Here is a 64,082-nt window from a genome sequence, read left to right as displayed (position 1 = left end):
ACCTCGGGATCCTTCCAGATGAACAGGAAGAAGACTTCCCCGCTTAGGCAGCTGCATCCATGACTCGACCCCGGATAAGTGAAGGAAGATGGATGGATGGATGGATGGATGGATGGATGGATGGATAGGAACATTTTTACCAGGTGTACTGAAGCATACAAGTGTTTCATCTTCAGGTTTTCCTTTGTTGAGGTCATGAAAATGAGATACTGGTCACACAAAGTTCCAGGTGTGGATTTTATGCTTACCACAACCAGATGTGCAGCATCTCTTGGTAATGGTGGGTCACTAAGGCAGCACAGTAGGCCATCTGACTACCTTCACTGTGTGAATAACCTCTGGTACTCTTTAAAAGTCTACACACACCTCTGTCAGGAGGTGAGACAGTCCCTCGCGGCAGTTCTCTGAAGATCAAAAGCTCTACATGACGGCTGTGTGACTCATTTTTGGTGTTAAATCTTTTGTGGTCTCTCAGTATACCTGTTCTAGAATGCTTGTGTTCGTCAGAGTTTCTTTTTATACGTTTCCAGCACCATACTGTGAAAGACACTGTTGATTAACATGTGACCTGGTGGAAAAAAAACAAGCACTGATTGGATTTTTGACTTTCCCCTGTACCTCTGCCATGCCCCATTTACTTTTACTTTTAACCAAATGACATCACCTGTGGATGTAGTTGTCATGGTTCCAGAACAGGAAGTCTCTCATGCCCTTACTTTGATGTATGAGTTAGAAACTGGCATGTGTGTGCTACTAAATGAGCATCCTCTAACTCTTTCATTCTCACCATTTTTGCTGCTTACACCTCCTTTTCTGTATCTCTAATTTCAAAATTAATCAACAACTGATGCATAAACAGCAGAAGACAATCTTTAGAGAGAAGCAACAACTGTCATTTAACAGATAATGAGACTGCAACATCTCTTAAAGAGTGTGGAGCATGTGTAAGTGCTGACAGCTCCCTTGCAGGAACCGTCTTTCTCTCTTTGCGAGGCAGCAATGACACTGGCATACAAAATGCTTGTCATGATCTATTAGAGCAGAAATCTGTCACAGGAGGCTCCCTAATCATGTACAAATGAATGTATCACACTAAAACTCTGATGTCACACGCATGCACCTGATTTGAACTTGTAAATACTCGCATGAACCGATACGGTGAGCAAAGGCGATAACATTATCTACCATTATGTGTGACTTTGAAATGAAAATACAGATTTAGGCATCAATATTTCAGCAGGTCTGTGAATTGCCTCCAAGACATGTGCTGCATTATTGAGAGTGAGCTGCTTGCAGTTTGAAGTATGTTACGGGTGATTTTCATTGACAGGAGGGATTCTTTCAGCAGAAAACTGATGAGAGATACAAAATGACACATCTTTTGTCTTTATAGGTGTCTTCAGAGGAGGGAGTCTACAATGAAGTCAAACTAAACAAATGTAACATGTGGCATATCAAGCCCTGAAAACACATCCTGTTACAAACTTGCATGTTCATTTATTCCATGTAAACAACTACTGGCAGCTTTGTTGTTCACTTGGCCAAAAACAGTAGAATTTTATGGATATATTGATTTAGTAAGTCATGAAGGTAAAGGCCTCCAGGAGAAAGAGTCAAAGGTTCAAATACTGCTGTCATAACACAGAGATATGAGCATGTTTTCAGCAGAGAGCCCCTCTACCGTCATTCTGTGTCCAAATTCTCTGCTGAACTCTTACTAGTGCTGTTCCGAGCATGAATCTGAATGCATTATAGATTACAAAACAGCGTCTCTAATTTAGAGCTGGAGTAAAAGATTTGTTCAAATCCACAAATTAATAATATACCCTCACAATTTAATCATGGTCTTTCACACTATGTAGCTAAGATTATGTTCAAAGTCGCCACCTAGTGTGTGAAGAAAGAAAAATCTGTAAGAGTTTGTCAGATCAGACCTGATCCAACTTTTTCTTTAATCAAGCCACGTTTCTTCGGAAGCAGAAGCTTTTAGTCAATATGTTCATGTTTTTCATAAAAAAAATAGCTTTTTTAAAAACTAAACTTAAGGTCTAAATGGGTTAATTTGTCAAGGTGCCATTGATCTGTTTGACTGGTAAAAGTCTAACATACAAAGGTTGAGCATGGACAAACAAAGCAGACATGGATTGAGAGCAAAAACCCTGAAAATGCCCAGAAATCAGCCTGTGAAATTGTTGTGCTGTTGCACAGTCATGTTCATTAGTATTTCACACAGTTTTCCCGATTTTGCCTGTTTGCCATCACAGTGTGAAACAAAGCAATCAAGACATGATTTTGATTTCTGGAAGTGTTCCTGAGCCCATGGAGTGATTTCCAGTAGAGAATCATGTCTGTTTTTAATGCAGGGCTTCCTTAAAGGCCCAAAAATCACAAAGACCCAGTTTGGACTTTCGGATGACCACGTTTTGATGACAAGCTTTGATTTGGATCTTTAGTTCTTGAGATTTATACAGAAGTATTAAAAAAAACTTTAAAGAATAACAGTTTTTACATAGATATAACATACCTCTAGAAAATATATTCTACATAATACTTGAAATCCTTTGTAGTTTAATAACTGTCTGAACCATCAGCAAAAGTGGGGCCCCTTTCTTTCACACTGCTGCCTTCAGCTGTTGCTTGTTTGTGGGTTATTGTTTCTTCAGTCGTATCTTCAGTCGAAAGCATGATCAGTAGGGCTGAGATCATGTGACTGGCTCTGCTATTGCAGCGTGTTCCTTTTATTTTTCTGCAGAAGCTTCGCTTGCTTCAACTGAATCCTTGCATCATTATCCATCTGTACTCTAAATCCTTGTCTTATCAGTTTTTCAGTGTGTGGCTAAATGTGGGCAGAAAGTACAGGTCTGCTCTTTCAGACTGATTACAGCTTCTAAAAGTGATTATTTCATCAAAAAGCACCAGTTTGACAAGTTATAAAACAGTGCTGTAACGCTGCCTCCACCTTGTTTGATGCTTTGGAGCTTGAAAAATTCATTTTGTTCTCAATTAGTCTTTTTGTCTCTTTGAGCCACATTAAATTTGATTTCATCTGTCCAAAGAATCTTGTATTAGGACTGGAAAGGCTTTATTATTTAAAATTAATTTATTGTTATAAACCTTTGCTAACATTTTTAAGACATTTCTTCATTGTAGGCTTCAACAATGATATCCCTTTCTAGAAGACTTTCTTGAATGTTTAATTCAGGTTTTCCTCAACAGAAACTTAATTCCATGACATCTAAAGCTGGATCCTTTACATGCATGAATACCTTTTTGGACTGTAGGCTGAGAGCAGCCAAAATTTCACCACATGGTGTCCACTCCACACTGGTGGTAATGCACATGTATAAGATCAATACTCATGACCTTTTGAAGACAGGGGAACTGTGTTAAAAAATCTATTAAACCCATTATGTTAAAGATTAAATTCTTCAAGTAAACCACATCACAGTTGTGGTGTAGGGCAGACAAGCGCTATCTGAATACTTACAGATGAGTGTAGTTGTATTCGTTGTTAAAATAATGTTCAATATTTCTGGTAAAGTTACTTCAAATTTTTAAATCATGAAATACTTAATGCTTTTCAGTTTTTTATGGTATATACTAAATACACCATGCATTATGTTCAAAGACGCATGCTTACACTGCCTCATTAGATCAAGATGGACCTAGCAGCAGACACTCTCCCCATTTGCAAACATAAAAAGAAATAACCCCTGAAAATGATTCAGTTTGCACACGAACAAGCAAATGTTTTAACATGAAACAAACTGAAGATAAAAATGCAAAGAATACAAACTTCAATTGAGACTTTTCATCTGCAAAAACCAGATCTTATAGAATTTAATAGTATCTGCTCAGTAGTACAGTAAGTAGCTTATGATTTCAACAATAAATGAGTTGAGACAAACGAAAAAAAAAAAAAAAGGTGTGTGTGTGGGGGGGTTTCACAACTGAAGGCAAACTAAAAGTGTTTCTTGGGCCAGTTTATTTCTATAAATGATTTTATGTTTAGGATAAAGCTCAGGAATGTTTAGTTTTTCTGTGAAAACTTTGCTCCTATGCCAATATGAGACTCAGTTTAAGTCTGTTCAGAAAGGAGAAGGTGGCAGGAGAAGACCAAGTTTAAAGAGGCACGATGACTCGGCATTTGGCCGTCAGTGAACACCACCTCCAAAACCCCCCGTTCCAACCGTGACCCTCAACCTCTACCCCAGAAATGTCCATACTGAGTCGTCTCCACTGGCTGCTTTGGACAGGCAGATGGAAAGGAACTGCGGGGACTTTGATGTCAGCGGTCCAGCGAGCGTTTCTGGATAGCTTCGGCCACCGCTGTGCGCAGGAGTGCGATGACAGAACGAGGGTCTTCGCTGCCAATCACAGCACTGCCCGACACAATCATGTTAGCACCGGCCTGGAGGAAATAAAAGCACACACACAATGTAAGAAAACTAAAAGTTTTTTTCTTCCTGGTGGTTATTGGTTGAATTTGTAAGTTTGAGTCTTTTACCTCTGCACACTTGTGAATAGTGTCGGGGCCGACACCTCCATCTACTTCAATATCTAATGAAGGGAACTGACTCCGCAGCCAGCTTACCTGGGTTACAAACACAGAATGAAAAAAGAAATCAAAAGTGGATTAACATGAATTTCATCAATTAGTACGAAGGCAAAGAGACACAATGTTGTAAACATGGCCAAACGGAGCACATTTGTGTTTAAAATGGGCAAAAGAACCAGAAAGACAAGGAAAAAATTGAAGCAACACTCCTTTTTTCCCCTTTCTATTTGATAAAGTAGAATACCTTTCATTTCTGTGGTTTAGCAGAAACTTATTTGGAGCTTGTCTCACAATATTGTGAAAGTTAAACTGTGTCACTCATATTAAAAAAAAGGAAAAAAAAGTAATACCTATGCAACTACAGGTGTGTGTGTCCAAAGTTTTCCCTGGCAAACATTGCCTGTGCAACTTGGAGCTTTGTTTGTTTTCCTCACCTTGGGCATCATGTCTTCCATGAACTTCTGTCCTCCAAATCCAGGCTCAACGGTCATGACCAGAGCCATGTCAATCTGGTTAGCCCATGGTGCCAACTCTTCAACTGTAGTACCAGGCTTTATGGCCAAACCCACCTAAAGCAAAATAAACAACAGTTTTTTTTTTCTTTCATTTTTAAAAGACCCGAGTATCAATAATTTGCAACACTGCTGCTTTTACTCTTTTTTATTTATTTCCACTAAAACACATTTTTTTAAATATAAAGGCATCCCATATGTAGCATGTCACATAATCCTGTTTCAAAAAAGAACCCACTGGGTAAGAATCTGAGATAAAGGGGCAGTAGACCTCAGTCTGTAGGATATATGCATGTGAATCCAAACACACACCCTTCTCTTAACAACAAAAGCTGCAAGGCCTCATTGCATGTTGTTCCATGTTCTCTAGCTTTTCTGCAGTGTTAAAGAATACTTCACTGTATGTAATGTATTGTATATGAAATTATTTTTAAGAAATTTGATTTATCAGAACCAATCAGAAAACAGGCTGGTACTTCACCTGAGAGAAAGACCTCCATTTTCCTAAAATTATTAAATCTTATCTAGAGTTCTGATGGGTGATAAACTAATCTGGATGTACCCATGTTTAAAAATGAAATAATCAGATACAATCATGACAGGTCTACATCAAAGCTGATGGAGAAAAGTGTCTACTGGTGGGGAAATGCATATTTCTGACATCTAGCTTATAGCAGGTGCCTACACCAAAATAACGGTTTACCATATGTATCCCCATCAGGCCCATTACATGCACACTAGTTAAAATTTGTTTCTGCCTCTTGGAGTGTGACATTTCCCACCTTCATGCCACTCTCTTTTATCTCCTTAATGAGGTTTCCAGGGTTGGTGGTGGCCTCCAAGTGGAAGGTGTACTGGCTGGCTCCTGCTGCAGCCATGGGCTTCACCCACTGTTCTGGTCGAGACACCATCATGTGCATGTCTGCAAAATCAATACAATATTATAAATACACACACACACACACACACGTACACGCACACACAGACAGACAGACAGCAAAACAGGCATTTTAGGTTAATGATGATTACTGTTAAATGATGTATTGGGATGTATTATTTACTCACCAAAGAAAGGGTCTTGACCTACTGACTTCCTCAGGCACTCCACCATGGGATGGCCAAATGTGATATTGGGGACAAAGTGCCTTTAAAGGGAAGCAAAACCCGCTGTTGATAAACTGTCTCTCATCTTGCACAAACAGCTGCAAAGTTACGTGTTGCATAAACTGTAAAGGAAGACAAGATGTGTCTCAACCACCAGGCATAAGGAAGAGATTTTAAGCTTTGAAAAAGTTATATTTTTTACGCCCAGAAATGTTAGATTCCGCCATTTCAACCACAAAACTCGCGGTACATAAATACCAAACCCCCGGCTCAATTTTGTCAGGCTAACTTAGCTTGTTGATGTTAGCCAACTTCGACTTTCAACCTGAGCTTGTAATTGGCTGGCTATCCGTTAGCATGCTAACTACTTCAGCACGTGATAAACTGACCCATCCATAACGTCGAGGTGCAGGTAATCTGCTCCACACTCCATCATCCGCACACACTCGCTGCCCAGACATGACAAGTCACTGCTCAGGATGGACGGACCGATCTTCGCACTGTAAGCCATACTGTCACTGCTTTTAGGTTAAGGTCTACACATAGTCCAGCAGGCTAAGAGACGTGCAGTTAAAGTAAACCACGACACGTTTGGCAACTTCCACGAATCACCTTCAAAATAAAACCAATTAACAGCTTATATCCGGTTACTGTAATATGTCGCATCTTTTTGAAAAAGCGGCATAAAATACGAAGCTAGGAATTCAAGAGATATTTGTGTAAAACCTGCTTACTTGTATTATTAAGTTGCATGGTGTAGCCTGAAATAAAAATCTGAATAGATTTCTGCTCTTCAGCACAAAGTTTTACAGTTTAAAAAAACATCGACTATATTTTATTCCTCATTAGAGAATATTGTGTGAATATTTCAGCTGATAATACTATGTTGTCGTCAGTAAATGTCCTACAAGAGCTGTTTCCTGCTCTTTAATTTTTTAAGAGTTTTATTTTTAGGGTAAACGTATTACTTCCGGTTATTTTCTATGTGTTGGCGGGTGATTTGATCACTCTTTCGGTCACTTTCTCAGCGAACACTTCCGTCTTCATAAAAATACAATAGTTGCTTATGTTCAACGCTAGATGGCGCAAAACTCTTATGGTAATGATAGCTCCTTTTAACCCCTCAGTGGATTTAAAGTGAATGGAAGAGAGTGAATTCAAATAACTATGGCAAAAAGAACAAAACATAAAATATAATTAAAGGACAATACACACACACACACACACACACAGAGAGAAAGAGAGAGAGAGAGAGAGAGAGAGAGAGAGAGAGAGAGAGAGAGAGCGCCAGTGTTAACTAGTAATTTTATGTTTAAGTATTCTGTATTATCAAAGACCAGCCGAAAATATATATTTAGTGATTTGTATTAGGTTGCTAAATTGATTTCTTAATAATCCTATTACATCCCACTGGATAATGACACGCAGCTTTAATTTAAGAAAATGTGCAAGTTTAATTAAACCTAGTTATATCATTTATGGTACTGCATATTGCTTCCTATAATTTAGTGCCTGTAAAACTTTTCTTTGTTTACTACCTTCTTCATTTTGGATGAATTGCTCTGGAAAAGTTTGAGTGTTTTTCACATGGGTGTGCAAGCTGCAGTTATTTAAGGAGGAGGGACTGAGGTTTTAATAAGCCTCTCCCCCAACTCTCTGCTGTGGCTCAGCCCTCAAAGAGCAACACTCATAGACCTAGATAACCTAAACTGGATTTGACATTTATGAGTTGTGCCCCATGTCTTGCATTACTGTGGTGATGACGGTAACACTAGTTGTGTGGAGTACCTTACTAGAGCCGTGGACATGATATATGTAGTTTTTGAGAAGGATTGAGGCAGTTTAGGTTGGCGCCACAGAAAACTGGGGCCTCAAGGGACTCAGTGAAAAGCAGTAAAAAAAGCCTTGGGGTTTGACAGCCATATTGTGGAGCACTGCCATAACTGCAAGGGGAGTTTTATGGGTCTGTCCATACAAAAGTCCTTCATCTTCACATAGTGTTTCTATCTGTGGAGAGGGGTAGGGGAGGTGTGATTCATTGCACCGCATTAAGTGAATTTGAGGAAAATAAAAACTGAGGCGCACTTAAATTGTCTGGGTCACGCATAGGAACTGTTTTGCCTGGTTAATTATTTTATCTACAGCTGAGACTCAGAAACATTCTTCATCATGACTGAAAACAGCTACAACAGCTTGCACATCATGTCAGCTTACCAGCAGTCCTGTTTACTTGAGGTCCCCAATAAAAACAAATATTTTGCTTTAGTGGAGGAGAAACAGCTCAGGAATGTGACCCACGTTCAGTTTTTAGGATGTTTTCAAGCTCCTCTGTGTTAGTCTTTGTTGACACAGGCTCAATTCAAAAACATTTTTATAAGAAGTTATGTAGTGTTAAAATGCCTCATGTATTTTCACAGTTTCTTTAAGACGAAAATACTCGTAATAAATCATTCTGACAAAGGCACAATGAGAACTGCGAAGCTAAACACAACTTTATATTTGCCCAAATTACAAATAACATTTTCAAATAAAGAAGAGTTATGCAGAAATGTCATAGACAATCTATGTGTTAAATAAATGCACAAATGAAAGCGTTGGTTGTGTAAAATTGATTAACAAGTTTTTATTTATTGATGGCACTTTATTGATATCCTCAGATATCCAACCCCAATTCACAAAAAGTTAGGATAATGTGTAATATATATATATATATATATATATTACACATTATCCTAACTTTTGTACTGCTGTAGTATTTTATGTAAAGTGCTTTGAATTGTCTTGTACATGAAATGTTATACAATAAAACTTCCCTAGCCTTGATGGCAGCAACAAATTAAAAAAAAAAATGGAACAGGTGCAACACAGACACAAAATGAAAACAATTGGAGCATTTGACAACTAATCATATTAGGTGGCAAAAGGTCAGTAACATGACTGTCTCTCTAAAATGTGCATTTCATGGCCAATCTGTAACAAACATTGTCCAAAATTTGTGAAACAATTTCAGAAAAATGTTCCTTACTTCATCAGAAAATTGCGAAGACACTGAAGATTATACACTATATAATCAAAACATTCAGAGAATTAGGGGGAATCTCTGAATGCAGGAGACAAGCCTGGAAGTCCAAACGGGATGCTTGTGATTTTTGGGCCTTTAGGAAGCATTGCATTAAAAACAGACATGATTCTCTACTGGAAATCACTACATGGGCTCAGGAACACTTCCAGAAATCACTGTCGGCATGCAGGTTAAATCTGTATTATGCAGAGAAGAAGCCATATGTGAACACGATCCAGAAATGCAGCTGTCTTCTCAGGGCCAAAGGTAAAATGGTCTGAAGTAAAAGTGGAAATGAATAAAAATTCCAAAATCTTTTTGGAAACCACGGATGCTGTGTCGTGCAGACTAAAGAGTAGAGGGACCATCCACTTTTTTATCAATAGTCAGTTCATACGCCTGCATCTCCAATAGTATGGGGTTGAATTCATGTCAATGGTGTGAGCTGATTACACACTTGTAAAGGCTCCATCAATGCTGAAAAGCACTGGGAGGTTTTAGAGCAACATCTACTCCCTTTCAGACATCTCTTTCAGGGGATGTCTATGCAGATTCTAGCAAGACAATGCTAAATGACATATTGCATCCATCACAACCGCTTGGCTTTGCAAGAGAAGAGTCTGGCCTGCTTGTTGTCCAGACCGTCCCCAATAGAAAACATTTGGCACAACATGAAATGAAAGATCAGACAACAAAAGTCCAAGAATGAGCAGCTAGAATCCTGCAGCAGAGCAGAATGGGACAGCATTCCTCTCCTGAAACTCCAGCAACCGGTCTCCTCCCATCCCAGATGTTTCCTTTCTGTTATTAAAAGAAGACGAGATAATACACAACGGTAAACATCATCCTGTTCCAACTTTTTTTAAGATGTGTTGATGCCATCAAATTCAAAAAGAGCAACTACTGTCAACAAAGTGATAAAATGTGTCACTTTCATCATGTTATTTATGTTCAGTTGGGAATTAAAAAAACAGATCGATGAGGTTTTGCTACTTATTGCATTCTATTTTAATTTACATTATACACAGCCTCCCAACTTTTGGGGAATTGGATTTGCATATGGATGATCAAAAATCCTAAGATATGTGTATGTGCCTTATATTTCTCTTTCTTTGTGGCCTTTGAAAAGAATATGCCGCAAACTTAATGAGCCTGCAGATGAAAGTTTTCTCGTTACACGCGTTCCTGCATCTCAGTCGACAGTGAAGCAAGTCAAAAACGTCTTCACCAGCAACACCTCAGTAATTTGAGAAAGTATCAGCTCTTTTCTTGTTTTTATAGTTTTACAGGTGGCTAATTAAAAGCCAAGTACAGTGGGTATTGTGTATGTTTGAACTTGTTTGAAACTGATGTTAAGCAAAGGTTAATTAAGAGGCGTCTGGAAATGTAACATACTGAAACGTTTCACTCACATTATTGTTTATCTGCAGGGGATCCAAGGTAGAATTCCCGCTACCTTGAATTATAGTTGACTTTCTATGGCCCTTAACCTCAACAATAAAAAGCAGGAATACTGTTTCCTGTGCAGATGCTCATTATTAAGAACTTGGTCCAAACCTTTCATGTATTATCTTGATGGAATCTTCCTGTCTTCGCGCTAGCTGTTGATTCTAAAGGCCTGAGCAAACAAACAGCGATAAGCCAGTTTCATATAATGGTCAGATGGATAGTGTGTCATTGTAGCCTCTCCCTTCCTTGGCTTCAAGTCATTTAGGTCTGGATCCATAAGTGGAAAGGGAAGGGTGCGGTGAGATCTATCTCCTCGAGTTAGTTTTATGCTAATAATAAAATTTGTTTTTCTGCCACGGGGGGTCATTGGGAGGGTCATGATTGTGTGTGTGCAGCAGTATAAATACTTTTAACTGAAATTTTCTTTAGGTTGCTCTTTAATGGGGGATATCCGTAATTAGGAACAATCACAGCAGGGTGTTCTTTACATCCTTTAACTGCTGCTTTAAAGGTTAACAATTGGTGAAGCATTTAAGCAGGTACAGAAAGGAGGTAAAACATGAAGGAAATCATAAGAGATCATGGATTTAAGATGCATTGTGGTGTGCTTAAATTAAAAAATCTTTGGCTTTGTGCATTTCACTTTTCACTGCTCACAGGATGCTGTCTCATGGCTTCAATCTATGTACATGTGAAAGCAGCTGCTGGAAAAAAATCTTTATTGCCTTCTGATTTATAATCATTAACCTCATAAAACCTTAGAGCGGAAGTTGTGTGATTCTGATTAGTTTGGTTTGTTCTTTCAGTTTATGATGGAATATGTTTCAATCTTTTGGAAAATCATGTCAAAAATAATATAAAATATAACAATAGCTTTATAATGTATTAAATGCAATTCTGCTACAAAAAAATCAAAATGACAATACCTGAAGCTAAATTTTTGCATTAGAATGGGCTAATCATCATTTCCTAAATACTGTAGCTTGTTAAAACTTTATGTGTCAGCTGAGGGTGTTTAAGTTTAGGTCTGGTGGAGTTTAGTCTATCAGCAAAAGCCCTTGTTTTGTAAGATTCTTGGGCCATCTTACATGAAATGTAGTCTGTCTCAAGTTTATGATCATGGTTTTGTCAGGGGGACTGTTGAAGTCTTATGAAATAATCGGTTATGAATCATGTGTGAGTTGGATTATCTTGTCATTTTCATTTCTGTCTTTTTTTGTTTTGTTTTGTTTTTTTGTTTTGAGATTGGATAATTTTTTCCTCTGCCAGTGAAATGTGTCTTGTGCCACCAGCTGGAACCCAAACCCAAAACATCATTGATACTCTATAGTTCTTTACACTGAAACAGATGTTGTTTTTATTGACTTTTGGCCCCTTTTTTCTCCAAACATACAGAGGCGGTCCTGGCTAGTTTTGCGCCCTGGGCGAACCACCCATCGGCGCCCCCCACACCCGACCAACCACAACTAACCAACCCCATCAACACCCCGACCAACCCCCCACCGACCGACCAAAAATTATTATTATTATTATTATTTATTTATTATTAAATACAGAAGTTAACAAGAATAGATAAAACAATAAGACAGATAAATGTAAACACCAATGTAAATTGCTCAAATCCTTCATCACACAAATACAAATTAATAAAATAAAATAAAGAAAAAATAGTAATAATATTTAACATAATCTGATTTCAGTGCTCAGACTGTAGCAGATTTTTAACCTGGGTCTTTCACCCTGTTTACACCTGGCACACACACACACACCTGATAAATCCTACAAAGATGTGGCTGCAGAGGTAGATGGCTCCTCCTCATCTGACTCCAGGAGCATCTTAAAAGCAAGTGTAGCTGCAGAGGGAGGTGGCTCTTCATTTTGGTCAGTGGGAGCTGCTCCAAAATATTTCAGAAGTGCCCCTGAATTTACATTTAAGATACAATATGTACATTAGATCACACTTAACATGCATCAGTTACCCAATTAAAATAAACCATAATAATGCACACATTATTATCATTTGTTAACATCCTATTAACTAAGCATAACACACTACAAATTATATATATATAAAAAGAAAACTATATCACAAAATGTCATGAATGTTATATAAGTCATGTAAGTTAGCGTTGACCCATGTATAGCATTAAAAATTCCAGTCAGGACGTACTATTGTTTACCAACTTCCCAGACTAATAGTACCGTGTGAACTTAACATCATCACCTTTTCCGTCTGTCAAACACCCAGAGTCAAGACTGACGTCACGTGATGTGAACAAATTCACGTTGATGCAGGCAGATTTGTGTTTTTTTTTTTTTTTTTTTTTTTTACATTTTCACATAACCCAATAAATTTAATAATACATATGTATTAATTTTATGAATGAAATACAATTTATTTGGAAGCAGCAGTTTGGGTTGTGTGTGGCCTGGGATCAGGCCCCTCCTTGCTTTTCCTCTGAGAGTGAGACTCAACCTGCTCTCAACCTCTGCAGTTGATCCCCCGCCCGTCTCCCCCCTGGCTTTTCTTCTGACACACACAACCTGTATACATGACTCTCAACAGCAAGTTGACACGATAGTAGGGGTGCCCCAGCGCCCATTAAGTTGACGTGGAAATGAGTCTAGAAAACTGGCGGGGTTTTTTTTGTTGTTGTTGTTTGTTTTTTTTGTTTGTTTGTTTGTTTTTGAGGACGCTCGTGCGCCCCCAAATAGATTGCGCCCTGAGCGGTCGCCCATAGCAAAAACCGTTCCTGCAAACATATCTTTGTTTATTGTGGCCCATAAATTCACTTTTTACTCCATCATTGAACATGATTGTTAATAAATGTCTGGCACTGAGTTTTGTGGTAAAGAATAGGGAATAATAAGGATGAGGGTCATATTTGTACAAGTGTGTGTGTGTGTGTGTGATAGAACGCCATTACTCTAGAGAGACAGCTGAAACTTTCTGTAGGTCTTTTCGCAAACCAGGACTGATTTGCCTTTTAGCAATGTTACAAGACTTTCTCTCCAACATGTTCTTGACCTGCCAGGCCTTAACTTGACATGTTCACAGCCATTTCTCAGTAATTTTATAAAGTGTGGAAGCAGTACCATGAGGTGCTTTTGTATATTCTCGTAGCATTTTCCAGCTTTGTGGGTCTAGTTAAATTTGAATTTTCAGAGTGTTAGCCAATGGCAAATTGTGGGACAAAGCCCATGCAATCATAGCATTTAGAAAACTTTGACATTTACATCAAGAGGCCTTTCCTAATTATGAATAAGAAGAACCTAGATCTATTTAATGTTTATGACATTTCTAAAAGTCATATGAAAGAGCAACTCACTTGAAATACACAAACATTTGTGTGAAATACCCTTTCCATTTCTAAGCCCAGTCTCCAGTAGAATATGAGCAAGCTTACATTTCTAAAAACCTGAAATATATGCATTATGCACCTACTGCAGGGCTGCGTGGTGGTGTGGTTGTTAGTACCATCGTCTCCCAGCAAGAGAGTTCCTGATTTGAATCTTGGCTGGGGGGATGGGTTCAAGCTAGCCATTTCTCTTACTGTATGTGCAGGTACTCCAGAGCATCTGTCACCCCAGTATACCTCCCAGCTAAACCCTGTTTGCAGAGTTTTACTGGGAGGCAGTAAAACAAACCCCCCTTTTTTTTGGCAGTTCATCTTCTAGCTTTTATTACTAAAGTACCTTATGAGGAGGGGTTCCCAAATATTTGCATATTACTGTTATTATGTTTCACATCCAAACCTGTGGATCTAATCAGCATAATTAGCTTCCTGTCAGTTATTTAAACAGCATTAATCATCTTTTCTGTCATGCTGTGTATTGACACGACCTCATCTAATAAACCCTGACCACAACACATGAGCATTAGTGGACAGAGTGTAACAGTAACTGCCTGAGAAAACCCACTCCAGGGAGAAATAGATTGACACTCATAATTTAGTGGTAAATTAGGGACAAGGAGTCACTTCAAAGGGCCAAAATGTGAGCACACTGTGAGAACTAGTAAATTATAGTATGATTTATCGGGAATTAAAAAAAAAAAAAGAGTGTTATTTGCCTACTGAGTGCTTTCATTCGGCAAAGATTACCTCCCAACGTCATTAAAGGACTGAATCCCCAGATTTACTTTTCATTTTTTAGAAAAAAAAGTTTAATATTTGCTCCCAGCGGGCAGAGGTTTGGTTTATTAAAGCTATATATTTAAGCTGATAAAATATCTTTCTGAGATCACATAAAGAGATTTTCAATCCCTGTTTAAAGGTTTTTATTTTATGTGTATTTGATGTGTTGCAGTGTAAGCTTTAAATCAACTAACAGTGAATCTCAGTCTTTCAAAGTTAAACCTAATCTGCCAGCAGGTTTGAGTGCAAGGAAGCTTCATTCTTGTTCCTTAGAGAGGAACCTTTTCTGTATCCATATGCAGGCTGGACAGTAAATCAGGATGACTTTCTTCTCTGTTGGGAAGAATATTAAATGTTTGTAGTGATAAGAATACAGCAGGAGCATGAGCTGCTGAGCATTTCTCAGCTGTAGAAATGCAGCAGTCATGTGAGAATACTGTTTGACACTTAGTGCACATCTCCATTGGAGAAGATAAATTTGTTGTAGAAAAAAAAGTGAAAAACCATCACAATCACATGATCCAAGTGAGAGTTTGGATCCTGACCCCATCTGGTGTTTCCAACAGCTGTTGGACCCACTGTGGAGAGCGCTACAGTATCTGGCAGTTTCAGCAAATTCTCTGAAATCCTCTTCCCCCAACAAGGATCCATTTAGGGATTTTAACTATGGCAAGATGAAAGGTAAGTTAGTGGGATGGACTTGTATGTTGAAACAAATGCAGTTGTTCACATTCTGAATGAGCTCAAACAAAAGTTTCTTTCTGACATTGAATCCAAACAGTGCTGTAACGTAATTCGAACTGGATTAGTCTTTATGGATAAAAGCTGTGTGTTGACCGCTATATGTCAAACTGACTCAAACAATCATCTGATAATTTTACCTCTGGACTAGTGACAGACGTTTTTAATGTGCTTTTACTTGAATAAAATATCAAATATCAAAAGTACTATTAATGAATTTACAAGAGAAAAAAAGAATTTGTGAATAATGATGTTGTCCAGCCCATGTGTTTATAAAACTGATTTGCCCTCTAAAATATTCCCATGTTCGCTGAAATTTTGATTTATTTTTGTTTCAATTGTATGTTCTGGATCTTAAGGCCATCCTGCAAGCCATCATTTGAGATAAACAATGCAAAAAGAAAGAATTTGTGATATTTATTAACTGATTAAGATTAGTAACATTAAACATCATTGCACGAAGCAGCTATAAACAATAGCTCTCTGTCACTTGTAACGGAAAAAATAACACAACCGTTCCCTCCAGAAGTATTTTAAAGAAATTGTATAAAGGAGCATGAACTGGCAGTACTTCAAAATATGTTTCTAATCTACCATCACTGGCCATATGGACTCCAACTGAAATGACTGTCATTAATATCTTATATAAGCAAACCACAGCATTATAAAAAACACAGCATCCTATCCATCTGCTGTACTGGCACTGTAACAAGAAGGGAAACGAAGGAAAGTCCCAAAACTTAGCCATTTAAGTCAACAATGCTATACTGTAATCCTTCTTACTTTGGCATATTACTTCATTCATTGACAAATGAGGCAAACATAGAAACTTAATATCCAAGTATTGCTGATGTATCAAATGCTGACGCAATTCAGTCCTCAACATTAAATATCTAGGTTTTAATATAAAAGGGTAGTGGCTTTCTCTCCAGATCCTCCCTTAGTTTAATAAAACCTTTATTTAGTCTTGTAATCTCATTGCGATCAAGAAGTCTTTAATAAGAGAGACCAAGGTTTAACAACCACACAGGGTGGATTTGAGCAAAGAACATGCACATGCCTCCTCAAATCCCCCAGGTCTTTATATTTCATGGTGTAACTGAGGCATGAGACACGACACGACAGACCAAGACATGCTGATTATAAAGTAAAAAATGATACCTGAATCATGCCATACCATACAACTAAGCACGCAGAGGGGGAAAGTCCAAAGTTATTCTATGGAGTGTATGAAAATAACACCTCAGCTGCACTAAAATATACATTCACTGGAAAAGTATCACAGCTTGGGTTTCTGTTAAACTCTGTTCTCCATAATCTTCAGTCCTGGCAATGAGATATGTGTATGGTATTATCAGGGGAAATCACCTGTTTCATTTGTTAAAGAGGGGCCGTGTTAATAACTTTAAGGACTTACACACACATCATGACAACATGCTGTCCCACTGTCCAATTAACCTCACACAGAGAATGTAGGGAAGTGAGTGTAGGAGTGTGCTGGGTTACAGCCTCTCAGGGACACACAAACCTTTGAGAGCACTTTACCAGCGTTCGTACAGTCCAAGTGTTTTCATTCAGCCTGTAGATATCCTCCCAGGTATTTTCATTTCTTTTATTCAGATTTCTCTGCTGCTGGTTGGAAGCATAAAAGGCTAATATTGACTTTACTGACGTGCTTTTGTTTGACATGAGAACGCTTAAGGCTTTGACTGGTGCTGACCTCTTTGAGTGGCTTACCAGAGGGGCCTGGAAGATAGCCAGCATGTATAGCAGCTAATAATGGACTTTGTTATACTGCTCTCCTCTTCAGATAAGAAAATATGGATTTAAAATAATCAAAGACAGTACTGCTGTTGTATTCTATATATTATTTAAAAGAGATTTTAACCTGAAACCAGTTTGGTTTCCTGTAATTTAACCAGAGCTAAAACACTTGAGAATGGCTTCATAGACAAAAGTGCTTCTGTATTTTCTTTCCAGGAAATGCCCCTTGACATTTAGAGAACATGCAAACAAAGCTGAAAAATACTGATTATATTTGAAGAACATGGTTAGGCTCTTGCCAACAGATTACATGAGGTGCTCCATCAATAGGAATCGAGGCAATCAAGGGTGCTTCATAAATCCACACGAGCCCCAACAAATATTTTTTGTCATGCAGAAACTATCTAAGAGACAAACAGAAACATTGGCAGTTTTGGAGGAGATCCACCCAACACTGAAATTCAGTAATGTAACACATCAGTGTTGTTATGCAGGCAGTGAAAAGGGTGTTCCTTCAACTGGGTTACATAAGGTCTTATAATAGAAAATGAAAGCTTGTCATTAAGTTTGTTAGGGAGGATTTCCCTTGAGTAAAATAACCAATCCTGTGGGTCACTGATTAATTAAGGATGCTCTTTAATTTGTCCCACAACAGTATGTGTCATGACAGCAGGTTTCCAGACAAGAATTTTTAATTATCTCTGCAAATGACCTAAATAGTAGAAGACAAACAAAAACAATATTTGCTATTATTCTTTGTATCGGACAGTCAGATAGTTTTGCCTCCTAAGTGCTGGAAAGCGTGAAAACACTTAATAGAAAAAGTTATCTGGTAAATTTAGCGCTCAGTCTCATATTTGCCAAAGTGAACTAATTTAACAAATTGATTCCATTGATAAATTAATTGAATAGTAAGAACTAAACTAAAAAGAAAAACAATCTAACACTGTACACAGACGAGACAGAAACATCTGCTTTTTTGACAGGATATTATCATTATTATACAAATGACATCACTACCGGGCGGCAGAAAATTGTAGTAAGTCTGGTTATTCTATGTTGATTTTTACATCTAGCTACCTTTCTTATTTTATTTCTTCTTTCTTTTAGAACAATCCATTATCAAGTTAATTTCACAAATATACTAACGTTGATTTGGAAGCTGTGCTCTTCCAATGGTTTCTCCCCATGCATTGGATTCTTTTCAAGATATGTCATGATGAGTATCCATGCCAATAAAAGTGTTGTTTACCAACAGGATCAACTGATTAATCTCTACAAAACCAAAATAGTGAGAAAAATGACACACCAAATTTCCCTGAAGAGGAAGTAAGCAGATAGAGGGAGATACAGGAGCAAGGCAGATTTGTGGTTGCTAGCTAACAAAACAAACAAGTATTCGGTGTTGCTAATTTACAAAGACATGACTGTAGGAAGACATCCTGAACTCCAGTGTGCCTGTAGACTATTTTAAGATTGTAAGAGAAAATTGATTCAACAAAATGAGCGTAAAGTTAAAAGGTGGAGATATTGCATTGCTTTTTAACAATAAATGGTGTCATTCTGACCTTGGTAATGGAAAGGAGAGGGTTTGCGCCCTGGACTCGACCTCGTTGCTAGGCTGCAGATTAATGCCTTACACAACACAGTGGGGAAACAACAGTGTCTTCACGTAGGCTGGAAAACAGAAAGGAACAGGAGGGCATTCTGCAGCAGCCATCACTCTCCAGAACAAGACTTGACTGTGAATTGATTATTAATCAGTTATTTACAATTATTTATTAATTGATTATAATTATATTTATCAACATAACCATTTCTCTCAGAGAATGAATAAAGTACTTCATTAAACTGTTAAAGGAAGTAGTGAAGTCCAAATGCATTTATGGGCAGATTTTTCTTTGCTCATATATTTGTGCAGAAATTGTATATGCATGTTTTAAGTTTAAAGAAGTACACTTAAGCACAGCACAACTGTTAAGAGACCACACATACTGTGAAGTTGTGCTTTAAAGGCTTGATCACTGCAAACAAATAACGTGCTCATACAAATTGAAGTCTTTATGTAACACTGACCGCAACATGGTATTTGCTGTTTGCCAGCAAATACTGTAAGAACAACCAGTGCTAGCATAAATAACAACTGCACTGCTGCCTGGGACAACCTGTGTTTGTCTGGCCCCATACCTGTTGCTGTCTGTCATGACAGTCAAGTAAATTTTAGTTGTACATTCCTGTGGTATTAAGACACTCATGAATCGCTGGCAGGAATTTCCCGCAGCTCTCGTTTTTGTTTTTCCTGCCACGTCCCTGCCCTGCCACTGGAGGTGAGGGAAAGTTCAACCACACAAAACCTGGAATCTGGAAAGAGTATCTTTATTTGTCACTCCATGGTATTCCCCGGCACTTTGGAACACCATGGAGTGGATGTTTGAACCAAAATAAAACCTACTTAGGGATTTTATATACTTTGGATAGGTTCTTTTTATTGTAAACTAAAAAAGTATTTGTCTCTGTGGATGTTTCACAAAAGCAGAAACACAATGATCAATACACCCTTCAATATATACAGTAGAGAAATGGGATTGCTGTGGTATGGCATCGAGCAGAGGGAGAATCATTTTACATAATGAGAAATGCTGTGAATAACATTTGCTTAAAAGAAAATACCAGGAAAACAATGATTCGCGTGAAAGCCTTGGCAACATCTCCATGTTTCATGCTGGATTTTTTTTTTTCCTTCAGAGTAAGAATTTTGTTTTTCCATAAAGGCCCAGTTTTCAGTACTCCATCCAGGGCTGTCTCTGAACTGTTTTCCCAGAATGATTTATGGCTGAATGTGGATTACAATCGATATAACCTTGACTCCATGAGGTTGAGTAAAGTCTTCCTCAAGCGTCTGACATTCACAGTGATGGTAAAGATCAGTGGAATGGAGACATAGGCTGTAAGGGTGAGACTCTTAGTTTTCCCTCATGCGTCATTCTGGAGAAGCGATGGTAGATATCATATCCAGATGTTGGACATTGTGATATTTCACTTCCTCTGCTCCACCTGTACTGCTATCTGCACAGGATGACACAATGGACCACACTAATTGAATCATCTGATAACTGAACAAGATTTCATTTTACTAAATATCTGCTCTTTTAGGCACCTATGAGGAAAATTTTTAACAAAATAATGATTAAAATCACAATGTGTAATGTAAAATGTGTTGTTCATACTGACAAACCCCACACTGCAACTGCTTTCAGTTTAAATAAGTCCTTTTGGGGGGCAAAAAGCTTTAATCTTAAAAAATCTGCTGGACGCTAATTGCAAGTTAGCAGCTAGCTGGTGGACATAATGGAGCAATCTGAAGCCTAAAAGTCCAAAGTTGAAATTATATCTCTCCAAAGGTGTGAAGGCCAAAACAGAGATAAAAAAGGAATCCAGCTCTGATTGGAACTACATTCTTCAGACAACCAGAGACAGCTCCAAATGATTTACAATACACCTTTGGTATATGTAGATAGAAGACATTTAGCTAGCATCTTAAAACTTTTACATTTATTATGGGAAAAAATTTTGGAATGGAATGTAAAATCTAGTCTTCTCAACTGTCTTCAGACAAATAATTAAGGTAAATCTTTGAGAATTATTAGAAATGCATGACATTCTGTTCAGGTATGTACAGGTTGTCTCCTCTCTCCTCACTTGATGCTTATTGGAGGCAGAGAATCTTTACTGTAATTAGTGGGTCAGAAAAAGAGCAGGCAAACATGAGGATGGTAGTGCTGCAAACAACTTGGAAACAGCAGAAATATTAAAATCAATCACGTTTTATTTTTAACTGTTTCCATTAACACAAGATTTCAGGGGTTTTGGCTCCCACTGAGAGCCAACTTCCTGTTAAATCCAAACCAAAAATCTTAAAGACACTGTGGTCATAATTAAGCGTGTACTATACTGGCCAATGATGAGTGGCAGGGAGGCTGAGAGGTAAAAGAACTTTATAAAATGCTGGATCAGAAGGTAATCCAGGGTCTTTTGCATAATATATGGATTTTGCCACCCTCCATCATTTCTTACATCATAAATATTTTTCACTGTTTAAAAGTGGAAAATATTATTTTCAGGAAAGTTTTACATAATACAAAACAATGCCTTTGTTTTTGTGTTTTTGCTTCATATTTTGACTGTGTGTCATGTTTACCCATTTGAAATTACACGACTGAACCAAACCAAACTTAATGGAGTAATTACAGAAGTTGATGGAAATCCAAGCTGGTGATGTTTGGGTAACCAATGCGTACACTTTCACTATATCAACCCAATCGCTGCCCCCAAATGGCTAAAAAATCACAGACAAAATCTTCAGTGGGGCCTGGGAGTGAGAGCATTCTTATGACTTTCCATGTACTGCTGTGCCTTCTGTTAAATGTTGACTTTATCCTGCTCCACATGCTGATTTGGGTCATTTGCACACTTCTGCTCGCAGTTTACAGCCCAGTTGTGTGTCCCAGCAGCAGCAGCACTAAAGATGCTGTTTTCAGCACCACAGCATTCAAGACATTTATAGCTGCAATTGTCACTCCCTGGCTTGACTCTTGGGTCATGCTGGAAAGCGAAACATTTACTTAATCACAAAAATGATGTAACCAGGAAAAATGGTGACATTTATGTGATTTGCTCTTATTTGTAGAGTCATGACATTTTGCCGTATTGGGGCTCAGCTGCTTTGCTGAAAATGACAGAAAACAAAATAAGATAACCCCAATTTCTGCATTTAAATGCACAAATTCCTTCATTAGCTAACACCTCTGCCTTAAAATCCGTCCTTCTACACAAGCCCTGGAGGCAAGCTGGTCGAATGGTAAGAGGTAAATATTTTCATTGAGATTTTAGATTTCTTCATTGCTTTAGGGAAAAAGAATTAAATAAAGAATTTAAGGAAAATAAATAATCTTACAAACTGGGAAAAAATATGACTTTACTCAGTAGCTACTCAAAACTAATCCTCTTAGGACTGTTCCCTGATGGATGACATATTTAAATTGGGGGAAAAAACAATTTTATGACGATACTGAGTGTATATAAGCCTGTTCTCACATTGAGATAAGACTGTGCACTCTGCCATTTGAGAAGAAGTAGGTCGTGGGAATGGGATTAAGGAAAGGGGACCAGATGTAAACTAAAGTACACTAAGAACCTCATAACTGGGGAAAATGCAAAAAGCAGAGCTGATAATGTTTTAGGGTTATGTCATGCACCTTGACCTATTGTGAGTCTCAGGGTATGGTTGAATTGCCAGAAAAATCCAATGTTTTTTTTCCTAAATGCTTTTGTTTGACCGTTAGAAAATGACATGAGGTTAAGGAAAGGAGGCAGGGGAAATTCTTCAGGACTCAGGAAAGTTGACTGCACTGCACTGAGAATCCAATAATTCTTTACACTAAGCTGTGATGTGGGCATCTGTAGTACTTCAACTAAAGTTAGTCAAAAACATTCTACACAATGAAAGTGAAATATATCGTGCAGCCACTCATATTTATTTCCGTAACTCCAAGTCAGAAAGACTGTATAAAAACATTTTAGTGTTGCTTTGTCTGTTGCGGTCACAAGAAATTATGGGACAGAATCGTCATCTTTCCTTTTTTAAAGACTGGTCCAATGATTCCTATGCCTCAGAAGATGATAAAGGAAGCAACAAACCCCCCTTGCCTTAACATTTAGATAATTCATCCAGCCCTTATCACGACAGCTACTCACATACTTCCGGGTCATTTCACTTAAATAGGAAGATTCCAGAGCAAAAATGACTCTAAGTCAAACCTAAATTTTAATTTCTTTTATTCATCTTGGAAATGAAAAAGGAAAGTTGTTGCATGGAAGCACAAACCCTTGTGGTGACTGAGCTATGCACATAAACATCTTCAAGCGAGCGTAAAACTTTTACTGCGCCTGTTTCTGTGAGAAAATATAAACTGAGCTGCCATATGTTCTCACCTGCTGCATGACAGGCACATGCACACATATCCAGACAGGCTCGCATGGGTGCCTATAATGTGCATTTACCACTTCAAATACACAGACACACATGTGCTTAGAAACATCTGTGAAACACACAAGTCCTGATTAATGTGTGCAGAACCTGAATGAAGGGGAGTAAGCCTTTGATATCTGTGTATCTATGTTTCCATTACAAGGCCACCTACTCAGCACTATTTATACACTGTACTGCAAACATAATCTGCATAGCAGGAGAGGTACAAGAAAAGAAATGAGTCTGGTGAGAATGGATGGAAAATGTGCATGGATTTAATTAAGAACGTGGATTAAAGATGGAAAATAATTACACAACCTAAGGCCAGAGAGGGTGGTGAACCTATTCCAGTGCTACAGCCTGCATGTTCCTGTCAGTGACCTGTGTTTTACATCTGTTTGTGTTTGTCCACTCCAAGAGCTAAGCCTGTGTGTGTCCAGCCTGTGGACTGGTGTGGATCTGGTCAGCTGCATGTGTGTCCCATCCACAAAACCCCTCTGGTGGGCCCAGCTGATTGATGATGCCTGGAAGCTGTGCAACTGCATGGTGTTCATATTAGCTGCTACTCGACAGATAATGAATGATGGATGATTTGAGTTTGTGTGGATGTGTGGGTAAGTTTGGGTGTAAAAGGGTGACGGGTTACGATGGCTCCTGTGTTTCAGGTGTTATTCTAACATTATTGATTACAAGGTGACAGGCATGTGAAGGGAAGCTATTTAATACTGTAGCAGAGAGTGGAGAAATGCATACCTCCCAAGCCTCCTCCCTGAAACTTGTGTTTGTTCAACCCCCCCACTTCTCCTATAGAATTACAAACCATATACCAAATGTAAGATCGGGATGGAAAGCCTGGTTTGAGTAGCAGAGGTTAGTTGTACCATTTCAACCCCAATGAAAATATTCATCCATCAATCTATACTGTGACACAGAAAAGCAAGACGTTAGCTAACATGACTAAAAGCACCATCTACAGCTTGTACAGTGAGTTTAATGAATGAGGCTTAGATGAAGGGCCAAATGTGATCCCTGTCAAAACTAAATCCTTTGAGAATATTTTGACACAAAGTTATTGTTTTTTTTAAAACTAATTTTACTGTTTTTTGGAGAATAATTTGTACTTTTCAGCAGCTCATATGATCAGTGTTCAAATACTTAAAACAGTCTACATCTTAATATCTCTTTTAGCCTATCCTCAGGCATAGCTATGCTAAAGCCAACTTCATTAAACTCACAATCAAACTGCTTACATAAAAGAAATGAATGATAACTGTTAGAAAAAAAAATGTGAAAAACAAACCTACCAGTTACTAGCGTGGGATTAAATAAGTTTATGCTTCCACCCACTCCTTTTCAAACCTAAGTGTTTTCTTTTTTTTTTATTTTTTTTATTTCTCTTTTTATATTTTGTCACTAACTTATTAATCAATCAATCAAAATCCATAAAGATTTGAGGATTTCTTTACCGCTTTGCAGCCAATGAGACCATTCTTGTTTGCTCAAAGATAATGCCAAAGGTAAACTAACCCAGAGGCTTGCTGCCAAAAAATTTCAGGTGACAGTTGCTGTATTTACAAAATGTTAAAAGCATTTAAGACCCTTTGGCCTTGCAGTGGGTCACAGGCAGGATGCTTTGGGTGTTCCTGCAAGATTGCAGGAAAGTGAGGGGGTTAATGGTCTGTAGCAACAACTATCAGTATGCTACATGTGTCAGAGACTATACCGTCAATAACAGTAGCATGTAAAGAAGTCATGCTTATTTCACTTTTGTCTGCGTCTGTTTACTGCAAACACAGACAGAAATAAGGTTTACCACTATAAACATTTTTATTCTAAGTTAATTTTTGGTCATTTGCATTGACTGAAAAAGTGCTGTCATTTGTGTGACTTCAAATAGCAATGAGCATTGTGGAATCAGCTGAGTGACCACCATGAGACTGGTTGGAACAGTGCATTTCACTGTACTGGCTGTCACTTATATGCTCTCATAAATTAGGAGTGAATCTGTGAATAACCCTTGATGTTAAACCCATTCCCCCTCTAAAACAGGACAGGTGTATATGACTTACCTTGAACATAATCTGATCAGTTATTTTGGTGGCTAAACAAAACCCAGTAGTTTTGCATGGTCCCCTAAACCAAATGAAACAGTAACAGAAATTTTCCATGACAGCCCATGTGTCAGAGATCACACAGGTAAAGTGACACACATAATTTTATCGTTTTAATTATGAAAATAATTAGGAAAATAGTCTTAGGTTCCTATTTTGTGCAATGTACAACACAGTTAGACAATGTAGGCAATATACAGGAAACACTTCCATTTGTGTTGGTCATAAACTTTTATAAAAAGAGACAAAAAGCCAGAAGAAAATCAAAGCCTCAAAATTAAGCTTCACTCAGTAATTTTCTCCCTTTCATGTTTTTCTTGAATAAGTCTCCATTTTCGTTAAGGGAATTTCCACAAAAAATAGGAAATCATACACAAAGGACTTTTTTTCCTGCTCATTCTATTCATCTTTCCTGTCATCTTTCTGGCATTTTGGCTCCAAGCCCCAGATTATGGTGCTTTGATGCATTGTGTTACTATAGTGACAGAGCAGCATATTATCAAGATAATGTATTTTGGGTCATACATGAAATGCTTCATAATAGAGCAGCCAGCTAGGTTATATTTCCATATTTTCATGTTTAGTAAAATGGTATAATGCATTACTGCACTGTTTCATCAGGTGAAAGGTCAGTTTTTGTATTTTATACTGTAGAGGTCTGATTTCCCAGATCTCTGTCACAGCTTTTAGTGGTGCTAATTAGTCCATTGACTCTTCTAATGTTTCTCCTACCGGTCTTCTTTTTTAAAATCTTTGTTTTTGAACAATAAAATAGCTGCAGCTGTGACAACAATAATGACTTGAGGCAAACAAAGCCAGCAAATGATACATGGGGGCAACTGAAAACCATTGACAGGGTGAAAGGGGACAGAAGAGGGCAGTTCTGCTTCTGAAAATCTTCTATTCATAACTGAATGCCAAAGAGGGAAATACAATCCACGGCATGTTTTCATTCGATCAATTGTGTGGATGAATGCTGAGGTTTGGTGTCACACTGGGCGTGTCAGCTCTCAGCTTCCCCAGCCTAAACCACCCTCAGCCACTTTCACCCCTACCCGGAAACTACAACTTCCTCCTCCTTTCATCCCACTCTGATTTTGTTTTATTTCTCATGAGCTCTTTCACAAACTCATTTGTCAAGCCACATAAAAGTTTACTGAGCCCTGTGAAACCTGGCTAAGGAAAACAGTGGTGATGTAATTCTCCTTTTTACATAAAAAAGAAGAATTACAGAAACAGCATCAGCTGGATATTTAAGTTACAGTAGAGAAAGCCCAGACCATTTTAAGTTTTAGTTGAGAAATATAATTTCTTTTTTATATATTACAACCAGTCAAATAAAATTAAATCTAATTTTTGTGGGTGTGTTTATGAATACTCATTATGAATTCCTTCTTATCACAGCATGGTGCATGACATAAATCACTGGTTGTTTAAGCCAGAGGGAACCTGTAACCAAAACAACGTAATGGAGAAAGAGTTGAGTGAGTTCTGGGAAAGCTATGGAAGTTTCTTTCCTTCGGGGGCAGTAACTACGGTGATATGGACTATGACAAGTCGCTCCCGATTCAGCCAAGACACTACAAGGTAGTTGTTGAATGACATGGAGACATTCGTTTTCACCTCAGGGTATAAATATTGTGTGTATGTGTGTGTGCCTGATGGTGAGAGAAACTCCCTGTAAACTGATACCATGTCGTCTATCTGTCCTGCTATTCAGACAAGGAAAAAATGGAGCAGATAGGAAAAGAGACAGCAATGTTTTTCTTTCCATTTTAGTGCTAGACAGACTTAAATACATCATCAGAAATAATCACTGTTGAACTATCATTCTTTATATGTAGTGGCATGTCTGTGATGAAGAATATGACTAAGTACAGATGAAGAAGTAATGTAATTCCAACAGCAGACTTTCCAAAAAAAAAAAAAAAGACATTTTATTGGAACACAATCCAGTTAGCATTCTGGATCCCTTTATAAAACATAACCAAGACAACAAATGAAGAGACATTTCTGAGAGACGATTGCCAGGAAGTTTGATCCTTCATCCTTGTTTTTGTTTTTGTTTATTGTGTGTGTGTAAGATGAAGATTTGTCAAAGACTCTGACAAAGCATTTTACAAGACCAGAGTATGCTCTACCCATGACCCTGTAATGTAAAGAGCAGGTACAGGGAATGAGCATACAGTCAAATTACATCCTCTTTTCCCCCATTAATTGTGCAGAGCGAGGACCAACTTGGGGATATTGCTTTACATGTAGAATGTGTCAGAATTCAGGTGTTCCTATGATATATAATAATTCCTGGGCAAAGGTCAAATAAGCAGAATTACATCTCTGGAAACACAATGTAGACGTTGTGTCGCTCTGTGGTGAGTAGTTGGGTACTGGCATGTGTTCAAACACTACATTTCATCTGTGGTTAGAAGATTGTCATGAGAATATCAGGATGCAGACAAACAGAATTGCTATTGTGTGCACAGCATTAACGTATTAAGGCAAAGAGTTGGAAGTTACAGGTTTTTTGGGGGGATTTTGGGGGGATTTCCATGATTTTACTTTAATTGTAAAATATCATGTTCCAACAGTTTATATGATCTAAAGATGTAAAACACAACAACAGGAGATAAAGTAAAGTAATACCAAATTTTAAGAAAAGTCAGCAACTTTTTAGAAAACCTCTAAAAAGTTTTAAAGTTTCTAAAAAGCTTTGATGTTGTGTTTTCCTAAAGTACTTTATTGTATTTTTTTACAGACTGTTTCTTTTTGTTTTTTGTTGTTGTTGTTGTTGTTTTTTTTTTTTTTTTGTATTAGGAAATTCAGGTTTTTTGTGAAATTGGTTAGCATTTTCTGAAAAGTCATGTTTTCTGTTTTTATTAAATATTGTAAATCTGTTTTGTCTTAGTGTGTTTTGTGTAACATTTGTCTTTGATCATGCGTTTTATGACATTTTAATGTGCTTTTTTTAAGTTGTGTTGCTTCTTTATGAACTTTGTTGTGTGTGTTTTAAGTGTTTTCTAATGCCATTACATTTTGGTAAATATTCCATTTTCTGAAATTTGGTTTTCTTTCAGAGTTTGTTTTCTGTTTGTGTTTAAGCCCTATCAACATTTGTATTAATATAAAAATACAAACATAATTCTGATTATATATAAAATAACAAAACAGGACAGTGGTGTTTATTTTCAACTGTTGCTCAAAGACCTAGATAGTTCAAACCAGGGATGTCAAAATCCAGCCCTCAAGGGCCATGGTCCTGCAGGTTTTAGATGTTCTTCTACTCTAACATACCTAATTTACATCAGATGGATCAAACAACTTTTGTTTCAGGTTCTGGATAAAGGCCAGTTCCTTTCAGGCAGGTATGTTGAAGCGTAGAAACATCTCAAACCTGCAGGCCCTTGAGGAGCTTAACATCAAGGGTTAGACCCTAATATTCACTAAATAAGACTGAAAGTGTATTTTAGTGCAAACATGGTTAAAGGTGATCAGTGACATCTGTGTGCATGGGATCATTGTTAGCATAGTTTTATTCTCTGTCAAATAGAGTAAAATAAACCTTCAAGGATAAATAAGTTATTCATTCTTTGTTTTATTGCAATAGACATAGTAACAGACAACTTTTTTGACACTGAGAATATATTCCCTGAGGTCTCTGGATGTCCCTAGACACCAAAAACATACAAACCTTATCGTGGAGCGATTCTTTATTTACTTAGGGAATGGCTTTATAGGGTTTTATTCTGAAAACATGGCTAGGGATTAAGGGGTTAAAGTTTGAGATTTTTTTAAATGTAACTGCAGCTGTGTTTTGTACTTCACAGGTATCATAACTCTCATTTATTTCCTTTTGTTTATCTCATTTCTTTATGATTTTGTATATTTAGAAAATCCGTCTTTCAATATGGAGCTATCGAGCTTTCATGTAATAAATTATGCTATGCAAATAAAATTGTCTTTGTCATTATCCCTGAAAAGAAAGTCCAATTTGATATATCACTCTTAATACAAAGTTTCCAAGGCTCACCAAAGCTTGTTTTCAGTAACATTTTTATCAATTTGTCATGACTTAGAGAACAGACAGAAGGAGGAGGCAGCTGCAGCTTTATGAAGCTTGTTAAAGTGGGCTCTGGTGTGGTGATGTTATGCTGACTTGACTGGGACTCACGCTTTTGTCTGAAAACACAGGCGTGTTTATTCAGTGGAATGCCACAGTCTGACCCCAGACAGGAACCGAAGGAGGACATTTAGCTGCTCAAACATCATCACAGACAAAACATCTCATGCAGCCAAAGGTTTGCTGTGTTTTTGTCACATTAGAGAAGCACATAAATCCTGCTTTTTAATGTAGCTGTCTCCATTAACATTCTGACAGCTCAGATAAAGGTATGTCAACACCTTTTTTCTCTGTCAGGGATCAAAATAAGCTTTCATTATCTGCAGCCGGTTTTAAGGTGTTATTGGTAAGCCATTCATTATGTAGCTACGGGGGGAAAAAAGGGTGATTTCACAAAGAAAAGCTTGGCTAAACATGACCACACTGGGTTCTAAAGCAAAATGATTGAGCTTAACATTTTGCATATCTACACACGTGAGCTAAAATATTTAATATGGGATGATGAGAAAAAGATTAGTTAAATAAACAGTGGTTGATAAAAGTATGATAATGCTTTCAAATGAAGTTTTAACCATCCTTTTATACAAACGCATTACTAGGTGCTTATAAAATAACTGACTGATATGGGTTTAATAACACCACCAAACAGTTTGTATGGACTTGTGTGCTTTTTTTAATCCGTAAAGCAGCTGTGTTCTCTTCCATGACACATCTCTGAAGTTTCATTATCTGCTTGACATGAGCATGCTGCTTGAATGATCAAGTGGAGCCTGAACTTAAAGTTGCACATCAAGCCGAGCTCTTGAAGCCGACAGAATGGTGGATGAATTAGGTGACTTCTAAACACCGGATCCATGGCTTGGGCGTGAAGTGTGGTATAAATCAACCCCCTCAGTATCAAACCGTCACGGCCATGTGTGTCCTGCCTATACAGTTACATTTTTGGATCTGGAAGAGATTAGAGCTTCCACACAAACAGTAAGCCACAGGATGGTTTATGAGGGGTTGAACAAAAGGCATGGAGTGGTGGGTAAATGTAAAGAACATCACATCCCATGATTCAGGGTACACGTTAAGCTTATTTTTTGGGACATCCTAATCTCTATTTAGTCCATAAATCAGATTCAAAGATTAAGCCAAGCAATCTGTGAGCCTAAAGAAACCACCAGGCTAAAAAAAAAAAAAAAAAAGAAACCACCAGGCTACTGTCTTATATAGTCTTGACATGGGCAGTGCAATCACTTTTTAACATTGCATGTTTAACTAAATTTGAGGAAATGATGAATTTGTGCAGACAAAAGGTAATTCAGCTTTGTCTTTTGTGCCATCCAGTGTGATTTTCCGTTTTTTTATCAGCATGTGACAGGGCTGTGACAGCCAGTAATCCAGAAAAAGGATATTTGAGTGTAATATGTTACTACAGCAAAGGTTATAACGCAAGCCATGTTTTCCTAAGAATGACATTATTGAAACTAAACCTTAACCAAGATTATTCTAATTTTAAAGATCAGTATTAATACCTAACCATAACTTAGTACTTTGTTTTGTTTAAAACAGCAATGACAAAGCAAATGAATGCACAAGGAAACAGTGACAAAATGGAAAAACATCCAAAGGTAGTAGAACGCAGCAACAGAATCCAAACCAGATGTTTTAAAGTAAAGTTACTAAAGACTAGTGGTCAGGCCCAGACATGATCTCAGGTCTCCTACTCAGCAGTTGGTAGTGAAGCACCATCTTCCATCCCCTCCAAATATGGGCTTTGTGCCTTATTCAGAGTAACACAACAGTCAAAATGTGGGTGTTTCGTAAAATGCTGTGACACAAAAAACAAAGAGAAATCAGAGGAAACTGTGTCTGTTCTATGACGTGTTATGTGACTTTGATTTAACAGACACAAAAGAAAATAAATGTAAGTGTGAATGTAAACAAATCTAGAAGCACATTAAAAAATACAACAAATAAAACATAATGACTATTATGTCTTCTAATTACACTTTTTAATAATTTAGAAACAATTCATTTCATTCAGTTTCAGGAAATGTTTCCTTACCTAGCTGTTAATAACTTTGTGTTTATATCACTGTCTGACGGTATGATACTCCTATTCTTCACAAATCAACAGTTACATGATTTCAACCAATCTGACCAACTATCTTCAACTCTATAGATTATTTTAGCCTTTAAGTCAGTGTTTTGGTTTTACAGCCATAGTATTAACAGTTTGATTGAAATGCTGATATTATTGAACAGATCCTTTGGCAACTGGTCTAGTTTTGCTGAATCGAAACTACTTCCTGTGGTCTATAGAAGACTTAATCTGCAAAAGGTCTCCGCTCCTTTTCCTTTGTCACCTCTGTGAGAAAAACCACTGACAACAATGACGCTACCCTGCTGAAAGCTTCAGACATAAACATCGGTCGGAGCCATTGGCCATATTAACCAACTTAAACAATGTAGTCATACTGCCACAGCAGACAAAAACACCACTCAAAACCAGCTGCCCAGCAGGTGAACACGGTGAAACTTTTAGCTGTTAAAGAGCCAAAGGTATGTAAAGGAAACCTAAACAGAGCCTTCACATCAACTATGAAAGGTTTATTTATTTTACTTAGATTCCAGTTGACCTTTAGCTGTTTTCAGCTATTCAAATATTTTTTTCCACATCTTCAGAAAAAAAAAATTCAATGAAAAAAATAAATAAATAGATAAATACAACGAAATCTTGTATGTGTCCTGGTTAACACCATAGAACCCATTGTGTCCATGTTGTAATTTGATTAGCTTCCTTTGTGTTGGGCTGTTGTGTTGTGGAGGCAGATTGTTGGATCAGATTTCTCAAACCCATGACAAATAAAATCCAAACAATGCAATGCTGGATTAAGCTTTTGTTTGCTTGTTGTTTGTTTGTGTGTTTGGGTTTCATTTAGTTTAATTTTGATTAAACTAAATGAAACCCATTGTAAATAAGAGTTGCCTTTTCGAGGTTTTCAGCTGCAGGAGTTTACAATCCGCTCTTCATTCTCTGAAACAGAAACTATCTGGCAAACCGACCATATGCTCTCAAAGACCCGTGCTGCATCATCATTAATCCTGAACAAAGCAAAATAAACACCAGCATACGCCCTCAGTTTCTGTTGATTTATTCCAACTCACTCACACAATCTGCCTTCAAAATGTTATCAAGACAGCTTAAATAAGCCTTGACTTTGTAAATTGATGGGCACCATTGGTGTTTCCTTATCCCAAAATCAGGTTCAGTGGTCTTTGAACTCACGTTTTTGGGTTTTCTGTTTGCCTTTTAACAGAACATCTGTCAAGCATCTGGACACAGGCAGTATAGAGTGAGCACTAAACCAACTCAGTTCTCCAACTTTTCTTTATATCCAGACCAAAAACTCCTACTGAAGGCAAACATCTGCTGATTTCTGTTCTACTTCATTAATAATTCAAGACCCTTTATTCACCATTAAGTCCTCATTTTTAATCTCTGCCACAGTGAACAAAGTAAGCTCAGACCTCATTGGGAAATGAGCTTACTTTAAATGTCTGGAAATGGTCCAGAAACAATATAACCGTTTCATTTACTACACAGGCCTTTGCTGCTTGTGTAACTACAATATGATTAATGTGTGTACATTTTCAAAGTGTGCTCCTCGTGTGCATAACACTAAGGAAAGCTTTTACTTGAAATTATTCTCCACCTCTGCACTTACTCTGCATTTCTTAATTCATTAATTTCATCTCCTCTCAGCATAAGATAGATGCTGTTATCGTGCTATGAAAAAACACTCCATTAACAGGCTTTCTGGCCCATTACCTGTGCTTATTAAATCAAACTCCAATAGATAGGAGTGCCCTTGTAAATCATATATGAAGGTGCTGTAAAAAATAAAGGACTGAACTGGAAATCTTATAATGCTGTTACCCAGATTTGAAACACTGGGCATTTTGATTGATTCTTATACATTTTGCTGTAAATCTTTCTTTTTGTTTAGAGAGGTGTACACAAATCAACAGAAGAGGTATGTTTCACATCTTAGTAGAAAACTGCACTTAAAGGTAACGTGCTAAAGGCAGGGCTGTTCAGAATTTGCTCCTCTGTGGTTGGTTTAATATTTTATTCAAACTGTGTTTGAGTTTGAAAAGAGCACAGTGGAGTCTCAGCAGCATATCTGACACATCCTGCATATGCAACTTATGAAGGGAGTAAAATCAAATTATAGCTTGCCAAACTGTGACAGACAGGACAGCGGTTCAGCACATTCCATTTGAAACATAAGCCGTTCAGTTGTAAAGCAGCAGCAGAACTGTTCACCCTGAGCAAACCCTTCTCCCACAAATTAAAACTGATCTGCATCATCAAATATGGTTAAAAGAGATGGAAAACCACCTGATTACATTTCAAATTCACACAATGACCACATATTCATTGGAGGATTTGGCAAGTCATGAATATGATGTCAACAGTCAACATTTTTGTCCTACCAAAACATCCAAACTTGCTACTAAACCGCAAACAGGGCTATAGATGTGAACCATTGCTCTACACACAACTTCCTCCTCACCAGCTCAGTGCATTAATGCAGCTGAATATTAATTTAAAAAATGTTGCTTGCATAATCATGTTGTCCGCTAGAGCTGGTGGACGAACTAGTTAGAAATACATTAAAGAACCTCAGTTATTGTGTGTGTGGGTGTGTGTGTCTGTGTGTGTGTGTGTCTGAGATAATGTGACTGCTTTCCATAAGGTCTATAGTACATAAAGCATGTTAGCTATATAGATCATGTATATCTCTGTGTCTACAGTTCAGATAATTTATAGTCCTTGTAATAAAGAAAGCTAATCTTTTAACTCTGTAGAGGGGTTCTGTACGTCCTTTAGATTGCACTTGATGCACTTAGATGGTGCATAATTCAAAACATGTCTGCATTTAATTGAGTTTCAGCACACCAAAGTTTGGGAGCACACAGGCTTAATTAGGGCCCATAACTCTTTCTCTAACCGCTGCTTCCAGGGTGATTGCTCTGTCAGAAGCAAACGAACCTGCATTCCAGTAACTACAAAGCATATGCACTCACTACATATGAGTTAGTTAAGTTCACTGACCTGTAAAGAACCAACGGAAGGTATTGACAGGGTCAAATGAGAAGGTCTTGTGTCGGGAAAATCATTCACACAAGAAAGGAGAGGGAGACCAGCACTCTGCAGGAGCACCGCAAGATCAAGGCTCAGTCTGAGAGAGAAAGGAGGCCGGGAGGGTATCATTGTCAGGTCACTCACTTAGTTTGACCTTCAAAATTCGCTGCACAGCATCCTTATCAGAGTAATGTGCAATAGTGTTGCCTGACTATGCCACTGGTTAAACACTTAACGGTGTTGAGCTGCTCTTCACTGCAAAACATTTGCACAGCTTGTTCAGCAATTTCTCTCAAGGGTACTGGTGATGTGACTAAAAGGCTTCAAAAGAGGACAAGACACTAACAATATGTGCCCAAGGGGTAAACATTTTGGGGGGAAAAAGACAGCTACAAAGAGTAATGGAAAAATGAAAGTATTTCTAAGTTTATGTGTTGCTTCTACCACATCTTACAATAAGGTAAACACAACCTCAGGATTAAATTGTACACTTGGTTATTATTTATTTAACAAAAACTATGCCAACAGTTTGATGAATTGATTATAAGTGAGCTGTGCACCTCTATAAAAGCAGCAGTTTTGTCAATTTGCTGCTCCGTTGCATTCAAGTGTGTAAACACATCAGCAGTGATCTTAGAGAAGCAAATGTTGTTGCTCAGTAATCTGGGAAGGGTTACAAGACCATTTCCAAATAACTTGGAGTCCAGCACTGTACAATGAGAACTATTATTAACAAATGGAAAACATAATTTTTTCCAGGAGTGGACATCCAAGCAAGTTCACCCCAAAGTAAAAGTATGAAACTGCTAAGGATCCTAGAGCTACATCTCAGATGCTACAGGTCTCAGTTAGCATGTTAGATATTAACATACTAATATTATCCATTAGTATGACTGAAAAAAAGGAATCTAAGTTATACAATGAACCAGTCAAAGCCCTTTCAATCTGACTGAAATGATGTGATGGGACTGTGGGAGAACTCTGCATAAACAAATATCCAGAAACCCTAATAAACTGAAGCAATGTTGCAAGAAGAGTGGGCCAAAATTCCCCCACAGTGACGTGAAAGACTGACGATGTCATATAAAATCAACTGCTTGGAGTTTTGCAGCTAAAGGTTACTCTATGTATTATTCAGTGATGCACTGTACCTGCTTTTTCACGATGCCTTTGCATATTGTCTTAGTTTTTGTTTAATGAATAATGACAGAGTGTAATATGTTGTGTTGTTGTTCATCTGAGGTTGTATTTATTCAATTTTAAGCCGTGTTATGGATCAGATCATTTTCTTTATTATGTCCTGATACATAAAACCATAGAATTTAAAAAGGATGTTCTTCCTCTGTCAAATGATCATGTGTGTGTGTGTGTCTGTTTAGGATTTTAGAAGTGAAAGATGTAAAAATATGAATAAAAAAATAAACAAAAATAGAAGAAGCTGTGGCAATGTAGGGACAAAACTTGGCAGGAGTATCTCACTGAGAGTTCACCACATCCATCTGCCCAGATGTGTTTTTTGGCCATTGTGACAGTTTTCTTTATTGAGCTCATCCTCTCACGAGAGGGGAGGTTATAGACTCTGGTTATGAGCAAAGGATATGGAAGTAGTGATGAATGGCAGCTCAGTGGAGTTTTGTCATGTATCCTGAGGGCAACAGACAGGGTTTTGTTCCCCCCACAAAAGCAATTAGTTAAACTAGGCCAGGTTTTCATCGTCACAAGGAAACTACGTGGTTGGAGTTGGCAACAATGCCAGGTACCATGCAAGTGTATATCGTTCTGGATGTTCGAGGCTTATCAGCTTCCGTGCTGTAGATCTGCAAATTAATTGTTCCTTTGTTGGGGTTTTTCTTTTTGTTCTGGGTTTTTATGTGTGTGTGTGTCACTAAATAAGAAGCTAAATAAAAGAAAAAAGAATAACAAAAATAAAAAAGCCTAAAAAAGAAATGCAAATCTTCTAACTTGTTTAAAAAACTTTTAAGAGTTTTATAATAATTCAATAATTTATACTTTGGGCAAAAGCTTTAAAAAAAACACATTTCACTTAACTAATCCCTCCAAACCTGTGCACATGTACTATCATATATTGCATCAGGTCTTAATAAGTAAAAAAAAAAAGGATTTATTTTATCTTAAGGCCTGGAAGATATTAAGCCTTTGGATTATTTTGACAAAAACCAAAGAAGCAAACATTTTCTCCGTATTTAATACATAGAAAAACACATGTTACACATTACAATGTCAGAGGAATGCCTCTGTTCTTGTAAAGACATGTCTGTCTCAATTCTTTTCTAATCACAAACTAAAATCTTTGCCAAGTACAAGCATGTGTATCCAATCACGTGACCAAACACGCTCTGTGCCAGCAATGCAAAATAATACAGTAAGCAGATTCAATGTGTTAAGAGTCGATGTCTGTGACAAATAATCATCTCCTGGCATCAAGCTTTGGTTCATATACACATACACACACAGCTATAAAGGAATGTGTTGATGTTTTTGTAATTTGGTCTCAAACAATGTTGCACACCACAGCTGCTGTCTGCATTAGAGAAGTAAGGCTATTCATTCATGTTATTTGCTCATAAAATGTGAGCTGTCTGAAGCCTGCGTGCTAATAGTAGGATTAACAACATGGATACATGTATCTCTTCCTCCACTAGCACTGTTATAAATTACAGTCACAACAGTCTGTGTCAGCAAAGTCAAGAGCTGTATGTACACATTTGCTCTGCAAGATCAGTAGTCAGAGCTGAAGCCTCCAATGTTTTAAGATATTTAGAACTGAAGGAAACGTAAGTGGTAACGTATCCTGGTTTGCTAAATGTACACTAATTAGTAACTTCCTGCTGCTTCATATTTAGTTTACAAATGAGATTGATATTAGACTTCTCATTTAAGCAGATGCAAAAATGCAAAGATTTATATAAACAAGTGGGACTACACCATCTTTAAAAACCAAACTTTTCTGAAGGCTTCAGCTGATGCAGCCTGAGGTTATGATTCATCATGAGACAGCAGGACTAATGCAAGGAGCCAGTCAGTGGCTCAACTCTGAATGATGAGGCAGTGTTGTGCAATGTGGAGCACTGAGCTGACATCAGTGTGTGAAGACTTCGCATTACATCATCAGCCATGCAAAACCATTTAAATGAATATAAATACAACTAGATACAATGATATTACTCTGCTGGTACTATCAGCATACATTACACAACACATGCAAATACACTCACTACACATTCACACATACACATAAAAAAAGGAAGTGATTTCATACAATTTACAGTCCTTGTTTTGGCTTTACAACTATAATGAATACATATATATGATTTTACTATTAGCTGTTATTTTAAGCTGCTTTAAGTGCTTTTTAATCTTCAAGTTTTTCTATGGCAAAAGCAGATTTCTGTAAAAAGAATGCTGGATTGGCTTTGGACAATGGACAGAGTAAATCAGCTGAGACATTAGTTTATATTGCATTGGAGTCATTTAGGTTTTGTCTGTCAGGTGGGTTTTCTACAGCAACAGCAGAGTATTCAGTCTCAGACATGTTCGAAGCTTCGATGAGACGTGCCAAGCCCGTCCTAGTCGAGTATTTAAAAATGAAGGCCTTCATGAGGTCGTAGCGGTAGTTTCTGTTGATGAAGTTGTAGAGGATGGGGTTGAAACAGCAGTGGAGCAGGGACAGGCACTGGGTGAGATGTAGGGCCACGTAGATCACATTCTCCATGCCACAAGTCAGCGGTACCACGCCCAGCTGCGAGAGGGCATCAGCCAGAAGGATGGCATGGTAGGGACCCCAGCAGGCCAGGAAAACAACGATGTAAGCCAGAATCACCCTGCGGCTTACACGACGCTCCTGCTCCACTGGGTTAGATGATGATGAAGAAGAGGAGGAACGGGTGAAAGCTCTGGCCAGCAGGGCATAAAACACTGCAATGACCGGAAAGGGGAGAACAAAGCCCAGCAGGATGAAGCTCAGCTGCACTCCCACCATCCACTCCCTGGGGTTGTCCTCTGGGTACACAGGCCTGCACAACATGGTGTCCCCATGTGTTGACTTCACAGTGCGCAGGAAGTAGGTGTCCGGCAAGGAGGCCACCAGAGCCAGAAGCCACACCCCTACACATGCACCACGGCGAATAAACTTCCTCCGTGCACCTCCCTCATCTCTATGCTGGGTCAAACTTATGTAACGATCCACACTCATGCAGGCCAGGAAGAAGATGCTGCTGAAGAGGTTGACAGAGAACATCAGGTGTGTGAGTTTACACGCCACCTCTCCAAACGGCCAGTGGCCATGCTGTGCCAGAGAGCTTACCCATACGGGAAGTGTTATGCAGACGCACAGGTCTGCAACTGCCAGGTGTGCAATGTACATGTGCGTCTCATGGCGAGGGGTGGAGTCTCTTTGAGCACGAATGTTTACCCAGAGGACCAGTGTGTTAGCAGCCAGACCAACGATGAATATGAAAGTGTAGAGAACACACATCGAGTACAGCAGAGCGCTGCGGTTGAATGCTGTGGCACACACCAGTGCATCCACACTTGTAATGTTGCTGAAGGTATCAGAGAAGTTCAGGTCACTTAATGACTCCCACAAGTCCTCCAGCTCACTTGTGCTTAGACTCATGTTTCAGCTCTTGGAGAGGACCACAGACCACTGGGAGGTAACACACACCACTTCTGACTGGGATGGATCCTGGAAAAACATGACATTAACTTATTATTTCTTGTAACATACATTCATCTTAATAACCTCTAAATATTAGCAGTTTTTCATGTAACCTTCTCACTTAAGAAGCAATTTTCTGTTACATAAAGCATGGCTTATTTTACTCATGTGGACCCCCTGAGCTTAATAAAACATAAACTTACTTATGGTATGCTACCAGATCCTGAAGAATCTTAATGCGGTTAACTTATTAAAACACTACTTTCATGCGCTAATAACAGCTCTGTTATTGTGTCACAAATGGTGGACTTTTCTGTGATTGATGTGCACTCCAGAGGCAGCACAATAAATGTTTACATTAGCTCTGCTGGCACAGAGTGCAGATTGGACATAAGGAAGTGGGATCGTGAAACCCAAACAGGGTGTATTTCCGGAGCGTTCTGGGCGTTCCAAGATAAAGCACTGGTCATGGTGGGAAACCTGATGCCTCTTTAAAGACATTTTTCCTTTACCATGCTTGTTATTGAAAAACACAACAAATCCCATGTTTCTGGCCCTGCTCATGGAGCAGGAACAGAGAGGGTGAGAGATCAGCTGTCACCACCCAGATGATCAAAGGAAATCCCTGAATACGTCATTTTACAACATCTGAATCTGATAATGCAGGAAAACACAAAGTCAAATGTATTGCTCATATATGCACACTGAAGCAGCGTACCAGATTATAAAAGTAGCAGACCAGAGCACTTTAGCATGCCAATAACCCGCTGTGATTCTTCTGAGCCTGATGGACCTCTGAAATGTTCACCCCTGCATGGCCTGCATTCACAGCTTATTGCTGCAATGTCTCTCTCAGCTAACTGTCAGCCTGCCACAGTGTGAGAGATCAGAGGTGAGAGGTGATAGATCAAAACCAGAACATGAGTGGCTTAACCCTGCTGTTGGCCCTGACTAACTTGCGCGCCCACAGAGTGAGTTGTGTGCAGAGATCTGCAGGAGGTTTGACGCCTGCAAGATGGTCTGAGTGAGGTTAAAAAAGAGGATCACCGACCACTGGGTGACACAGCACGTCAGAGAGCAGTAAAATGTGACCGTGTCAGACATCTGTCTGTGTGGGAGACTGAGACTTTTGCTGTACACAGGATAATTGGCAAAAAGTCACAAAGAATGAAGAAAAAAAAAAAAAAGTAAAGAAAAAGAAGCCCACCTGGAGCATTTTAGGACATGCAGCTGTCTAGTGATGGTCTGCTGTTGACTTCTTGACTTCAAGGGCATATAAACTTTTTTATATCAAAACATTTTTTTGAAAGCTACAATTACTTACACAGAGTGATGTTATGAATACAAATAAGCATACAAAATTATAATTTGCTGCCATATTGATGGGATGAAGACCATTTTAATGATTTTATATATTAATAAAGTACTTTTCATTTAATAAAAGTCATAAATTAAGATTTCAGGGTTTTGTCATTGTATCAATTACCAGCAACATATGAGAAAAGCTATACTGCCTATCTTTAAACATTTCTATCTGACAATAACTTCATACATTTTTAATCTATGTTATCTTTGGTATTACAAACTCTGCTTTGTAATGAATCTCCTTTCTCCTTTGTGATAAAGCTGTTTAAATACATATCAGATGTCTTTCACTTTAATTTATAAGGAGATACCGGAAAGTTCTATTCATTCAAATTGGGGGGATTTTCTGGGCAGAGATAATCCTCCCCAGTGGTTTCTGTCTAATTCCCTTATATTATATGGAAAATACTTAGAAGTGCCAGGTTGCCCCGCGGGCTTCAAGCCAATTAACCTTTTAACACCCACAACATCAGATAACACAGACTGCACGTGAAACTCATCTTTCCCACTGTATTCTGCGTCTCTTTTTCCTTGTCCCTTTTTAACCTGTTACCCAGTTTCAAATAAGGCGAGCGCGCCTTTTGTTTCTCAATACACAGAAAAAAAGAGCAAATGAGGCATTTTCTTTTTCTTGTGCAAATTCTGCTGAAGAGAATAGTGCAGGTGCAGCGTGTTTGTCAGGAATTCCTCCTGTCAGTCTCGATCTACAGGCTTGAGTTTTGGGTGGGTTAAGGGGGGGCGTTGGACAGGACATGATGTTTCCGCATAGATAAACACAAAAACTGTCGCTTTGTGCGTCATGACGCATGAGCACAAAATCGAAGGAACGATCCCAGACTGCTACTGAGCGCAAACACAAATGTCATTGTTGCTATTGTTGATTTATATCGGACTGGAAACAAACTTGTGTTATCAGTTCTGAGCTCACTGTAGCTCAGTTTTAGTGAAGAGGCAAACAAACAGCGCAAAGCAGGGTAAGACTGAGAGCGTGAAAAATTACGAGGGAATCAATCCTATTACAACTCCTTTCAGTTTCAGAAGTGGATAATTATATCCAAGTTTATAATAATGAATAGCAACATTTTTTTAGGTCTCTTTATGTGCTACAAGTCCCGCATGAAAACCGCATCTGTGTTAAAAAGCTGAAAAACTTCTCTTTTCTTACCGCACAACAACAACTTAGGCGATTTTTCCTTCCTTGTCTTCAATCTCTTCTTCTCCTGTAAAGAACAGATTTGTTTGCCAACAGCTCTGATGCTGAAAGATAACTTCAACTTCCACTGCAAGTAACTTGCGTCTGCCTCACTCCGCCTCCTGGAATGAATGTGAGCTTGTGTGCTCCAACCTGCACTTGCTCTCCCGGAGCTACGCCTCCAAGGCTGGTCCCAACAGAAATACGCATTGACATGGCATCATCACCTCAGCAGCACGCAGCCCAGACAGTTTCAGCAAGCAGGGAAACCAAAAGAAATAGATAAATGAAACTGAAAAACCACGCACACAAAAATGCACCATATTCTATGCATTTATAACATGACTTGCAGGCCATATGGAATCTAATATATTTTAGGGTAAATTACTTTCATTTGATAAAATCCATGTGATATATGCACTTATTTAAGAAACATTAGCAGTTATTTGTTTCATGCAAAACTCTGCATTATAATTATTCTAACATTTCTGATTATTTATGAACTATGGAAATCCTCCTCAATGTTTTTCTTTGACAAGGACATTGATATTATCCCTTTGGATCCTGAAGACATTAAATGGATTGTGTTATTGATATTATTTTTAATTCATTTTAGAATAATGAAAATCTGTAAACCACAACATTTTCTTTTGGGGTAGATGCAGAATTAACATAATTTGCTATACACATACCAACATTAAAACACCCATAAAGACCAGCATCCTGCTTTGAGTGCCACACCCCACTTACATGAAACCAAAATCTGAGACACTCAGTAAACCACAATGCCTGCCAACTGTCTTCTGCTTCCACCCAAAACTGAAAAATGGGTTCAACCCAAAAACTCTCCCACAGAGTTAACTGTAAACACCCTTTAAATAACGAACAACCGTTTGCTTTTTTTTTTTTTTTTTTATCTCGTGCCATTTTTCCATTATTTGGAAAATTTTTGAGCAACTCAAACAAATTAAGGGGCAAAGGATTCAGGCTATGAGGAAGCACATCAGCTGCATGCAAGAGCCGTGTTGTTTCATTGTCATTTGAACCACATTCAGTCTCATTTCGGGGAACATTCTTTGGAAGCAGCACAAAGCTGCGTGGGAGGGTTGTGTGTTTACGGAGAGCTGCTGAAAGCTCACCTGCAACTCTGGTGGCCTCACAGCTGCTTCCACCAGAGCAATTAACCCCAAGTTCAATACAAAGACAGGATCACAAAAGGAAGCAAGAAGTGGGGTTTTTAAGTTAGGAATGCAAGAAGCAAAGGTGTTTGTTTTGTCAAATCATGATAGCATTGAGCTGTGAGGAAAATTATTTCTTTGATGGAATGTTCAGTAAGTAAAGTTTTGACGTAGCCAAGTTCCCTGTGTCCAGCATGTTTCCTTGTGGAAAAAAGATCACCAAACATTGTTATTTGTTATGATTGTCTGTCATGTATTTAGTGATGAAATACAACCAGCAGACTACTCTGACCTCATTAAAGAGCAAAGAAGTGAAGTCAGTTTCAATGAGGCTTTATGAAAGCTCCTACTACGCACGCATACCCATTGTCCTCCGTATCAGGAGCATCAGGGGGGATTTGTAAGCCTTTCTGATAAGCATCCGTAGCCCCGCAGACTGCTGCCAACCCTCTGTTCTGCACTCCTCATTCACAAGGAGGCCAGGACTGGGAACAGCAGGGTGTGTGTGTGTGTGTGTGTGTGTGTGTGTGTGTGTGTGTGTGTGTGTGTGTGTGTGCATCGGGGGGGGTTCTTTGAGAGAAAGATACTGAATTTAAAACTAGCAAGATCACTTTAGATAGATTTTGGATGATGCAAAGCCCTGAAACAATCATATGCATAGAACTACAAAGCAAAATCAAATGTTTAAATGATTTAACTGTTTGAATGAATAATTACTTTTACTCTTTCTTCTTTTTTTTAACTTATGGTAAAGGTTTTCTGATCAGTTTTTACATTATTAAGGTAAGCCTAGTCTTAATGCAATCACTGTCGCAAATGTCTACTTTTTAATAAACTTGGACACAAAATTCTCATTACTTTCTTCACAGCATTACTTTCCAGTCACTTTCTTTTCTTTCTTACTTGACAATGCTTCTTCTTATTATTATTATTATTATTTATGTATTTATTTTTGTTCTGTCAGCCTGGTGTGATAAAATGTGTGCTCTTGTTCTGATAAAGAAATGGGAAATGTCCTTGTTTATGTCTCAAGACAAAACTGAAAAATAATGTAAAACTTTCTTAAAAAACCACTAAACCCCATCTCCCTTTGCTAACCATAACAACATGACTGAAATCTTTTTACAACCCTTGAATTGGCAGCTAAATATGTAAAAATAAAAAGTTTAATTACAGTTTTTCTCCAGGACCTGCTGGACAGAGGTTGCCACTGCATGCTTTGCTCAGAGGCCAGGGCTTGAACTGCCCAGCCTGTGATTAGGAATGGATTACTCTACCGCTGGAACCACAAATGCCAAGATGTTAAGCTTGTTAACCTTGCTAATTAAAGATTATCTTTTCACATTAGGGTCAAAACTGCATAAAATTGGGTGCAGATAGTTTAAAATGCATTCACATGACACAAAATGTTTTTAAAAGGGACATGCATTGTTTAAAAGTTGTTTTTGTTGGGTAATAATACATGAAAAAATAGTTTGGTAGCTTAATACTAGTGTTTTCCTGCCCTTGAACATGAAAACAATAGATGTGTCCACATACACATATAAATAGAAACATTTTTTGCAATTTCTTTGAAGTGTCATAGAATAGTCATAGCTGTTAGACGTATTCTTATATAACCAACTAAATGATTATGTGTGTGTGTGAAAGTGATCATTCATTACAAATATTAGTGTCTGTTTGGTAAAAAGCTATAATAGATAAAGCAAATGCAACTCAACAGGAAACCACAGATAATACAAATAGCTGGTAAACATGAGTTAATATCTTGAACCACATATTATCCTCAGATGTTCAAAGCACAAAACAGACTAAATTTTGATCTTATCTTGCCTGTTCTTACTCCAACAGGTTGAAGGGATGAATATGAATACAGGGACAGGCATTTAAGACACCATATGCTCCAATATACACAGCAATACTTTCTGCTATTTCAGCCCAATGGCTTGAAATTTGTTATTACCTGAGAGCTATTAGATAATTATGAGGATATTTTTCAGATCACATTTAACACTAATGTGCAGGATTTTCTGAATCAATAAGTGTGTTATAATATTTTAATATGTATTTTGATACCTGTATATATTTATAAATGTGTTTGTGACCTCAACCAATAACTTGTGATCCATTAAATGGTAACATATTATATAGTTATAGAGTAAAATGTTAGTGGAAAAGAAATAAGAATAAAAACTGGCAAAAGTAAATGAAACAGTAGCTTCCTTCCATAGTAGAGTCCTATGTCTGTCAGAATGATCTCTGTATGCTTCCCTTACTGTCTCCTAATGCAGTGCATGTTATATCTTAACCTTAAGTTGCTGTGGATCATTGGCTTTAAAAACTGTAAATTCCTGTTTTATACAAAAATCCTCTCACTGGACCTGGCAATGCTACATCTCCTGCCTGTCAAGTCTGTAAGAGTATGCAGGTCATTGGTCCTGTTACGTTTGCATGGGTATCGACCCACCGTCCTTCCCATGACTAGGTTTTTGGCTGTCTTTTGCTTGACTGAACTAATCAAAAGAAAGTTTGTGTGGACTAATTGATAAATAGACCTCGCCTGACTTACTATTTGCTTATAGTTTTGGAAAGATTGTACTCCTCTTTTTTCTTTTCTCTCAAAGTATGTTTGACAAGGCCAAAGACATAAGATAAACTAAACAATCAATATATAAGCAGATCATAAAGGAGTGGGAGTGAGAGTAAAAAACATAAAAGAACAAATGTATGCAGTGTTGTGGTGAGGAGAAATTGCAGGAGTTTATTCAAATAGCTACTTCTTCTATTGTAGCTTAGCTTCTGTCATGGTGGTGAGTCTGACAGTCTATTTTCGTGCAAATGTCCATTCAGAGGGTCCCTCTCAAACTCTCAATCACATTGTTATCAGTCAACCTCCCTTCCTGCTCTGAGGCCCCCTCAAGCATTTTCCCCTCACATTCCTCCTGATCCCCTCTATAACCTCACTCATTTTTCACTAAATTATTTATTCATTTTTTAGGTTTTAAATAGAAGAGGGCCTGTGTGGGTGAAGCTGAAGCTACGTATATGGAGTAGACAGACCATACTGAGGAGTGAGTGAATATGAGGGAAATCACTAAAACAACTAAAAGAACAAAAGATTGGCAGCCATTTGTTGAATTTAAACCTCATCTTGAGCTTTGGAGACTTTTGTCTGTGTGGATTTTGTTAATGCTTGTAATGGGGTGACCTTGTGAATCTCTCAGAAATCTGCTAATGCAGGTGCAAATTAGACTGTGAGGGTACGTCCCTGTTGAGAAATGTAGAAATGAAAGCATTCCTCATGGACACAGCATCTCTTACGCCACTCTGTGAATGTGGGTGAAACCTGAGAAGTGCTTGCATGTCGGAAAAGTGAAAATATTCCAAGAGATTTTATGTAAAGCAGGTCTGTGAATAATCATTCGAAATGTTTGTTTTTTTACCACATTGGGCAGTGAAAACAAGCTACACTGACACAATATATTCTTTTAGAATAGCATGGTTAACATAAATAATAATATAAATATCATAATATAAATATAAGAAATAAATATTATATAAATATCATGTCATCAGAATTAGCACAGACCTTGGGATGAAAGTTTTTCCGTGATCAGCAATCCTGCTAAACTATCGCTTCACAATTAGCATAACAAAAAGCAACATACCTTAACAACTAGTTTTCAACATGGATTCAATGCTTAAATCTTTTTTAGCGCGCTGTGTGAAAACTAGTATTAAATGACATATCGCAAACTTTGGCCGTGCATGTACCAGTGTAAACAGAAAGGAGGAGTGTGGTTGCTTAGCTGGCATTAGCGAAGGATGAGAGAAATCAGGGAAGGACACTTGTTGTTTCTAAAGGCTAAGCTTTCTCTTTTTACCTGCAGAATTTTCCAAAAGATTAGCAACAAGTTAGCTAAAACTTTGTGTGTGAGCCACATGCACAAGCTTTATTAAAAAATTTTATTGTAAGTGTTGAAAAGGCCAAGAAGTAATTATTCCTGCTGTTTAGAAAAGCTTTCTTTTGGCTCTGTCTTCTGTCTTTTCTTACGTCTGTGAATCTATCAACGCTGTCATGCTAAGCTCTTGGCCATGACCATCTGCAGTTCTTACAGTCCATTGACTTTGTCTATCATCTCTGCACGCAGTAGTAACTCAAACAAAATGTTATGCTCCCCCCAAGCTACTCTGTTCACCCCCACCCTTTCTCCACCCTTGCACATCCATCCGCTAAACCACTCACTCATATGCATTCAGAGGTAGGTCATTGGGATCATGCAGAAGGTGGGTGATAGCTGAAGAAAGCCTTGCCCCAGGTGACAGTGAGTGTGTCCAGTATGGATTAGTGAAGGACAAAATCTATCAACAGGTTCACAAGAAGGTGTCTGTCTTTCTGCAAATCCTGGGGTCTGCAGCTTAAATCTTGTAATCCTATCCTAACAATCCCAACCTGTGCGTACAACACCTTGCCTTTCCATCCTCAATGTGTGACACTGAGTTCACAGATATGTTGGGTAACTTTCACCCCTATTGTCCTGTCATGCTAAATGAAAAATGGACTATCAGTGCTGCTGGAATGCAGAGGTGTTTTGGAGAAGCCTGCAGCAATAGTTTCTATGGCCACATTGCCTGTAGGTGTTTTGCTAGCCTGTGGCTGTACATGAAAGTTTCTGTGCTGACTGTCACTGTGATCAAGTTCATAGTTCAGCTAAAGTTAACTCTTGAGTTGTGTTGGGAAGTGGATTTAGACATTGTGGCATTGCACTTCAACATCAAATGTCACGTTATGCAAGAATGCATGCACTAGGAGAACACTAAACACTGCAGGCTTTATTGGGTTTAAACAAACTGCAAAGCGCTCAAACAAGATGGTGGAATAAATAATCTGAATAAACATGTCAAGAGAGTGAAATCTGACTCAGTTTAATGGAAAAAAGATCTAAATGGCAATACACTAAATATACTGTCCCTTAAAAAAAACACGCCCCTGCAGCACTAAATTACTAATCTAAATAAAAAGTGAAGCAATGCAGTGCAATGGAAAATCACCTTAAGCATTTTTTTCCAAGGTGGTTCCTATTTACAGTTTTGCATACTCACAAGTGAATGTATCACTGCAGGGGGATAACAACCAGGAAACCCAGGCAGCATCTGGAGTTGAGCACTGTGTGCCTGGAGCTCCCAGTGAGCGGGACTACCATGCACTCCCATTCATCTACTCCTTCTTCATAGCCTCATTTATTGCCCTGAGTTTAGTTACAGCCAGCACACACAGACAAAAACACATGAGGCTATTTGTTGTCATTCAGTGTTTATAGTGACATGACAGTTGGCAAAAGATCTAAGAAACTGTGTGAAACAAGAGATTGAAACTAGTAAGAAAAAAAAAAGGAATCATCATTGGACAAGAGCCACTGTGTTTGTACGATGTCTGTTCCTCCTATTCCTCTGCATCTTGGGGTGGAGACAGCAGAGACCTGCTTTTGATTAAAGTATAGAGAAGGATTTAAAGAGGACCGTAATGGCTGACTGGAGTCTTAACCCTGTCACTCTGACACCCCAAGCCACCAAATCCTTCCATGAACCTCTCAGCCACACTCAACCTTCACCTGTAAACACAAAACAGCTTTGCTGCTTCACGGCAACCTCAGTACCAGGCACTCCATACATCAGAGCTTAAATGGAATCCAAATAGCGTGATATTCATCCATTCATCAAAGCTATGATGGCAGGCCTTCCGTGTAAGAGTTACAAAGTTGCAAAGTGCAGGCTTGCCTTCCCTAATCACTGCCAGACTAGCTGAGCGAAGTGCCTGTCAGGAGCAATTTGTAAAAGTGTATATAAGTGGTAAACTGCAGTCCAGTCCCATGAGAAATACGTCTCCAGTGAACATTCAAATCCCCAAAGTGCAGAAGATGTGTGAAAAGTGCCATTGTGGTAAAAGTTTCCTGTGTATTTTCACATCGGTGAGAGGAGACGACTAACACAAAAGAAGGACGGAGATGGGGATAAATTGAACAAGGGATGAAAGACATATCCTGCAGAAGTGCATAAAAAGAGGAAGGAGGTAGTGTTTGTTATTATTTTTTCTCCCATGTTTTCTCTCCCCTTTTTTTGGACCTACAGGGCTCCTTGGCTCTGTTTGCAGTCCTGTTCCTCCACAGCTGTTGTAGTCAACAACTTTTTATATTCCTCTTTACCAGCTGTTCAAGCTGTGATTACAGACATTGGGTGTAGAGGGCTGGGGGGTTTATCTCTGATCCACAAACACTCATGCAAGCAGTTTATACCTTCAATTTATGGGGAAATAAAAGTATGAAATTGATTTCTTTCCCATTAAGTTAGAGGCATATGAGTTGCTCCCTTAAATAAAACTACTTCTACAATATTGTTTATTTGATACCCAGAAACCTATATTCATGCTGCAAAAAAAAAAAAAAAAAAAAAAAAAAAGAAAAAACCTGTTTCAAAGAGGTTGCTGTGAGTGGTGCAGTTTGGGGGATCACTGTGCTCAGATGTCAGAGGGAATTCCTCAGCTCTATAATGATGCGGAACATACAATGGACACTCTGTGATAAGAAAAAAAGGGGGCATTTGGAAAGTTTAAGCATAAAAGTTAGTGTTCCTTGTTAGTAGTTCCTCATTACAAACCTTTCCTGCTGCCAATCTTAATATAACAGCCTTGAACAGGGCCTCACATTCAATGTGTGTGTGCACATGAATTCACTCATACACACACACACACACGCAGAGAGAGAGAGAGAGAGAGAGACAAAGATTAACAAGCTGCATTTTTTGCAACAATATAATTGATTGGATTTTAATGTAAGTCTTGAAGGACGATGGATGATGTAAATAATTTGCCTAATTTTTCAGGTGACCTTTGTATCTCTTTGACTTTACCTTCTCTTTTCCTCCCTCTGCCTGATGGGGAGGGGCACAGTTTTTAATGGCTGGCCTGTTGTTAACCCTGTGACATCTGGCGTAAACACAGAGACTGATTTATAGCCTAATCAAAACACCTAGAAGACAATCAGTCACATCTGCTTCACAGTGTAGTTAAGATATGAAGTATTTTTTTTCATATATACAATTAAGTCTCACCAGAAAATATGCAATAAGTATGTTTGTCCATCTTTTCATTTTGTTTTCTGGACTGGGCAACATTCACATGATGCAACAGATACTGCAACTTATGAACAGTAAATTGTAAGCTATAAACAGGTAGGTTGTCAGCTGTCTAAGCTTTTTTTTTTTTTTTTTTTTTTTACATTTAGACTTAATCATAAACATTTATTCAAAGCCCTTTCACAGGTAAGAAGTAGGACAACAGAGACTCATGAGTGGAAGGGGAAGCCAAAAATTTCAATAACCGTGGAAAAGCACTCTCTTAAATTAGGGTCCAAGCAGCCCTCCTCCCCAAAATGTGTCCATGGGTCATTTTTTCAAGCAGGCAAATATAGCCTTTGAAGAATAAGTGACCTCTCATGGTCACGAGAGCCACTGCATGTTTAGTTTTAAAACAGCATTAGTTGCAGTGATCTTTTTTTAAAAGACTGTATTGGGAAACCAAAACATTATTGTTCTCTAACCCTTCTCACAGTTTTGATTTGTAACTATGACCTAATTATGTTATTGTGTAGGAGGTGACAAAGATGTTTTAGTAAAGTGCTGCCAAGTTATTAACTAAATGTAACTCAGAAGTAAAACAAACGTAAAAGTATGACTCACATAGCAAAGCTATCCAACCTCCTCTTTCCTCAGTATGAGAACTTTGTGCCTTCTTAAATTTAGGACTTGTGAATGATGTCTGCTCTGAAGTGGAAACACTCATATTCTCATTTCCCTCCTGCTGCTTGTAAAGACTATGTGTTACAGGATGCTATTGTGGGTTGTAACTAAAAGTAAGAACAAATGTCCTATATATTGTTGATCTGATGACTTATTGAAAGGTCCATGCATATATGTATGTACATAAATGTCAGTTGCTTCTTGCATGGGTGAGTCACTTTCCAGCCAATTTGGTTTGATATGCAGGTTAACAAGAAGCCTTTCTTCTGTTTCCATTACATTCTTTATCATTTAGTGTGAGCACTACCAAATCATTGAACGTTGACATCATAAACATAACACAAAGTTCTTAAAAATATAAACTGTACTGGTGAAAAGATGGACTATTAGAACAACCAGAACTTTAGGATCAATCTTCATCTATATGGAATTTTCTGTTTACATTTAAGCTTTGGGTTAAACAGAGTTGCATTTCCTGTGGCTCTTTTCAATGGCTGGTATAAGATGGTGCCCATTTCCTTCCATTGACCCAGCCAAAAATGGCCTTCCATGCAGCCAGGGTGGGAAAATTCAGATGGACAATAGAACAGGATGGATACCAGATCAGCAATTATGGCATAACCCCACAAAAAAATATATGCCTTCATACCCAGCCGTTCTAGCTCCAACACTTTGGTTTTTTAGCCTGGGAAAATTACTTTTTTAGAAAAGCTGCCCTTTTACTGTAATTCTGAGGACCTACTAGTACATTTTGATCTTGTCACAGAGACAGGTGATTATAAAGCCTGGACCTGATTGAACACAAACACATGGTGACCTTGTAAAACCCCAGCTGTTAAGTGCCATTGAGTTCCTACATGTCACAAGTAGTGGTCTGGATTTCAGAGTGCAAGGCCATTTCCTTAAGTGTGCCTCACCCCCTCCTTCTCCACCCCCATCTCACTTCCTCCATACCCAAACAAAAGCTGCTTCTCTGGGAAAAGTGCTCAGCCACTTGCATTTCTTTACAGAACTCAATCCTGCTTGCAAGCAAATCCCCTCACTACCCTGTATGTATATTTACATGGTAAAGAACACTTTAGATAAACTAGTGAATGAGCATTTAGGTTACTGCCTTCATAAATCAGGCAATGACTGAAAGCTGTGATAAACTAGCATTCATTAACCCCACACCATGTTATGTTGGGGTGGCAGGTGGGTTCATTCGAACATCTAAGTGACATAAAGAAAATAGCCTAATGGCAAAGTCAGACCAAGGATTTATTCACTATGAGTCAAGTTACCAGTTTCGGGGGAGTTTTACTAAACAGACCTAATGTAACAAGCCTCCACCTTTAAGGTGTAAGACAGCTCTGCACCAGACAAGAAAGCACAAATGTCAAAATGAACCAGCTTTTATTCATCATCCATATGACGACCACATCTTCAGCATCCAGCCTTCATCTGGCTGTGGGGTGGCAGTGGCTTGCCCAGGTGGATGCCCACTGTCAGTCCAAACTCCTTGCTGGCATGTTTCTCACGGACGTCAGGCTTCAGCTGGAAGCCCTTCTCATCAAAGCTGTCCAAGGGAATGAAGGACAGCGGTTTCTCTTCCAGGAGGCCTTGCAGCCTTGTATGCCAGCCCTCCAGCATGCACTGGCGAGCTTCAGGAGAAGCACAAGAGGGAGCCCAGAAGATCTGGGGAGCCAGAACCTGGAAGCCACAGTAGTGCAGGATGCCATTCTGCAGAGATACCAACATTAATGCCAGTGTGCTCACATGATATTTGGTCACTACAACAAGCCCATTTTATACCAGAGCGGTACCTGCAGTGGCCACAGGGTAACATTCATGTCCCCATTGACACCAGTTGGGCTGAACATGGATTCAAGAGACCCAGTGGTAAAGGACAGCATGGCCTTCTTGTTCTGAGAGGAGGAAGCAAGTTCAATCCACAAGATCCTTGGAGACATATGCAAGCATCCTGACTGAGCCCTTACCTTGAAGACTCCCTGGCTGTACATCTTCTCCAGAGAGAATGCAAATCCACTTGTGAGCACCCGATCAAACCAGCCCTTCAGGATTCCAGGAACACTGAACCAGTACATGGGGAACTGGGAAGAAAGTCAAGTTAGTATAAAGATAATGGGCTGCAAGCATCACTGCTACACAGGTTCTACCTGAAAGATAACAAGATCTGCTTCAGTGAGCTTGGTTTGCTCCTTAGTGATGTCATCTGACAGCCTCCCTTCCTCCCATGCCAGTCTGCTCTCCTTCAAGTAACTGAAGTTCTCAGCTTCCTTGATGTCACCTTTAAAACACAACAGTGTATGTTAAATTTGATGAGAAGTATCAAAGATTTAGACTCCCACCCACCCAGTAGAATACCTTTGATGTCCTCAGCAGTAGCAGTGGCTTTAAAATTCATGGCATACAGGTCAGAGACTTCCACTGTGCAGCCCTGAGCTGTCAAAACCTCCACAGCAGCATTTTTGGCTGCAGCACTAAATGATCCAGAGCTCTGATGGGCAAACACAATCAACACTTTCTTGGCTGCTAAAATAATAGAAATAGAAAAACATAATATAATAAAAAAATTCAGCTCTTCATGCCAGTTAAACACTATAAAACTGTAAGGAGAGTATCAGAAACTTTTTACCCATACTGAAGTGGTTCCTAAGGATGAAAGATGAACTTTACAATCCCCTGGTTCATGGAGGAACATCCTACTCAAAGCTCAGCACGCTGGTTTTTATTTAGCCTTCAAGCTCTCTCAGGTGTTGCCATTTACCAGTCAAGGTCATCAATTGATCAGCTTGCAACAGCTGGCAATTATCCGAGGTATTCACTATATGAACTTCATAATCAGAATGGAAAGGCATTTTTCACCAAATGTACTGTACCACTGAAAAGAAGCTATGATTGATCTATTTTTAAACTCAAGATGAACTTTTAACTATTGTTACACATATTATACTTCAAGACAGTTTTTTCTTTTTTTTCCTGTTTAAGCCTTTACAAAAAGAGACATAATCTCCATGTGTCCACATCTCATGCCTTTAAATCTGTAATGTGTGGTTATTTGATAGCAAGTATGTCTGTATTTGTCTGTCTGTCTGCAAGATGTTTAAAATTGTGTGCCACTCCCGAGGTCTTCGAACCACATGAAGCACATGTGGTAGGGTAATCCTCTCACTCTACTGGTTCTGGTTTTCCTTTACATTACTTTCCTCCAAAAAAAAAAAAAGAAAAAAAAGAAAAACACTTGCCTGTGGTCAGGTCCACTCACGAATGTTTCTCTTAAAAAAAAAAAAAATGGACTCAGAGATGGACATCAAAGGCAGACAAGAGCTGGTACACATCTGGAGCAAAAGCAACCATCCCATCTATTCAGATGCTGTGACAAGGGGGTTAATGAACAACTGGCTTATACTGTCAAACAGAAGCACATACACACTTAGAGCAAAGCTTTTTACATTTAATCTGTTCTCTTTTTTTTTTTTCTTATTTGAGTTAGAAGTGATAGCTGTTTATCAAACCAGATCTTGGATTATCTTTTAAACCATTCATTTTCTATACCACTTAGTCCAATTCATGGTTGCGGGGAAGCTGGAGCCTATCCCAGTAATAAGCAGCACACTCCAAGCAGGTTGCCAGTCTATTGCAAGGCATACTCTCACTCATGCCTACCCAGAATTTAGAGTAATTAATTGTTTTTGGATGGAGCAAGGAAACCAGAGTACTTAAGAGAACTCTCGATACACAGGGAGAACATGCAAACTCCACAGAGAAAGGCCACTGTTCGAATTTCTGTCCCCAGCTGAGGTTCAAACCAGCAACCTTCTTGACTCTTAAACCATCACCAAACTAATTCATCTTGAACCTGTGTCTGTATTCTCTTTGCTAAGACAGGAAGGGATGTGGTTTGTTGGGACTGGAGCATATTTTTATGATTTCCCATATTGTGAGCCACAGTGTCGGTAGTTTAGAGCGTTTCATAATTCTTTATACATGTGTCAAGTACAGTGTGAGGCCTGTGCTGCCCAACTTTTCAAAGTTATAAACAAGTTTAATTGTTTAACACAGGATGCAAGACTTTGAGGTTCTTTAAATATAACCCTACCATGTACATTACAGAGAAGACGGGGGCATGAGATGTCGCTCACACACCTAGCTGATTTTTTAATCAGTTTTCAGGATAGAGGCTGAGTGTTAAAATGTGGCTTACAGTGCCATCATGTGGCCAAAGTCAGAGTGGACTTTGCTACAGCGATCAAACTCCTCTTTTAATGCAAATGCTTTTCAGATCCTTTGGAGTCAAATGTCATGACTTCAGCTTCCAAAGCCTTGCCTCACTCTACAAAATAAGATTAAAAGCACTGTTAGAGCAACATATGACACAAGCCACCAACAGTGAAAATATATCTAAAGTGCCTACTCTAACGATTCTTATTAGTTTAATTAAATGTTTAAAAAAAGTTTCAGTAGACCAGATTTCATCTGGTCATCTACTGAGCTTAAGAGGTATTTATATTAGCTTTCAGAATACCAGAGCACCTTTTCCAAAATGTTTTTCATGTCTTTTAAAAAAAAAAAAAAAAAAAAAAAAAAAAAAAAAAAAAAAAAAAAAAAACACACACACCCATCTAGGCAGGGGGCAAAGAAACTAGACAATGGAACAGCAGGATTAAGTAACCAAAGCTTGGTGTATCAAACGCTTTTGACCAAAGACAAACTTCCATTATTCATCTTGGGACAGTGACACCCATACGTTTAGTCATTTATTAGAACAGAAGACATGACTTCATTATGACTGAACTTGCCACAGCAATTGGCCAAAGATAACTTTCAGAGTAGGTTTCCAGTTTCATTTTAACAGCTAATATTACAGTTAGCTACACATGTATATTGCCACCCACATCAGAATGAACCAGATTTTAATCATCATCATCCATATGACGACCACATCTTCAGCATCCAGCCTTCATCTGGCTGTGGGGCGGCAGGGGCTTGCCCAGGTGGATGCCCACTGTCAGGCCAAACTCCTTGCTGGCATGTTTCTCACGGACGTCAGGCTTCAGCTGGAAGCCCTTCTCGTCAAAGCTGTCCAAGGGAATGAAGGACAGCGGTTTCTCTTCCAGGAGGCCTTGCAGCCGCGTACGCCAGCCCTCCAGCATGCTCTGGCGAGCTTCAGGAGAAGCACAAGAGGGAGCCCAGAAGATCTGGGGAGCCAGAACCTGGAAGCCACAGTAGTGCAGGATGCCATTCTGCAGAGATACCAACATTAATGCCAGTGTGGTCACATGATATTTGGTCACTACAACAAGCCCATTTTATACCAGAGCGGTACCTGCAGTGGCCACAGGGTAACATTCATGTCCCCATTGACGCCAGTTGGGCTGAACATGGATTCAAGTGACCCAGTGGTAAAGGACAGCATGGCCTTCTTGTTCTGAGAGGAGGAAGCAAGTTCAATCCACAAGATCCTTGGAGACATATGCAAGCATCCTGACTGAGCCCTTACCTTGAAGACTCCCTGGCTGTACAGCTTCTCCAGAGAGAATGCAAATCCACTTGTGAGCACCCGATCAAACCAGCCCTTCAGGATTCCAGGAACACTGAACCAGTACATGGGGAACTGGGAAGAAAGTCAAGTTAGTATAAAGATAATGGGCTGCAAGCATCACTGCTACACAGGTTCTACCTGAAAGATAACAAGCTCTGCTTCAGTGAGCTTGGTTTGCTCCTTAGTGATGTCATCTGACAGCCTCCCTTCCTCCCATGCCAGTCTGCTCTCCTTCAAGTAACTGAAGTTCTCAGCTTCCTTGATGTCACCTTTAAAACACAACAGTGTGTTAAATTTGATGAGAAGTATCAAAGATTTAGACTCCCACCCACCCAGTAGAATACCTTTGATGTCCTCAGCAGTAGCAGTGGCTTTAAAATTCATGGCATACAGGTCAGAGACTTCCACTGTGCAGCCCTGAGCTGTCAAAACCTCCACAGCAGCATTTTTGGCTGCAGCATTAAATGATCCAGAGCTCTGATGGGCAAACACAATCAACACTTTCTTGGCAGCTAAAACCAAGAAAGAAAGCAGATTTAGTGTTTATCAGGTGACGTCATACATGACTAACCAAGCTTTCATAAAATTTAAATATAACTTGTTACAGATAGAAATAAAAGCCAGGCCAATACCAGTATCCATTCTGAAGCAGGTTCTCAGCTGTAACCGATGACTTTTACAAACAGCTGGCACAAAGAATCTTATTTTGCAACAAAGCTCAGCATGCTGTTTTTATACAAACTTTTTGTTCAAGCTCCCTCAGGTGTTATCAATCAGCAATCATTGTCATCAATCAGTCAGCTGAAATTAAAGGATTAAATCTAGTTTCTAATTTTTTTACTGAAACTGAAAAATGTTTTCAAATAGCTGTAGATGTACCTCAAAGCTCAAGAGTTAACGTCCTGCACATATATTTCTTCAAGACAGTGTGTCTTTTATGATTTTAGTCTACTTAGAAAGCAGCAGAGCTCATATTTGTTCATGTCTCTGTTCTTGTCTTTTAGAAAGTTTTTGTGCCCATACTGTTACTGGTTCCCAGCTCTGTTTTACTTTATTTTTATATAAGAAAACATCTGCTTGCGGTCAAGCCCAGTCATGAATGTTGCACTGTAAAACAGGCAGACATGAGCAGGCAACCGTGTGGGGGTAAAGTCAAAAAGTTATAATTATTACCTCCCATTTTACTTTACCAGAAAACGTTTCCTTGACCTTATTGGAAAACATCTTGAGGTCAAGAAGAAAATAAAACCAAAAGTCAGTGTGAAATACAAAAATAAAGTTGTTGAGCTGAACTTATTTCAGACCTCTTTGACCAGGCCTTGGTGTGGGTCTACCATAAGGATCTCTTATTTAGTGTTGAAACTACTGTTCCAAATGAGGCTTTATAAATATGGACAACCATATTTACCGACTCAACCAATGTTTGGGATTTAAAACACACTTTAAAAGTGAAAAAGAAATTAAATAAAATGAAAAAAAAATCTAAATAAAACAATGGCACATTGCAAATAGCTGCTTCTCACTCAGCCTCTTGGCCAAAATATCTATATTAATGACAATAGAAAAGAAAAACTTTAGGATTGGTTTGAATGTTATTGCTGTAAGTAATAACAACAACAACGGCAACATTTCCCTTCAGTAAAGGTTTGTGCAGCATATTCTGTGCTGGAGGAGATGATAAAATACTGAAGCTTCTTTTTGTGGCATTTACAGAATACCGCCAGCTGTTATCATGACTGCAAGTCAGATTTCTCCCTTTTTTCACTCGTGTTTGTAAGAGCCTTCTAAGGCAAAAACAAACTGACTGCGTTCTTGGACCAGAAGCAGTGATTCATCCCATCTGTAAACACCTTGGTGAAAGGCCACACTTCATGTAGACTGAAAAATATTCTGATTCTGAATACAGAATCAGAGGGAATTTGAGTTGTCAGTGCAACACATTCAAGGAGCAAAATAAGAAAGAAAAAATAAATAAAAGCTTTACTATAGATAACATAGTGCTACTAAAAGTATACAGACATTACTTTTTGTTGAGTTTAGTTATTTGTGACTGGCAAGCCACAACAGGTGAAGTTCAACTTTGCTCTTTCAGACTTGACAGTTTGCAGGAGCTCCCCAGGGTTGTGTTACCGTCTTGCACCTTCTTCCATTTCTGTTCACCTTTTACACAAATGACCTGGGCAGTTTATTTAAATCCAAAATAATAAAGCAGTAACATGTTTACAGTAAATACATTTTATGTTGGTTTATTTAATTACTTTTAGTGGGTCTATGACATTCAGTACCCCAGTTAGAACAATTTCACTTTGAATATTCAACTATCCAAAGATCTTTATTTATTTATTTTTATTTATTAAGCAGGAAAAGATTAAAACAATCAGGCCTGACTCAGTTTAAGAACTGTTTTTCAGCAGGTTCCTGCTCGGCAGAACATACAAACCAGACACACATCACAAATTCCAAGACATGACAGTACAATCATACAAACACAAACCAAGAGAAGCAGCTTTGGCAGAGGCTATGGAGCCACCTCAGTGGTTACAGCTGTACCTGTCCATTAGATGGCGGAACAAATATTCTTTTAAACAGTCTTTGTGATGTTATAGTCCTGATGTGCTGTGGGATCTCATTCCAGGCTTTAGTGAGCACATAAAAGACCATAGCAGTTCCTAAAGGCCGGTAAAGGCAAAAATCCATTTGTAACAGATCTAGTCGAGAGTTCGGACCTTGAGCTGAGTTTTGGTACCAACGCAGTAAGTGCTGCTGAGATGTGGATATTTTATATAAGACATTTAATGATGTGCCGTTAACGGGGTGGGAATGATCGCTGGCTTCTTCCCACTCCCTTTGGACAAAGACTTCATTTACTTTTCCTTCGTTTGTATATTCCTTTTGTTTTCCTTTTTTTGCCTTTTGTTCTATTTGTTGTTCAATATAAAGTGTAAATTATTCTCAAGCCACACTTGTAGCTGACTTTACTACCAATTCAGGTTAAAAGAAAGAGATGGGTCAAAGATTACCTGGCCGATAAAAGCATGTTGTAAACAATACTCCTATAACTGTGCAGCTCTTTGCAGTTTAATGTATTGCTGCTCTGTGAGGCATAGGGAGAGTTGCTAATTTGTCCAAATATTAATTGTAAATTTTTTGGGGAAGTTTGAAAATCTTTTGTCTGCTTCCATAACCTTTATCACAACAACAAAAAGTTCTCACATCTAGTTTTACAAATGTATACATAAAGACAGATTAGAAAATTAAACACATTTATGGTTGGTGGGTTATTACTGGCAGTATTAGGAGGCTTGGGACAGCCCTGCATTGATGTTAATTATATAAATCTTAATCTTAAGAGATTAAAGACAATGTGTAAATACTGTTAACATGCCTTATTTTATTTAATTTTATTTATTTGGCACTCTCACTCCGCGGTGTTATCAGAGCAACTTGATGGGGAAGATTTTTCTATTCTATATGATTTATATGTTCAGCATGGTTTTTCCTCATCTACTGTACCTCTTTTTCCTAACTTGATTTTATTGGCTATTAATATTCAACACTTTAAAATGGAAGCAGTTTAAATGTCAGATGTGTGTGGAAAGACTGTTTTTTATACTAACTCTATAATCTCTCCATTTTTCAGTGTGCATAGTTGTGCAAAATTTATGTGGTTTGGAGTTTACTTTTATATTGATTTCTTATTGATTGGTGGGCTCCTCCTCTATAGAGAAGAAAATAGGTTTAAGTTTAAGTAAAGTCTGTTGGGAGTATTGGAAGAGTTTGGGTACGTGTTCATTTCTTCTTGAAAAGAAGAGAGGGGGAGGGTTGAGTTTGTGGATGGGGTGGGTTATACTGCATATTTCCTGTGTTTAAATCTACAACACTGTTGTTCGTTTGTAGGCAGATAATAAATTTAACTGTGGGTGGTTAAAAAGGAAATTTACAGTCATGTACAAAATGGCCAGTAGCCTAATATCACATGTCAAACAAAGTTAAGAAAAAACAAAGAGGAAAATAATTATAACAAGTGATAAATAAAGAATATTGTGGGATTCATAACCTCTTGGAACATATCTAGGTGGAACAAACACCTGTTTAAATGTAAGAAAATCCTAAATTTCTTGAAACAAAATGGATCCAATATTGTCATGTTACAGGAGACCCATCGGAGCTGAGAGAAGTCTGAAAAATTTGAGAGATGATGGGTTAGCCAGGTATACTCTAACAGCAGCAGCTGGTGGGTAAGATTTCTGGTAAGGAACCATCTAAACTTGGTTGTGGCTGACACGCATTGATGTACATTGATGGAAAGCCACTGACATGCAAATGGATGGCCATAAAATCCTAATTATGAACATGTATGCCCCATATGTAATGTCCCCTGACTTCTTTCATGAACTATACAACGTTCTAAGAAACATTGGAAATCACAGCATCATACTTGGGGGTGATTTTAGTCATGTTAGAGATATCCAAATGAATAAATCAACAGATAGGAAAGGTGCTCCTTATACAACAATTGATACAGTGACAGAGGAGCTGAACTTAATAGATATCTGGTGCACATTTCACCCTTTAGAAAGAAATTACACCTTTTCACCACCCATACCCATCATGTTCCAGGACTGATTACATACTAATATCCAAAACCTTTGTTAATCAAACTCAAGCTGCCTCAATTGGAAATATTGTTCTCTCTGACCACGCACCTGGTGACTTAATTATATCTACTCTACACTGTGTAGAAAAGGCAATGTGTTGGAAATTTAATAATTCCATTTTTCAAAATGATCCATCATGTACATTCATATACTCTGTTATAAAAAAAATACTGATATACAGTAATGAGGCTTTTGTTTCTGAGCCTGGTATTGTATGGGATGCATTTAAGGCAGTCTTACATGGACAACTAATTCAGCATTGGTCACGTCATAAAAAGAAAAAAAGATAAAGTTTTGTTGGGCTGTAACACCAACTTAAAGTACATTAGACACCCAAACCAAGTCACTTTTAACCCAATACATGCATTGCTATATTAAATGAACAGTATTCTTCAAAGGTAGGTTGAATTTCCCCTCCTCTGCTGTAAACAGTGCCATTACAAATCTGGAGAAAGGGAGGAAACTGCTTGCAGGACTGACTGAACTGTTTATAAAGATAATGATATAGATACATACTGTTTCTCTGTACTGTTTTACATAAAATGTTGCCTGGAAACGTGCCCACTAGAAAACATGTTTGTGCATTCACTAACAACTTGCCATGGATGAACAGGCATGTTTACCTCCTACTGAAAGACCATAACACTGCTTACCATTCCTGGGACAGGCAACAGTACAAAGAGGCCAGGGCTTTTGCATCGGGGTGGCAAAAGCAGCCTATAAGTGGAGAACTGAAGAACACTTCTCCAACTCACCAGACCACATCACCAGACAGAACAACACCAGCAGTCTCATCGCCAGCAGCGCTCATGAGACAGAGGAGCTCAACCAGTTTTTCAGTTGGTTCGACTTGGACAGTGCAGTGATGACCATCTACCCATTTTCAGCTTTTGGTGACCACTGACCAACCAGTCTGCTGAGGTGATACGCATACTGCGCAGTCAACATACGGAAAGCAGCCGGCCTTAAGAGTCTGCGCTGCAGAGCTGGGTGAGGTATTCTCAGACATTTTTAACCCCTTCCTACTGTAGTGCACAGTCTCCACATGCCTGAAGACAGCCACAATAGTGCAGGTTCCTAAGTAGACCACAGTAACATCACTCAACAACTACAGGCCAGTGGCACTGACAGTTGTAATCATGAAATGCATGGAGAGACTAGTTCTCTAGTACCTCAAAGCTGTTATTCCAGCCACCCTTGACACCCTCCAGTATGCATACCAGACCAACAGGTCAACAGGCAACGCCATCTCCATGGCCTTCCACATTGTGCTGCACCCCCTGGAGCAGCATGGAACATATGTACGACTGCTGTTTGTGGACGACAGCTCTACATTCAATAACATCTTGCCCATCAGACTGTTCTCAAAAAAAGTTAACCTAGGCATACAGCACAACATCTGCCTGTGGATAAGACTTCCTGACCAACAGTCCATACCCCATTAGAATTGGCTCACATCACTCCTCCATACTGACATCAGCACATAAACCAACAACACAAGGCAGTGTGCTGAGCCCATTCCTTTACTCTCTGTACACTCACAACTGCGTTCCATCTCATAACACCAATATTGTTAAAGTCACAGAAGTTACAATCTTGTTGGGACTAATCACAAAAGGGAGTCCTCAAATGATTGAGACCTCCTGGAAAGTGGCATGTGTCTACAGGAAGTAGAAAATGCTATCAATGGTATAAAGTCAGGATGAACCTCTGGGGCAGATAACTTTTCAGCAATTTTTTTTTTCAAGGATTTTGTGATATACTTACTCTTTGGTTATTGGTAGTTTTTAACAGTTCACTAGAAAATGGCCAACCCCCCATGAGAAAAAATCTGGTTACACTAATACAGAAAAGGGGAAAAGACCATCAACAATGCAGCAACTACAGACCTATATCTTTAAGAAATATAGACTGGGAAATCCTTGAAAAAGTGCTGTCGAACAGACTGGAAAACATACTTACACCGATAAAACATCCAGGCCAAATAGGCTTTGTTAAGGTCGATCCGCAGATAATTCGCAAAGGCTCCTGCACATAATCTGGGGAAATTTAGAAAATCCATATCCTGTTGGGAATGGCTATGAAAACCCTGTGGCCTCTATCTTGTACTGGGTCATTGTATCTTCTCTGTTTTCTTTCCACACAGGCACAAAACAGAGCTGTCCTGAACTGGAGCAAATTGAATATATCTAATCAGTAAGATAAACCTAATTAAAATGATGTTACCCAAAATTTCAGCTATATAACGTATATGTTGCCATGTTCCCTCCCGGTACAACTACTTAAGAAAAACATATAATACATTGAAATTTTCCTTTGGAAAAGAAAACAAAACTTTCTTCAACCGCAACCAATTATACTGCACAAAAGAGGCTAGTGGGCTCTTTCTTCTTAGACTAGACTGATATCATTGCTCTTTTTTGTTGTTGACTTAGTTATCCAAATATAAACACACACACACACCCATACACACACACACACACACACACACACACACACATATATATATATATATATTTAAAATCTTATCAGAAAGGCCAACACACACCTAAATTGGAGGGACTCAAATTAGTACACATCTGCAAGACAAATTCAGACACAGCTAAATAATTATAAGATCCTTGTGTTACAAGAAATCAAGCAGAATGGCTTGATTTTGCTAACGGGATGCAGAATGGTGATACAATGGAAAACAGTGACTCCATCATCATTTGCGCATTGGATGGAACTAATGTCAGGCAAAGCAAGATATGAGAAACTACATCCAGACTGTCAGGAAGACAAGACTCATTCCTAAAAACATGGAAACTTTTTCTGGATTACACCAAGAAATTCTGATTTCTGTTGATCCTGTTTAGTATTTGTCCAGCCCATAATGAGTCATCACACGCACTCCAAGGCTATATGTAATTATACATCTGTACGTTTATCTTTGTATATTACCTTTAGCT

General features: G+C 38.5%; 4 protein-coding genes across 4 annotated transcripts; all 4 read right to left on the bottom strand.

The window, feature by feature from the left end:
* Positions 1-3,801: 3,801 nt before the first annotated feature.
* Positions 3,802-6,767, bottom strand: rpe (ribulose-5-phosphate-3-epimerase). Its single transcript, XM_042001785.1, has 6 exons — positions 6,564-6,767; positions 6,136-6,215; positions 5,853-5,992; positions 4,993-5,127; positions 4,508-4,594; positions 3,802-4,411 (listed from the first exon to the last, which is right to left on the bottom strand). The coding sequence occupies exons 1-6, from the start codon at positions 6,683-6,685 to the stop codon at positions 4,289-4,291; spliced, it is 687 nt and encodes a 228-aa protein (XP_041857719.1). The 5' UTR covers positions 6,686-6,767; the 3' UTR covers positions 3,802-4,288.
* A 26,197-nt stretch (positions 6,768-32,964) lies between these two features.
* On the bottom strand, positions 32,965-53,674 carry LOC121650321 (NAD(P)H dehydrogenase [quinone] 1-like). Its single transcript, XM_042001783.1, has 8 exons — positions 53,567-53,674; positions 53,296-53,463; positions 53,088-53,218; positions 52,908-53,021; positions 52,734-52,835; positions 52,347-52,650; positions 44,170-44,173; positions 32,965-32,979 (listed from the first exon to the last, which is right to left on the bottom strand). The coding sequence occupies exons 1-6, from the start codon at positions 53,568-53,570 to the stop codon at positions 52,354-52,356; spliced, it is 816 nt and encodes a 271-aa protein (XP_041857717.1). The 5' UTR covers positions 53,571-53,674; the 3' UTR covers positions 32,965-32,979; positions 44,170-44,173; positions 52,347-52,353.
* ackr3a (atypical chemokine receptor 3a) lies at positions 36,912-42,093 on the bottom strand. The gene is made up of 2 exons (XM_042001782.1): positions 41,930-42,093; positions 36,912-39,426 (listed from the first exon to the last, which is right to left on the bottom strand). The coding sequence occupies exon 2, from the start codon at positions 39,355-39,357 to the stop codon at positions 38,194-38,196; it is 1,164 nt and encodes a 387-aa protein (XP_041857716.1). The 5' UTR covers positions 39,358-39,426; positions 41,930-42,093; the 3' UTR covers positions 36,912-38,193.
* Positions 53,675-55,811: 2,137 nt separating the features above from the next.
* Positions 55,812-57,181, bottom strand: LOC121650322 (NAD(P)H dehydrogenase [quinone] 1-like). Its single transcript, XM_042001784.1, has 6 exons — positions 57,112-57,181; positions 56,818-56,985; positions 56,612-56,742; positions 56,432-56,545; positions 56,258-56,359; positions 55,812-56,174 (listed from the first exon to the last, which is right to left on the bottom strand). The coding sequence occupies exons 1-6, from the start codon at positions 57,113-57,115 to the stop codon at positions 55,878-55,880; spliced, it is 816 nt and encodes a 271-aa protein (XP_041857718.1). The 5' UTR covers positions 57,116-57,181; the 3' UTR covers positions 55,812-55,877.
* Between the last annotated feature and the right edge of the window lie 6,901 nt (positions 57,182-64,082).

The sequence above is a fragment of the Melanotaenia boesemani genome, chromosome 12 (genome assembly GCF_017639745.1).
Source record: "Melanotaenia boesemani isolate fMelBoe1 chromosome 12, fMelBoe1.pri, whole genome shotgun sequence".
Classification (NCBI taxonomy): domain Eukaryota; kingdom Metazoa; phylum Chordata; class Actinopteri; order Atheriniformes; family Melanotaeniidae; genus Melanotaenia; species Melanotaenia boesemani.
The sequence above is the reverse complement of the archived record's forward strand: the minus strand, read 5'-3'. Positions and strand labels throughout refer to the sequence as shown.

What these genes read in the sequence shown, in the direction of transcription:
- rpe (XM_042001785.1), bottom strand. Translation starts at nt 6,685, where the DNA reads ATGGCTTACAGTGCGAAGATCGGTCCGTCCATCCTGAGCAGTGACTTG. An exon ending in CACCTCGACGTTATGGATGG is followed by an intron (nt 6,216 to 6,563) that starts GTCAGTTTATCA and finishes TTCCCTTTAAAG; the next exon opens with GCACTTTGTCCCCAATATCA. An exon ending in CTATTCACAAGTGTGCAGAG is followed by an intron (nt 4,412 to 4,507) that starts GTAAAAGACTCA and finishes TATTTCCTCCAG; the next exon opens with GCCGGTGCTAACATGATTGT.
- ackr3a (XM_042001782.1), bottom strand. Translation starts at nt 39,357, where the DNA reads ATGAGTCTAAGCACAAGTGAGCTGGAGGACTTGTGGGAGTCATTAAGT.
- LOC121650321 (XM_042001783.1), bottom strand. An exon ending in TACTGCTGAGGACATCAAAG is followed by an intron (nt 53,219 to 53,295) that starts GTATTCTACTGG and finishes TGTGTTTTAAAG; the next exon opens with GTGACATCAAGGAAGCTGAG. An exon ending in TTACCCTGTGGCCACTGCAG is followed by an intron (nt 52,651 to 52,733) that starts GTACCGCTCTGG and finishes GTATCTCTGCAG; the next exon opens with AATGGCATCCTGCACTACTG.
- LOC121650322 (XM_042001784.1), bottom strand. An exon ending in ACAGCCAGGGAGTCTTCAAG is followed by an intron (nt 56,360 to 56,431) that starts GTAAGGGCTCAG and finishes TCCTCCTCTCAG; the next exon opens with AACAAGAAGGCCATGCTGTC. An exon ending in TTACCCTGTGGCCACTGCAG is followed by an intron (nt 56,175 to 56,257) that starts GTACCGCTCTGG and finishes GTATCTCTGCAG; the next exon opens with AATGGCATCCTGCACTACTG.